The 71400-nt window shown below is 42.9% G+C and overlaps 6 protein-coding genes across 6 annotated transcripts; 3 read left to right on the top strand and 3 right to left on the bottom strand.

The window, feature by feature from the left end:
* Positions 1–12975: 12975 nt before the first annotated feature.
* mfsd4ab (major facilitator superfamily domain containing 4Ab) lies at positions 12976–17606 on the top strand (the record flags this gene model as incomplete). The annotated part of the gene is made up of 10 exons (XM_083642098.1): positions 12976–13205; positions 13383–13581; positions 13846–14091; positions 14674–14833; positions 15194–15309; positions 15857–16030; positions 16182–16329; positions 16423–16493; positions 16606–16726; positions 17515–17606. 10 exons carry the CDS (start codon positions 12976–12978, stop codon positions 17604–17606), a joined length of 1557 nt encoding a protein of 518 aa, XP_083498224.1.
* An 855-nt stretch (positions 17607–18461) lies between these two features.
* Positions 18462–21654, bottom strand: LOC310780660 (acidic mammalian chitinase-like; the record flags this gene model as incomplete). The annotated part of the gene is made up of 11 exons (XM_083641177.1): positions 18462–18766; positions 18873–19014; positions 19268–19387; positions 19602–19787; positions 19943–20066; positions 20238–20362; positions 20644–20809; positions 20902–20958; positions 21078–21279; positions 21455–21484; positions 21630–21654. 11 exons carry the CDS (start codon positions 21652–21654, stop codon positions 18462–18464), a joined length of 1482 nt encoding a protein of 493 aa, XP_083497303.1.
* Positions 21655–25864: 4210 nt separating this feature from the next.
* Positions 25865–28234, top strand: LOC310781465 (CMRF35-like molecule 7). The gene is made up of 4 exons (XM_083642104.1): positions 25865–25954; positions 26058–26423; positions 27903–27999; positions 28098–28234. Exons 1-4 carry the CDS (start codon positions 25915–25917, stop codon positions 28216–28218), a joined length of 624 nt encoding a protein of 207 aa, XP_083498230.1. The 5' UTR covers positions 25865–25914; the 3' UTR covers positions 28219–28234.
* A 1900-nt stretch (positions 28235–30134) lies between these two features.
* LOC310781462 (cell division control protein 42 homolog) lies at positions 30135–36228 on the top strand. Its single transcript, XM_083642101.1, has 6 exons — positions 30135–30201; positions 30704–30838; positions 30964–31036; positions 31153–31262; positions 33358–33555; positions 34444–36228. The coding sequence occupies exons 2-6, from the start codon at positions 30734–30736 to the stop codon at positions 34531–34533; spliced, it is 576 nt and encodes a 191-aa protein (XP_083498227.1). The 5' UTR covers positions 30135–30201; positions 30704–30733; the 3' UTR covers positions 34534–36228.
* Positions 36229–39222: 2994 nt separating this feature from the next.
* Positions 39223–42894, bottom strand: LOC310780659 (F-box only protein 6-like; the record flags this gene model as incomplete). Its single annotated transcript, XM_083641176.1, has 6 exons — positions 42752–42894; positions 41809–42070; positions 40967–41081; positions 40193–40288; positions 39620–39755; positions 39223–39381 (listed from the first exon to the last, which is right to left on the bottom strand). The coding sequence occupies exons 1-6, from the start codon at positions 42875–42877 to the stop codon at positions 39223–39225; spliced, it is 894 nt and encodes a 297-aa protein (XP_083497302.1). The 5' UTR covers positions 42878–42894.
* Positions 42895–46766: 3872 nt separating this feature from the next.
* On the bottom strand, positions 46767–58981 carry LOC310781456 (dnaJ homolog subfamily C member 11). Its single transcript, XM_083642095.1, has 16 exons — positions 58903–58981; positions 58095–58224; positions 57611–57684; positions 57169–57270; positions 56930–57058; positions 56629–56751; positions 56189–56262; positions 55905–56094; positions 55151–55236; positions 54337–54453; positions 53367–53522; positions 53148–53217; positions 52077–52134; positions 48483–48625; positions 48061–48190; positions 46767–47299 (listed from the first exon to the last, which is right to left on the bottom strand). Exons 1-16 carry the CDS (start codon positions 58972–58974, stop codon positions 47274–47276), a joined length of 1680 nt encoding a protein of 559 aa, XP_083498221.1. The 5' UTR covers positions 58975–58981; the 3' UTR covers positions 46767–47273.
* Positions 58982–71400: the final 12419 nt, after the last annotated feature.

The raw sequence follows: 71400 nt of genomic DNA, 5'->3' as shown, positions 1-71400 counted from the left end.
AATGGCTACAATGCTTAATTTTTTAAATTCCTGTTTGCTCAGTATGAATTTTGTTTAGTCTGAAACACCCTGTCAAATCCATTCCATAAAATCCCTGCGACTAGACACTAATCCCTTTTGTGATCCAATTTTTTATTTGACGCTTTAGTCGACCGTGGTTTTCTTCTTAGCTTACAGCGAAACCGTAAGGGAGGGGAGAGACGCCGCTGTAATGGTAACTTCAAAATAAAATCCTCCAAATTGTGTCAACTGTGTGCTGGGTTTTCCAGCATGAGCTGCCGTTTAAACTTGGAAAGTATGATCAAGCATGGCAGAATACCTCCTGTGATAAAGTTGTGCTGTCAATATAATATATTCACTGTCAAAAAAAAACAGTATAAATAGTAAATACACCTTGTAAATACACCTTGATTCACTTGGGCTAAATGACCCAATTTCTAAAAGAAATCTCACTAATTAAATGGCAAATATTCAGACTGCATCTCAGGTTTTGATATGAGATTTTTTTTCTTCCTCCAAAGGATAGTTGATATTGCCTTCTTTCAGTACACTGCGATTATAGGGTACTACACACGATAGACACACGATAGAGTGGGGTTTGCTGCACGCTTCACTTATGGAATGATTCTCAATCCTGTTCCAGAGGTTTCAAAGCATAAATAAATCATCACACTGCCACAAGGATTTGAAACGGATGCAATTTCATTTTCTTCTCCTGCATATAAATATCACCAGGACCAATTGTGTTTTCACATAAAGTGATGAAAGGATGATCTATTTTAAACCTCATGAACTGGACTTGAATGGCGTCTGAGGAATCATATATTCCAGGATTTGAGTAAGCATTTTGAAGTAGAGCCCACCCAACACTCAAATCCCACTGAGAGACTTAATATCAGCTTTACTGCATCAAAAGGAAGAATTAGATATCATTTTTCAAATTAAAAGCCTAAAGATAGAGTAGAATTAGATCTGAAATGTTGAGCCTTGAGAGGCGTTAGCTGAAATGTAGACGAATATTAAATACTGTGAACGAAATCTTGGTTATTTTAATTGCATACTTTTTAGCATTCTGTCACTGTCACCTTTTTTGATCAAATTCACTAGTTGTTCCAGTTGATCCTGGGCACAAATTTAAGACATTTATTAAAATAAATGTCTAGGACTGCGAAAAGTCCGATTTAAATGGAAAAGATTTCATTTCATTTTATTTGAATTGACCTCTAATAAATGTTTTATGATGAGGCAAATAACAAACACCACTGACAGCATTGAGAATCGGAGAGTAATGAGATAATACAACAATCTGTGGCAGCTATCGTTGCCACTCCATTCATCTAGATGACAGAGTGAGGATTGCCCGACACAAGACATTATCTTCACAGGGCTCCTGATGTGATCGGCTGCTTGGCTCTGAGGAATCCCGGGTGGGTATTTCAGATTGAAGTGTTTGGACGAGCAGCACCGCTTCACTGAACCTTAGTCTTTCAGAATGAGAATTTAGCGACTGGACTGTCGAGGAGTGACACTTTGTACCCGCTCAAATAAACTACAACTCTCTCGTGGCATTCTGAGAGAGCTCAGAGAGACCTGTCGAGACATCGGAGAGCAGGACACAACTTTACTTACAGTACTTACTTATGCCTGACACCCCTCCTGGGGTATAGGCCGTCGACAAGGGACTTCCAGAGTTCTCCGTCATTTGCTTTCTTTTCTATCGGATACCGGGTTTATCCCAGTCTCTTGATGTCTGCTTGGAGATCCTGTCGCTAGGTGTTCTTTGACCGGCTGTTCCTCTTCCCTTGAGGGTTCCGTGTCGGAGTCGGGTCGTGTTTGAGGGTTCCGTGTCGGAGTCGGGTCGTGTTTGAGGGTTCCGTGTCGGAGTCGGGTCGTGTTTGAGGGTTCCGTGTCGGAGGCGGGTCATGTTTGAGGGTTCCGTGTCAGAGTCGGGTCGTGTTTGAGGGTTCCGTGTCGGAGTCGGGTCGTGTTTGAGGGTTCCGTGTCGGAGGCGGGTCATGTTTGAGGGTTCCGTGTCAGAGTCGGGTCGTGTTTGAGGGTTCCGTGTCAGAGACGGGTCGTCGTGTTTGACACTGGCTTTCGTAGTGTGTGCCCGATCCATCTCAATCTTCTTCTTCTGCTGATCTTGTCTGGCCAGCTGGATATTGAGAATTCTTCTTAGGCATTTGTTGATGAAGGTTTGTACTTTATGGATTGTTGTTTTTGTAGTTCTCCAGGTTCTCCGCGCCATAAAGAAGCACTGATTTTACATCGGAGTTGAAGATCCTTCTTTTCGTTTGTTGCCTTATCACTCGACTGTAAGGCTGCTCTTGCCTGGCCCATCATTCTTGCCCCTCGTCTGCGTTTCTGTAGCAGGTGAAGTTTTTTTTTTTACGGGTCGGGGGTTTCTACCCCCCGGGCCCAACCTTCCACCATTCCTGGTTTCTGGTGTGTTTTGGACTTGACTTGTTAGTCCCCTCATCCGAGCCTATTGTCTTCCAGGTAATGGGAGTTACAGTCTCATCCCACTTGAGACCAGACAGGCTTAAAAGGATGGCTTTACCGTAATCAACCCACTTTGTATCATTAATAATATCTGTAATATAAGCACATGGGCAGTGACGACCTTCTCAGAGGCTGCGTTCCCGATCGGCTAGTAGTTCCCAGCGAAGTGGACTGCACAGGGTATTCAGCCATATTACTTAACATGGCTGCCCTGTGCAGTCCACTTCGCTGGGAACCACTAGCATATCGGAACGCAGCCAGAGTGTTTCCTCGCGGAGATCTCCCATTTCCTCCTCTGGCAAAGCGCTCCGTTGCGACGCGTTTTACGTCACAACGGAGCTGCGGAAGTTCTGCTGGAGAGGCAGAATCTGCTCCGAGGGCGGCTGTTATTGTTTATTTTTATTTTTTAAGTATGCGCACATTGGAGAATCTTAACGAGCCTTAACTCATTGAGTGCCAAGGATGTCGATCGACGTCAAAGTAAATAGTGATGTAGAGTGCCAAGGACGTCGATCGACGTCAAATGCGTTTTTTGACGGTGGGATGTGGATCAAAGCCTTCTGCATCTCCTGTACAAATATTGTAGCTATTGGATGTGTATAACCTATTTTACAGACCCATTAGGTGGCGACAGTGCTCTCCAGATTAGAGAAAGGTCCGGAAAACAGCAGGAAAAAGCCCCGTGATGAAAAAGAAACCGCTCATGCTGCAGCCAGAGCCATATAGATTGCTCTGGCTGCAATCTGACGTTGGCTGCGAACAGCAGTCAATCCGCGCCCACAACTCAGCCCCTCTGTCTCTGCTGTATAGTTTCTCCACACGATTAGCCGCCAGAAAGGCAGCACCCGACGCCGAAGGGCCAAACCTTTCCCTGCAGTCCGGTTTGGCATTTCCGTGTCGCGCCGGGAACCGCCGCACAAAAACGGAGCGCTCCGAAAATAGACTGGGTGCGTGTTAGGCTGTGTGTTAGTGTGGGGAGGAGTTTGCAGCTGAGGGGGGGAGAGGGGGGTGGGGCACGCAGTGCACCACACAACTACACCACGTCACTACATCAGAAAATATTAGCTTCAGACTCAGTGAATGTGCTTGAAATGCTGCATTTCACAAAAGGCGGAATAACTCAGCTTCTAATTTGAAATGTGTCTTTTTGCTCAAAACAGCCTATCTTCTCCGGCTCATAACTAAGGAACGGAAAATGGTATCAATAAACTTTTTTTTGCAGATGATAGAAGAGAGTCTCATCGTTCTTTGTGCGTGTTCGGTGTTTACATAGTAATATCACACAATATTCTGTGGGCCTCGAGAAATCACTGAAAAACGCTCTGAAACTCTGGCACTGGGGAGCGTCCGTTCTCCAAAAGTGGCTGGCACTCAATGAGTTAATGACTTGCAGCTGGTGGGGGCGGAGTTTCTGCAGGCAGCAACAGGTGCATTTTTCTCCGTGAGGTAAACCGAGAGAGAAGGTAAAACACTCCCCATAAGCTTACATTACCGAGATTATATTACGGTATGATACAAAGTGGGTTGATTACCGGTAAAGCCATCCTTTAAGGTCATGTACTGTACAAGCTGTATCGGCACGTCAAGCCCATCCAACTCCTGCTACTGTGTAGTGAACGCTGCACCCAGTACATGCAGTGTACCTATTGCAAGCATTTCATACCAGCAGCATGATCAATCAATCAATCAATTTGTATTTAAAGTGCAGAATCACCATGAAGCATGGTCCCAATACACTTTACAATTAAAAGAAAGCATAGGACAACATAGAACAAAATATAACAAACACATTAAAACACAAGAACATAAGAACAGCAATTGTCCTGATCTCATGTTAAATTGTGATAAAAGATGCTGGTAACCATGTCATATCATCAAATAGGGCAAAGATGGTTAAATTGAGGCTTCCGATCTCCCCTGTTAAGCCAGGCCTTATCTTGTTCTATAGAGTTTCATGTATAGCTTGTCTAAGAAACAGTAGCAATGATGTTAATCAGCGCTTTCATCCTAATTTTATTTCATCAGAATCAGAAAAACTTTAATGATCCCCGAGGGGAAATTGGGACATGCTCAGGAAATTGGGACATACTCAGCACTCAGCTCTTGAACAAGGCAGTCGCATCATCCTCCCCCCCCCCCCCTTTTCCTCCGATACATCCATCTGGCGCTGATTGACAGCGAGCCACTTGCGTTTGTTGACGAGCTAGTTTGCATCGGTGGCGCTGCACACGCAGCGACCCGGCTGAAGGTCAGCAGATGGTCTTTTGGAATCTGTACATATTGCAACAAATGGATATGTATTGTATAATATTGAAGTGTGCCTTTATTACTTTCAAACTAGTAATAATGTTACTACAATTCTGAAGTGTGCCTTTATTACTACTCTCAAACTAGTAATGATGTTGTAATAACCACTACTGCCTGATGTGAACCAAAGTGCCCTTCTGGGACATGTATTAAACTGATTGATTGATTGATTGATTGATTGATTGATTGATTGATTGATTGATTGCTACTTGCTCATACTCAGGCATGAAAATATCACCAGACCACAATATCTGTACATAAACAGCAAACATCAACATTCTCAGAGACATAGGACTGTTCACTGTATAAACAGCAAACATCAACATTCTCAGAGACATACTGTAGGCCTGTTCCATACAGTGAGAATCAATAAAATAGCAAAACGACTTTGGAGGATGCGGGCATCGATCCCGCTGCCTCCCGCATGCTAAGCGGGCGCTCTACCATTTGAGCTAATCCCCCCGTCTTCACAGCAGTGACTTTCAAACGTCAATAACACTTCATGTAGTCACTCTGCTCTCAAATCATTATACTTAAATAACCATTCCCTGATAGAGGGCAACTATACTGTATGCACTGGGTTTCATAACTGTTTTATGTCTTTAACTGGTTCACCAGCAGCGTGTTCAACGGCATATAGAGCCTAGCAGAGTGCTTCTGTTTTGCCCTGCAGACATGGCTGTGTGTCCATACCACAGATCCCCGGCTCTATTTTGGGCCTGAGGAGAGGTGTGTGGGAGGAGGGGGGGAAGGTGCACTGGCATTTCCAGCCAAGGCCACACGGGGATTGACTGGAGAAATGTGTCTCAGGAATGGGGATGGGTGACAGATATATTTCCTACCGCCGTGGAGCCCCGCGTCATGTCGACTATAATCTTCTCACTTGCGTTAATGCATACTGCATCATAATATGCCTGTCTGACTGGACGAGGAACACATTACTTCCTCCTTCTCACGGCCATTCAGCTCTACTGCTCACTCAGTTGTTATTAAATATACATCGTGGGCTTATGAAGAAATAAATGGCGGCGCTCTATAAGGAGGCATTAGCAAGAAATCCAAAGCACTTTGCCCTTCCTCGATCATATACAGCAGCAAGAGCACTTTACTCTGCAGGCTCCCTGGACCCTAAAGGAAAATATAGGCACCAGATGGGGACTTGGACTTGAGACTTGTCCTCAAAGACTTGAGACTTGACTTGGACTTGAGATATGGAACTTGTGAACAATCTTTATTTTTGTCTGTATTAACATTAAAGACCCCCCCTAAAGTCATGTTTCAAGATGTGTATAAAATACTCCCACACACAAAAACAAAACCTTAAATTAGCTTTTGTTAAAATCCTTAAAATGACTTCCCCTCCTTCTCCCTCATTTAAAAAATCCAAAGCAACCAATCAGAGTTATCTAAACCATAACTAGCCAATCACAGCATATAACACGGGCTTTCAACACATTCTCACAAGGGTTCCTGACCGATCTGCAGTATATGACGAGTTGGGAGTGAGAATGTGTTGGGGCTTTAACTTCTGAATACTGGACAGTGATTGGAATTGATTGTGGAAAACGGCCTTTTCAGGGAGCTCTGAGAAACTTTCCACTTTCAGAAGATGATTGTGGAAACTGCTTCTAGTGTCAAACTCTGCACAGACATCATTCTGCACAGTGAAGCTCAGACATCCAACTGTAGGAACAAGAAGAAAAACTGATTTTTGACTTTAGGGGCTCTTTAAAGAAACTGCTGATGCTGTGTGCTAATACATAAAGGAGTGACGATAATACAGTTCATGCTTTGAATTCCATCGTTAGTCCCCCATTAGTGCTAATTTTAATGTATTTATCCTGGTTGCTGCTCCACCCTCTGTCTATCTGGGGAGAGCCGAAAGTGGCTCCATGCTTCCTCTGAGACGTGGGCAGTTAGCCAGCCGCTTCTTTTCACCTGACAGGGGAAGCTTCACCGGTAGGACATAGCACGTGGGAGGATCACGCTATTCCAACGAGTTCCCCTCCCTCCGAACAGGCGCCCGAATGACCAGAGGAGGCACAACATCAGCAACCAGGATATTGCATGTTTTGGTGTGGGGTTCCTATATGAAGGAAACCAGCAGGGGGCACAGGGAGAACATGCAAACTCCACACAGAAAGGCCCTTTTGACGACCCAAAAGTCTGTAACCAAAGACTTGAGACTCGACTTGGTCTATTCACCTTATTCTTTGCCCACACATGGACGCTTCCGCATTACGTCATTTCATAATAGTATTTCCGTTTAGACTTGCCAAAAACCCCGCAGGCAAGATGGCCGCCCACACTCCCCTCCTAAACTGGCAGAATTACTCCCCCATAAACTAACATATCTTGCCCAATAAGTATGTAACATACAAAATAAAATAACCCGTAATATCTTAATTTTATGTAGAATGCAGAGGACATGTAACTGTTTAGTTAAACTTGCATTCCAGGAATATTGTGCTCTAAAGATGACGTTACCGTTTCGTCCTGAAACCCACATAGGTTGCGCCAGGCGTAACCTATGTGGGATTCGAAATAACGCATCCGAGATATAAACGTTATGAATATAGCCACGTTATAAACAACAAACTAACGCTGGTGATCCGTATGGAAACAGTGTTACTCGAAATGGTTGAAAGTTATATCAATTTGGTCATTCAGTGGCATTTTACTGCCATATAACATAACTAACTTGCGGCTAATATTAGCCACAGTAGGCAACTAGCGCTGAACCAGAAGAACAAATACGTTTGCGTTGGAACGCGGAAGAGAGAAAAAGTGGGCGTGGTGAATAAGGTGAATAGCCCAAAGACTTGAGACTTGACTTGGACTTGCAAAAAAATGACTTGTGAGCATGTCTGAATTAGGCACAAGGCACTTATGGCCGTAACAGAGAACAAATGAGGAGCAGAGAGTACAAAGTCGAGCATTCAGATTAGGATTCCTATCACATCACATGGTGACCTGGCACTGTCTCACACCTCTGATTGAGGGTGGGCGAAATGTCAGCCTATGGAGATGAGACAGGGCGCTTTTCTCCACATAATAATACCCAGTTCCTGATGTCTTTGCTCTTTATGTGATTACTGCCACCATGTGGCAAAAGGCTGCAAAAGAGATGCTGTGTGAGAGCGTGAGAGCGAGAATGAGAGAGCGAGAGAATGAGTGAGTGAATGAGTGAGTGAGTGAGTGTGTCTGCTGTCAGCAATAGCCTTCATTTCATGTCATAATTAATAGGGTGGTTCTGTTGCTTCTTTCCAGCTACGGGTATTCTTCAGTGTATCATATAGCACAGTTACACCATCTAGTGTCGAAAAGTTAGAAGAGCACACACAGAGCCGGTATCTCAGAGTGAATTGTGCTGTTGTGCAGTGCTGTTTCAGATCATAGATTGATATACTATTAGCATGTCTTAGTGAAAGCTTAAAAAAATATTTGAAAATGTGAAGACCAACTGTATTTGCATTTTTAGATATAAAGCACTAGTAGGACAAGTTTATGTGTTGGTGGCTCCATGTGCTTTTCCAACACTAGCAGTCGCAGTTTGTCGCACTTTGTCTACACTTTTCAACTCACATTTTTTGTTCTTTGATGGCCAAAAAGCCCAGTGTTCATTCTTAACTTTTTATTGTACTTCGTACTATAAGTCCCTTGAAAATGAGCCAGAAAATGTGGTTGATTTTTAACACCCCCCCCTTACACACCTCTGAAATCGTGTTAGTTGACAATTACCTGGAGAAGTCACTTTGTGTTGGTATATATCTTCTCCAGGAGGAAGTGCGGGGGATGGTGGGTGTTAATGAATACCTTTTGTATAAACACGTATATTTCTCAAGGTTGAGTTGCAGACCAGCATCTCCACCCAGCAGGAGATGTTGGTAAATGAGTTACAGCTGAGAGCTTTGTAGGCCCACATGCTTCTATTGTATGGAGACAGTCACAGAACATGATGGTGTGTAATAGTAGTAAATACCCAGCATGCATCAGTATAGATAGAAAGGCTCAGATCTTTTTTTAAATTTTTTATATCAATCTGGTAATCAAGATATGCATGCATCATGCGCTCATACGATCCAGGAAATTGTCAATGCAGCAGCAGCCAATAGGTTTTGTGTGTGTGTGTGTGTGTGTGTGTGTGTGTGTGTGTGTGTGTGTGTGTGTGTGTGTGTGTGTGTGTGTGTGTGTGCTTGTGTTTTAATTGCCCCCATCTCAGCCTTGCCTACAACCAGTCGAGCTTTGCTTGTCCCATGCAATCATTAAAGAGATGAGGTATTAAGTCCTATGTTTTATTCATGCCCTTGAGTGTTTAAGCAATACCAAATCATTACTCATCAGTATTCATTATGAAAGACACATATTTTCAATATCCAGTGGACAGAATATAGCACAGGCTTCCCAAACAGCTAAGTCAGCATGCAGTCACTTTGGGGCTATCCCTGCTAGTTTCTTGTCAGTTCTATTCTGAAACGATATCAAGCAGAGCATTGCAGTGTCATGCCGCCATATTGTCTCTCAGTCACTCTGAACTGATTCAGTATCCGTGATTTGTTATTTTTGTGTGAAATCCCTAGTTGTAATATTGAGTTAGTGTTAACAGCACCATTTCCACCAATCAGGTGTAAGCTAAAGCAGCCATTCCCAACCTGTGGGGAGCAAAGGTATTACAAGTGGGCCACCAAATCATTTGCAAAACATTAGGTTCTTTGTGGGGGGGGGGGGGGGGGGGGAGCTATTATTATTATTATTATTATTATTATTATTATTATTATTATTATGAGAATACATTTCTGTGTTGTTGAATGAGTCCATTATTTAATTTGTAACCAATTATTCATAAATTAGCCTAGACAGACCTTCACTTTTAATTTCTGATTTCTGTCTGGTGTTGATGGACAGCTTCTTTTACCGTTAAAATAAAAAAGTGCTTTGAGAAGGCGTTGTTTGGCTTCTGTACTGTTTACGCTCGATGTGGTTCCGCGAACATTTTTGAGATTTTCAAGGTCGGGAACCGCTGAGCTAGTGTCACATGATCACTACTGTACACATCCACTTCCTTCCAGGTCTTTTACATGTGCACTTTAAGGGCTGTGGAAGCAAAAACTGCTTATCTTACAGCCAAAGGGGGCGGGGGGGGGGGGGGGTGTTGAGGTGAGAAAGTAGTTTTCTTAAGCAAGTTTATATTTTGATTGATGTTAAAATGACCAACAGTAGTCTGTCAAGTAAATTGTAATGCATTCCATCACAAACCGCCAACGGTGGGAATAGTTGTAACGAAAAAGTGTTGTGACTTATTGAACAGTTATGTGGCGGACTTATATTTAAGTTTAATTAACTGAGATTTCATTATTTGCTAAGCTAGAGAGGCCTGGGACTTTATCAAGTTTAAGTTTTGTTAGGAAAAGATTCGGTCAGAATTCTAAATCAAGTCAGGAGAGTTCTAAGTCTACCAGATGTTTCCGTCCACACTACAATTTGTTTCAATCACTCTTTTTTGCCTCCTTGGTCAGATAGAAATTACGATGCCTGTAGTGAAAAGGGTCTGGCTTCCATCAACGACCTATACATAGATGGTCATTTTGCATCCTTTGATGATCTACTGAAAAGGAAGTTTCAGTTGCCCAGCACGCACTGGCTTAGATACCTGCAAGTCAGAAATGATGTTCGATCCAAGATTCATACCTTTTTGGGACGTTTTGCTGAACCCTCCTCACTCCAAGCACCTCATTTCTAGATTTGTATGTCTGTTTTTGACAGCTGCACCATAGCCTCTACTGAGAGGATTAGAGAAGCATGGCAGGGGGGATTTGGTATTGATTTATCTGACATTATATGGGAAAGGAGTCTGTCTGTGGTACAACTCTGCCGTTAATAGCAGACACCAGCTGATCCAATTTAAAGTCGCTCACCGTCTTCTCTACTCCAAGCATAAATTACACAGGATCTTTCCTTCTGTCTCACCACTGTGTGACAGGTGTCAGGTGTCAGAGAGAACACTATCTCATGCCTTCTGGTTCTGCCCTTGGCCTTGACTAACGGGATTCTGGGCCAAAATATTGGTATTTGTATATTGGTACTCTAAGGCCTACAAAATAACCCTGCAGCCGGAGGCAGAGCTCGCTATCTTCGGTTGCTCTGAGTCCTCTCTGAACTTTCCTACAGCTGTGCAACAGTCTCTGACACAGGGGACAACTGTCACCAAAAGACTAATTCTGAAGGAATGGAAGTCCTCCACTTCATCTTCAGGTGTGGCTGATGGACATGATCCCTGTTATACAGATGGAAAGACTCGGGTTCCTGAGAGCCAACTCACTTAGAAGATTCTCGACTATCTGGGACCTGTTTTTGGCCTACTTTGACAAGGTTAAGAATGACAAGTGACTGGTGTTAAGGGTGACGGGTGACTCGCCCAGCTGATTTCTCGTGGACCCCTTGCGTGGGATCCCATGCACAATATCTTTTGTAAGCATAGAAAAACATTTGTTTTTTGTTTGTTTGTTTCTTTCTTTTCCTGTGTCTGAGTTTGTTCGTTTGTCCTGTACGTATATTGTTCTAAAAAATTTAAAGTAAAATATTGGGGGTGAGGAATTAACTGAGATTTCAGTTATTTTTCTGTTAACAAGACAACCCATACATGCAGTTGAGAGATGTTAAAATTCGCTAGATGCGCACCCAATTGTACTTGGCCAATTTCCCCCTACTGCCCCGGTCGCTGCTCCACCCTCTGCCGATCTGAGGAGAGCCGTAGACTAGCACCATGCTTCCTCCGATACATGCGCAGTTGCCAGTCGCTTCTTTTCACCCGACAGCGGGGAGCTTCACCAGCAGGACGTAGCATGTGGGAGGAGCACTATTCTCACCAATTCCCTTCCGCCCTGACCAGGCGCCCCCACTGACCAGAGGAGGCGCTAGTGCAGTGACTAGGACACATACACTCGATCCAACTTCCCACCCGCAGACACAGCCAATCGTGCCTGTATGAACGCCCGACCAAGCCGGAGGTAACACGAGGCGCGAACCTGCGACCCTCATGTTGGTAGGCAGGGAATCTACCGCTACACGACCCGGACACCACATTTTTTCTTCTTTACTGTTGTTACAACTTACCCTGGTAGGTTGTAACAATGGCACTCCTTGTATTTGACATCAATTCATGAAGTCTGTGATATTATGATAGAGGTTAAAGTGATTGCTATTCAGATAAATGCATTTATTATTTTATTTATTATGCAGATAAATGTGAGCAGTGTCAAAATTTGAGAGATCTAACAGTACAGTATATAAGGAGGAAGACATGCGTTACAAGCAATCATCCCATGCAGTCTCCCATAATGGAGCCAATATGACGTAGGAGCTGAAAATGTTTGGAGGCTATGTTGGCTACAGTGACAAAAAAAATATGTAGGCTAATAAATATTAATTAGAAAACCTGACTTTCTGGTCCAAATCCGGCATCCGGTCGCCAAGGTTTTGTAGAATAAAAAAAATAGTCTTCCCAGTACATTATTTTCCTGTGAGCCTTGGTACCAGAAAGATCAGTAGACCTATCTATGAATTTATCGTATGAAGAATTAACTAGCTGATTGCTCCTTGGTGTGGGCTAAACGCTGAATTGGCTTGTTATGCCTTTTAGCATTCTTCATCCTGAAGAGAAAATACAATGTTTTCTTTTTTGTTCTATAGGTTATGGACATGTATGGCACATATGGCAATTTTGGAGTACAAGCTTCTTCCACGAGCCCGACAGGACTATCCAGGTGTGTCAAAAACCACAACTTTATCATTTCCTGTATGATGCATTTTCCATTGACACAAATGTAGCCTTTCAACAGAGATTCCTTTTCACGGCAAATCATTGACACAATTCAAAAAGGCATATTATTGTTAGAGAGGTGTCCACTTCACCTATTAACTCAAGGGGACATCCTTTTCAGTGAAGCAACCCAAAGAGGAGGGAGCTAACCCTGAAATGCTTTAAAAGAAATCAAGAATGGAAAGCATTATACGATAACTGGCGTCTACCGAAGCAAATATTGACCGAGTCCCTGCCATCAAATACTTCATCTTTATAGTGAAAGCCTTGGCAGTCTTCTTCGCTTCTATTTATTCTTGGCTGTGCTGAGGAGATACACATTACTCTCTTTAAAAGTACTGGCCAGGATGTTTGTAGATGAGCGGATTTTAACTCTGTTCAAAAGGAATGCCCATCACACCTTGACCTACTGGAGTGTCTTCTTCAGTTTTGGACTCTGCATTGCTTTCCTCGGACCGACGATATTGGACTTGCAATGTCAAACCAACTCGACGCTGAGTCAGATCACATGGGTCTTCTTTGCCCAGCAGTTCTGCTTGCTGATCGGCAGCTCTATCGGCGGCGTCTTCAAGAAGACGTGAGTTAAGCTGTTCGTGAACTCTTCCTCAGATTGGACGAGCAATTCTCAATGTTAGATGAGTGCAGTTTAGTTTGCGTTTGTGTACTACTAAGTACGCAAAAGCTGCAATGTTCAGACCAGGAACCGTTGATCTTCATTAACACTATTTTTCTTTTCTGTTTCCCCCCCCTAAAGGTTGTTCAGTGCTCTGTCTGCCTTATTTGTCTCCGCTCTCGTCATCTCTGTAATATTTGCCATTATCCCCCTCTGCAATAATGTCATGTTGCTGGCCATCGCCATGGCCGTGTCGGGTTTCGCCATGGGCATCATTGACACCATCGCTAACATCCAACTGGTGACCATCTACCAGAAGGACTCCGCTGTCTTCCTGCAGGTGACAAAACCTGGACTAAAGCGCCAGCACTGTATAGAAGCATTCACGTTCAATGAATAGATAGGTAGTAGCAGACCGTATTTAAAAAATGCAAGTAATGTGTCCATTTATTTATTTCGCAAGATAGATAAAGCACACGTCTATTTAGAATTTTTGACACTATGTTTCAATATTTGTCCAGTTAGAAGTCGATTAGACAGATTTTTTTTTTAAACTAAAATAAATAGTTAAGCAACGAGTCTGTCCTTTTCCTGTACTCCGCAGGCACTCCATTTCTTCATTGGGTTCGGAGCCCTGGTGAGCCCGCTGATTGCAGATCCGTTCCTCTCGGAGACGGGCTGCGGGAACCACACGGGGAACGAGACTGAGATCATGCATCATTTCAGGAACATGCTGAGAAACAGCCCCATAGCAGAGCACAACATCACTCACAGCCACCTGCCCCACCAAGCAGGGGAGGACGAGGAGTCCATTGTGCACTACGCTTTCTGGATCATGGCGCTTATCAATGTAAGACACCCATTAGACTTAAAGGGATAGTTCACCTTTTTTAAAGCCTAGCCCTATTTGCGACGTACCAATGATGATGTCGATTGGTACAGTTCTTTCTCAGCACAATCCATGATCCATGTTCCTCGTAATATCTCTGGAAAGTTGGGGAAAGACAAATGCAAAGTCAATGGGGTCAGGCTCCTGTATGTACAAGCTGACTGAAATGTACTTTTTTAGTGGCCTCAGTCAGTTTGTACATACAGGAGCGTGACCCCGTTGACCTTGCATTTGTCCCCCCCCCCCATTTTCCAGAGGAACAGCTTAGATTGTGCTGAGAAATAACTCTACCAATCAACATCATCATTGGTAACGAGCAAATAGGGCTAGGCTTTAAAAAATGTGAACTATCCCTTTAATTTTTCATGGCTCCTTGATTTACTGTGTCGCACTCGTACCAATCTTATACCAGATTTGAGTCGGTCTCCCCAGAGTTGATCTCCAGTGAAAAATAGTCTAAACACATCTTTTTCATTGGTTTCGAGATTGAACTTTGATGAGGTGAAATTGATCTGATTCTCATTTGTGCGTCATCGTCCCCAGCTGCCTGTGCCCATCGCAGTCCTGTTCCTGATGTACCGGGAGAAGCTGATCCCATGCTGTCCCGGCACCCCTCGTCTTCTGGACAAAGATGAACTGGCCATGGAAAACCAGCAGGGGGCAGAGGGTCCGGACACGGAGCAGCAAGAGCACGAGGTTGGAGGTAGAGAACTAATAACAGACTAAAATGTGCCTTTTTCCCTTCCCACCCAATTCACCCATTTTGTGTCTAAAAGGCAGGAGGTAACACAGGTGCAAGAAAATCGTTAATGAGGGTTTCCAACTTCCAATCCATTTGGTGATCCGGGGCCCTCGTTAATGTTTTGCTTGCACCTGTGTTACTTCCTGCCTTTTAGACACAAAAAATGGGTGAATTGGGTGGTAAGTGAAAAAGGCTAATACCCAAGAGCCCAAGAGGAAAAGTTTTGAAACAGAACTTTTTAAGATTCTTAATGCATTGTTTCCCTGGGTTTTCAATCTGTTTAGCAAAGAGTAAAAAATGAGAATGCTTGCTCTGTCACAGGTCATGGGAATATCTTTAGCTGCTGTCAGAATGATAACCTGCGCGGGCTGCCAGTATCCTTCTTCATGATTCATATCCTCGGTGGGATGGTGCTCTTCATGACCGATGGCATTGTCGTGAGTGAAGGATACATTATATGAATGATGTACTTAGGAATATTGTTTATATACATATATATTTATATATATATATATATATATACATATATATATATATATATATATATATATATATATATATATATATATATAGATGGATGGATGGATGGATGGATGATTGATTGATTGATTGATTGATTGATTGATTGATTGATTGATTGATTGATTGATTGATTGATTGATTGATTGATTGATTGATTGATTGATTGATTTTTATTTGACAGTTGTTAAAATACAAATAGATCAAGGCCTCACTGGCCACACCATCAGTATCACATTGTCAGAGGAATTAAACACAATAAAGTCCAGGACTTATTTCCATTGTGGTCCCCATAGATAGATAGATAGATAGATAGATCAATCTATCTATCTATCTATCTATCTATCTATCTATCTATCTATCTATCTATCTATCTATCTATCTAGTATGTTTTTTTTTTGTTTTTTTTTACATAAAAAACACAGGGAAGAGAACATACCTAAGGACCCACATGTGTGTTTTCAGGGAGCCTATGCAGGCTTTGTGTACACCTATGCCGTGGCACCGCCTATGTCCCTGACCCATAAGACAGCAGGATACCTGGCCAGTATCTTCTGGGCAGCCATCACTGTTGGACGCCTGGTGTCCATTCCTCTCTCATACCGCTTCCAGCCTGTGAGGCTGCTCATGTTCAACCTGGTAATGCCAATAACAACCTTTCACATTACAATGAGACATAGTCATCACTAAATTCCTGTGTTCCTGACTACCGGTATATTCTCTCACTCTCTGTCTGTCTGTCTGTCTGTCTGTCTGTCTCTCTGTCTGTCTGTCCCCTTTGTCCTTACAGGCAGGTGTCATTGTCACAGTGTTGATGCTACTTATCTTCTATACGGACAGTATCTTTCTGTTTGTTGGGACCTGTTTATGTGGGCTGTTCCTCAGCAGCATTTTTCCCTGTATGCTTGCCTACACCGAAGACATCCTTGACTACCAAGGTACAATGAAGAAGCTGTAGCACAGTAACGATAGCACATCAATGGAGTTAACGTAAGAACATTAGAATATGAAGCATCTCTTTCTCTCTGCAGGATGTGCCACCTCAGTGCTGGTAACAAGTGCGGGAATGGGAGAGATGGTTATGCAGGTTCTGGTTGGCTCGGTAAGACATGAGCTTGGGAGATCAGGGAGAGGATGTTGGAAAAAATGAACTAAAACCCAGGCGAGATGTAGACTGAAGTCCTTAAAGTTTAATGTTGTTGTCTCGTGCCCAGATTATCCAGAGTGAAGGCAGCTACAGCTTCCTGCTGTGTGGAATGATCGTCGGCTGCTGCGGTTTTATCCTCTTCTTTGGTCTCTTACTGTTCCACCGGATGCACAGAAACTACCTCACAGGTATGCTAAACTACCTCACAGGTATGCTATTAACCAGCACAGAAACTACCTCACAGGTATGCTATTAACCAGCACAGAAACTACCTCACAGGTATGCTATTAACCAGCACAGAACCTACCTCACAGGTATGCTATTAACCAGCACAGAAACTACCTCACAGGTATGCTATTAACCAGCACAGAAACTACCTCACAGGTATGCTATTAACCAGCACAGAAACTACCTCACAGGTATGCTATTAACCAGCACAGAAACTACCTCACAGGTATGCTATTAACCAGCACAGAACCTACCTCACAGGTATGCTATTAACCAGCACATAAACTACCTCACAGGTATGCTATTAACCAGCACAGAAACTACCTCACAGGTATGCTATTAACCAGCACATAAACTACCTCACAGGTATGCTATTAACCAGCACAGAAACTACCTCACAGGTGTGCTATTAACCAGCACAGAAACTACCTCACAGGTATGCTATTAACCAGCACAGAAACTACCTAACTGTTATGCTATTAACGAGCACAGAAACTACCTCACAGGTATGCTATTAACCAGCACAGAAGCTACCTCACAGGTATGCTATTAACCAGCACAGAAGCTAGCACAGAACCTACCTCACAGGTATGCTATTAACCAGCACAGAAACTACCTCACAGGTGTGCTATTAACCAGCACAGAAACGACCTCACAGGTAGTTATGGTGAAAGTTTACTGGCATTAATTTCAAATTTTTCTCCATCCTCCCCCACCCCACCACCTCTCCCCCCTTTCATCCCAACAGGAACGACGAAAAAGTCCGCCATGGTGGAGGAGCCAGCAGCAGAACCCAATGGTTCTGCCAAAACAGAACAGAAAGAGGGGGAGAGCAGCTGAGGAAGGCAGCAGCTGGGTGTCACCTACCCAGTGTCGTTCTTTACCAGCTAGCGGAGAAGATGGAATTGTTTGGAAAAGTATTACAAAAATATATCATCACATCGACCACTATTCATCTTGCCTACAAATGTGCAACGTACCAAATCATAACATAGTCAATACTCATGATACTCTGTTCTGTTACTGTTAGATATCATAGTTCAAACTTTCAGATTACTTGTCTTTTTTGTAAATCGAGGACAATGTTCATCCAATATGCTATTGCCTCAGTGTTCTAAATGAACAATACATAGATTTGTAAAATATAATTCTGATTATGTCAACAGTTTGCTACTGGGACATTATACTCATGCTGTATGAAGTTTTATTTTGGGCTTCAGGTTCATCAGATGCACAGTAGAGTGATTTGATCATCTGTGTTAACTGTACTGTACTGTGTGTTTTCTCATGTTTGAGCTGTTCTTATTGCTTGAATTTCTTTGTGGATTAATGAATGAAAGTATACACACTGGATTATTATATGTGTATTATTAAGACAGTGAAAACATTGTATTGATGCAATGGACATAGTTTGAATATTTTTGATAGATACCGTAAAGAGTTTTGTTCCCACACATTTATAATTGGCAACTCAGTCAAGAAAATACAACACATCTTCAACTATTCAAATGTTTATTTGATTGCTTTTCTAAATTAACTACTCAAGAAGCCAGCCTCAAATGTAACACTGTTTCCCATCCGATTTGGTAGGAAGGACTTTGCACTCAGAATAGCATTAGCATGTCTCAGAGACAGTTGACAAATCTAAAACAGAAGCATTTTAAGCAGTTAACTAGTCAATCTGTAACTTCGGCTTTAGGTCCAGTTGCAGCAATTGCAGGCGGTGTCAAAGACCAGACCAGCGGAACAGTGCTGGAAGTAGGTCTTGCCTTGGCTGCATTGGTAGAACTGGTTCTTGTTCGTTGGGTCTGGGTACATGCCGGCGGCCTTTCCGACGCAGAAGGAGCTGTTCATGCCGCTGGTACCAGAGCCACCACCGGAGGAACCACCACCGCTGGAGCCTCCACCAGAGGAGCCACCGTGGGTTGTGGGTTGAGGCCAACCAGTAGTGGTCAGCTGGCTCACGACTGGAGGAAGGGGAGTGGCAGGAGGGGCACAAGCTGAAAAAGACCAACAAAAATTACATGAACAGATTAATTGAACGTTTAATGAGCTCTCTTCTGAAAACGTCATAATATGCACTGTTGAGCAGGGTAATACTCTTACATGTTGATCCCAGGCCCAGGCCTTTCTTGAGAACATTGATAAGTGGGTATTTTCCCTGGTTACAGAAAGTGCCCATATAATCGTCCATGTCGATGGTCCACACCAAGGCTCCTCCAAACTGGTTCTTCACCACCCAGTCAGCCTGCAGACAGCCAAAAGGAGGCATATCAGTTGTCATAGACCAAGCGTTGAACAAGACATTTCAACCGAGGCCAGAAACATTGTAACATTTATTGGTAGACTTTGATACAGTGCTCAGCAATACATACATACATACATACAGAGCAAGGGACATGAAATACAAACGTTTACATGCATTTGCCAGATCAGATGAGTTGCTGTGGGGCCATGGTACTCTCTCACTAATGACAGTATTCTGTGCATGGCGTCCTTACCTTGATCTGGAAGCTCTTCATGTTGTCATAACCGACCCACTGGTTTCCTTTGTAGGCATATGGCACGTCCTGGACTGCGTTCCAAACATAAGTGGCTCCCTCTTTCAAAAATCCACAGATCTGTGATTTAACAAAACACTGTATTAACAACAGCCAACAACAAACCCGTTCATTTCCTCATCCAGAGTCGTCATCGTCGTATGATGAGCCCAACCATTTGGCAAGCGACTTGTAGATGCGTTTCTCAAACACAACAGAAGAAAATGAATCAACACCAAATACACATAACTGATCCAGTCTGTATTGCTCTATCACAGAGATATGAATGCCGTACCTCAAAGTAAGCCAGTTCTCCAGCCTCCTGTGTGTACTTTCCTGCAGTTCCAGCAGCAGAGATGGGGGCTCCAATACCGTTCTGGGCAGGGTTCTTAAGGGTGAAGGTGTTGCCATAGGTAGGGAAGCCAACGATGAGCTTCTCAGCGGGGGCTCCCAGGCTCTTCCAGTAGCTCATGGCGTAGTCCTGGAACAAAGTATATTGCCTTTGCAATTACACGTGTAGGCTATTTAACTATACAGATTTTTGGAGGATGCCAGATGTATTACCGGTACTTTCACAGAGCCAATTCTGGCAATTAACATTGTGTTGAGATGTGTGGGAGATGTTCCTCTACTCACAATATTGAAATAGACGTAGCCACCGTTGTCCTCGGGGCTTTTGAAGAGGGGACTGCACTCGCCCGTGAAGGGATCCCAAGAGCCGTGGAAGTCGTATGTCATGATATTGAGCATATCCAGGGACCTGGGTGTGTGGAAAACACAAGGGAAGAGATGCCATGTGATCAATTAACAGCTTAAAGTCATTCATTTGAGGGTATAGGAATGAGGATCAGATGTGTCCCATCTCATCATCTGTCCCGTTACTGTATGCATGTTGTTAGTGGCATCATGCAATGTGGCTTCCAATGCTTACTGGGACAGTTTGGGGACATCGTAAGCTGCATCAATGTTGGACTTTCCAGCTCCCAAAGCAGCAGACATCAGAAGACGAGCCTTGTTGCTCTTCTTGGCCTCTGTCTCAAAGGCAGCTCTCAGCTCCTGTTGAATGTGAACGCATACAAGAGATTTCACCATTGACTCAACAACAAAGAGTTGTAATTATCGTCAGTTTCGGTTCTGCTTTTATCCGTTTAATATGTATTCACATCACTGGTGCCCTGTGGTTCTAGGGGAAACTTTTTTTTTTGTCTCCAGGAAACATTGCCAGCTATAATGTATTTGACCTTGGGTTTTCCTATCAGATAAGATGTGATTTAGGCATGCACTGAGGGAGAAAAACTTAACAACCAAGACAGAAGACCAGGCCTGGGCTAACACACCTCAAGGAAAGTGGCGAAGTTGGCCTTATCGTTCCAGGCTCCTCCTCTGAGGGTTGGATACTCCCAGTCAATGTCGAGCCCATCGAACTGATACTGCCTCAGGAACACGATAATTGAGTCGATGAAGGTCTGGCGGTTGGCAGCACTGCTGACCATTGCTGAGAAACTAATTTGGGAACACAAAGTTATTATTGGAAATACAAAATCCCCATCGCTTTAGAGAGTGCTGAGTCTGCAGATCGATGTAGATCATCTCACCCTGCAGAGCCAAAGTTCCATCCACCAACGGACAGGAGAGTCTTCAGGTCGCCATTCCTGCCGAAGGATCAGACATTTTAGACACTTTTTCTTTTTACTAGAGAGAATTGATAGAGAATAACATCGATCCCCCCCCCCCATATACTCAAGCAGTAACTGTATTCTTATGTTCTCACTTGTTCTTCAGCTCGTTGAACTGGCCGTAGAGCTCCACATCGTTCCACTCGTAGGTGGTCAGCTTGTTGTTCTTCATGGTAGCAAAGGCATAGATCAGATGGTTGCACAGGCATGGGTCGATGTTATTGGGAAAGTAGATGGTTGGGGGTGGTCTGTACTGAGCCCAGTTTGTGAAGTAACATGACAGAATGATGGATGAGCCTAAAAATGGACATTTAAAGAAATCAGAATGCATTCAACTGGTAATGTAAGGACCAAACATGATGGAATGCTATACATTTCTGACTATTAAGAAGAAGAAGAAGAAGAAGTATCCCAAAGTGTTGTTTTTATCTCTCCTTATATTCACAGATATTGTGTGTGTGAGTTTGCTTACCAAGCTGCGCCTGCAGCAGCAGGGCCAGAGCTGTAAGAAAATAAAAGCCACATGGTTATCTCCCCCCAAAGGCAAATCAAGAGAAGAAGAATGGTCGTACATGTCCAACTCTTGGAGAAGTGATCATCTACATTATTTGAAGAAGACTTTTCAACGTGCAGTGCAGTTGGCTTACCCGTCACAAACAGTACTTTGCCCATGGTTGCTTCGTACCAAGACAACATCTGACAGGGGTGCACTCCCTTTTATACGCACTCATTTGCTCAAACTTTACCAATATGGGACATTTGCCAAAAAGGGGGTTATTTGCAAAAGATTGTTTCACAAAAGATTATAAAATGTGCTAACATAAGGAACAAGATTACCTATCACGCTTTCTTGCATATTCTCCACAGGCACGCAGTTTTAACGTTCTCCTTGTCTGAAGGACAAATTCATGAATAGTCAATCAAAGCAAACACAGTACAAACACAAATTCTGCTGCAAATAGGCAATTAAAACACATGTATGTTTATACCATAAATGTTTGTTTGGGATTTGGCTACAATCATTTCTGACTAGATATGTCTGACTGACATGCCATATAAATATACTTTTTGCTGTTTGTGCCAAATAGTAATGAATATTGTTATCTAAGAACTCACATAATATGCTTTAATTATTTAGATTGTGGTCATAAATTGGCAACGCTATATGCATACAGATAGAAACAAGATGACTAATGTGACTAAAATGCATTCATCTACGATTTTGTAGCAAAGATGCCAGATATGTCATGCAGTAAATATACTTTTGCTGTCCCTGCTGAATGATGAGCTAAAATGATCTAACAGCTCCCATAAACAAGCAGCAAAATTGCCTTTGAAAAGTATTTAGATTGTTGATATCATATGATATGTGATGATAAATATGTTCGACAAGTCTATGCATGATAAAGAGAGGGTTGTGTGTGATCCATCATGAAGAGGGATTTGAGTTAGCATAGAAAACATTCACAGGGTCAGAGCAGTGGAGAAGTTATCTAATCATTTTTGCTCCCATTTAAAATGTAGCCTACCTTATCTAAATACATTTATGTAATATTTAATCAAAGATACGCTGGTGTCAGCGGAAAATATTGTTCTTGGCTGAGCTGAGGGGCTGAAAGCAGAAGTGCTTACTGTTCTATATCAACCCTGCCTACTTTTTCGTGGTGTGTCTCTGCAGAGAAGTCAAGAAAATGTCAAGGGCTCTGGAAAAGGAATGCCTCTGTTAATTCACTATGTTGCTCTGGTTAGCGGTGAAAACGGACCCAAATGAAGAATTCACCCAGGATATGCTTATGACATTCTTCTTAGGGTCAATTAGCAATTGTGAATTATTTCTCCAAACTGCAAATAAGGGAACTAATACTACTTCTTCTTCTTCTTCTTCTTTCGGCTATTCCCGTCAGGGGTCGCCAAGGGAACCAATACTACAATCTGTGATATCATTACAGTAGATGTACATTCTGGAACTGGAAAAAGTTCAAATGAAAATAATTCCAGCATTGTGGCCTCATACAATGTTAGTGTGTGAATATTCACAAACCAAAACGTGCTTCCTTCTCTATGGTGTTATTTGTTCTGCACAAGAAAGCCATCCCCAGCAAATCATCTGGATTCCGACACAGTCTTTCCATCTTTTGCAGTTGATTCTCGGTGGAGCTGTAGATCAGTGTAATGTCACATATCAGGAGAATAAGCTTGTCTCTCTTGTTTTTGGATACAACTGACAAAACCAAAGCTCACTAATAAAGGTGAGATTATCCAATGCATCATAAATATTAGGGCTGTGCCGATTCACTTATCTCCCGATTCGATACTATCACGATACTTTGGTGCCGATTCGATATATATTGCGATTCACGATTATTGCGATTCTACGATTATTGCGATTCGATATTACGATTTATTGCGATTTTTGTTTATTTTTTTCTTTTATTTTTTCAGTTTGTTTGCTTTTTTACACTAGATTAGAACATGGGAAAAGTTGAATCATACACTAGAGACTGTATATTATATATCATGAGTAGGGCTGGGCGATATAGTTAAAAACAGGGGCGGACTGGGATCATAATTCAGGCTGGGCATTAGATACCAAGCAGGCCAGGCCGATATGGGCCAACGCGCGTGAAATTTGGGCCGTTTGAAGCCAGATTTGGGTCCAATTTTACAATGAGATGCACCCACTTTAACCCTGAAGTGTAATTATTACTTCAGACTAACTAATAAAGTAATAAAACCACTAGTAAACCAGTAGGCGGCGCCTGGCCTGCTGTTCAGTGAGTGGCCTGACTGCAAGCAGCCAAAAAAAAAAAAAAAAAAAATTTTTTTTTTTTTTTTTTTTTTAATTTGCGATTATCGATTCTGGAATAAAAGATCGATCCAAAAAATCGTGACATTAAAAATCGCGATACTTAGGTGAATCGATTTTTTCCCCCACCCCTAATAAATATCTGTCAAAAGGTTTTAAATTATCATTTTCATACACAACCCCCCCCCCCCCCCCCCCCCCCCCCCAAAAAAAAACAGACAGCTGGTGTAACCTTGAGGGTGGTTCCCCACCGCCATGGCATGTGTCACCAACATAGTTCTGTTTTGTCCTCCATGGGGTGACCGTTAGTCACTGTAAGAGTCAAACTTTAAATACTTTAAATTCAAGTTTCCGCCTGGACTGTGAAACTTCATTTACCAGTGCTATTGCAATCAAATTGTGAATTATTATAAATTGAACACATTTTGATAGGATTCCATGTCTTCAATGATGGTGCGTGCAGTTCAGTGTGACCTTGTGTTGCTTTGTCAGCATTCAGTCAAACTCAAACAAAGATAATATACTTTACTGTAATCGCTGCTCTCTACAATGAAACGTTCCTTCAGATAAAGTCACTCAGGCCTATGTATTGCCATTTGTTATCTATATGATTTTCTATGGTTACTATTAGCTTCATGTTACTTTTTTCTGCTACTGTACATAGTTTTACCAACATTAGCAACAACAACAGCAAATTGCTGAATAAAACTTAAATCCCAATTTATGATTGTGGGCAGTATTTTCTCTCACTTTTATTGTTTGTAGTTTTGTGTAATGTACATTCAATTTGAACCAGAACAAATAATATATCCTTTTGTATTCTTCATGTAACGACCGTGATGCCAAAGTAGCATCAAAAACACAACATGAACTGTGACATAGACCTAATGCTACTGAGACTGAAGCCAACTCAAGTCTTTAAGACCAGACTGTTGCCAGGTCAACAGTCAATTAAAAAAAGGCAGTCCATGGAAAGAAATCTGAAAGTCTAATCTTTCTTTATAATAATGCTGACAACAGTGACACCGCGCAAATTGTTAAGTAGTACAAAATGGCAAAAGGATAACGATTAAAATTGAAGAAGCATGAGAAAAAGTTTTGACAAATGACATGTTAATAGGGCAAAAGATAATTGTTTATACCGCGGCAAATAATGTTTGCAAACTATGAATTAATGAGTTAAATACAGTGATGATAATGTTACGAATGGATACACCATTACTGAATTTGTTGCTTTACTTCAGGGACCTCTGGAGCAATGTCTGGGCAGGAGAAACCTCAGTAAAACATACTGAATGTGCAGGTTTTCTCAAGGCTGCTGCTCAACAACAGGAATAAAATGCACGATTGGTGAAAAAGGAAGGCAAACTCTGCTACCTCCCTGGTTCAAAATGATCTGCTTTTCTCTTCATCCGGACACAAATCCACCTAGCTGTTTAGAAACAAGACGATTCAAGCTGGCTCGAGCAAGTTTTAAGCTGATTTGCAGCATATCTAGAGTGCAGTATTAAACCTCCAGGGATCTCTGACTGTCAGCTCTTTGGTGCCACCTGCTGTATGTGAGCTAAACAAAATGCTTACACTGATGGAAAAGATACACACAGTGTGAGAGAGATGTTACAGTAGACCAGGGGTGTCCAAACTTTTTTGAATGGGGGCCAGATTAGATCATGTGAAAATACCGGGGGGCCAGCTGTTTGGATCTTGTTTACCATCTGAAAACATTAGTTCTGCCTGTGCTGTTCCTACTTGGTGCTTGTCTACAAACTGTATGATAGTGCTGTCATCGTTAGGTGAATGGAAAAAAATGCAAATTGAACTTGCTTGATTAACCAATACTGTGTGGAGGGCCACATATAGTATATTTTGAGAGACAAGCCGAGGGCCGCTTAAAATCTGTCCACGGGCCGCAATTGGCCCCCGGGCCGGACTTTGGACGTGCCTGCACTAGACTATGAGCAATCATCTTCAGATTGCATTCATATGAATTTCATACCACAGACATACACAGTCATCATACTCAGTTCTGTGGAAGTTCTGTGGAAGTGACATTGCTCAACATGGCCATGGGGAAGAAAAAAGAGGAAACGATATACTTCTAACTTCATTGTTCTTTCTCCAACATCATGATGATGGCCTCTGGGTTATATCCCAGTGTTCTTAATGGTAATGATTGCACTTTTAATAGCTCTGTAATGGCAGAATGACTTGGAAACAATGCTTGGTTTTATGTACTAATATCATGTGAAATGTTTTTTGCACTCTGCAGCTCCATTTCTGTGCCTCCTCTGGCTAACGAGGCATCCAGTGGACTCACTTCAGCTGTCGGCTCCAGCGGTGGTAAACGTGGAAAAGGGTGGATCCGCGACAATCGCTTGCCAGTACCACCCTTTGTACAGGGACAACACAAAGTACTGGTGTAAGGGACGGGTTTACGACTGGTGTGAGATAGTGGTGAAAACACCCAGGAACAGACCCAGTGACAGATTCTCCATCGTCGATGATAAGGACGCGGGTTTCTTCAATGTGACCGTGACTTCGTTCAGGCAAAGTGACGAGGACCAGTACTGGTGTGTCATCTCCACGCCTGGGAGGAACGTCTACACTGGTGTCAAGCTCCTGGCCTCACACTCAGGTATCATCATCATCACCTCGTCATGGGTCAGCTGGGGAGTAGTAAATTCATGCAATTATGACTCTAAACTCTCATGTTTCACAACGGGTGCTTTCAAAACCAACATTGTATTGACATGCTGATAGCTTGTTTGGTGTCAATAGTCAATATATTTTAATTTTTTCCAGTTTAATGCACACACAAAAATCACAGATGTTCATTATTTTCTTCAGAATGTTAGAGCATGAAAAGCATCTGAAACAGTATTCCGTTTTAGACCAGCATGGGACAGTAAAACTCTCCAACCAAAGAAACCGGGTGATCCACATTACCTAATTAGTTGTAGCTATTCACCCTATGCAGAAGAGACCGTCTGGCTTGAGAGACTAACAGGAAGTGTAAATACAATCGGAAGTTCCGATTGTATTTACACTTCCTGTGACTCATAAACCTGGTCTGACTTATAATGTGAGTCAAACTAGGTTTGACCAGGTGAGTCAGAGTAGTTTGAGCAGGTAAAACAGCCGGCGTTTTGAACAGGAGGTCGTGATACAATGGGTCAAGTGGGCGGGGCTGCATAAGGTGAATAGGACAAACATGGGTGCCAAGTATTTGAGCTTGGGGCCCCAGGCCATTAGGGCCCCCTGCGGGCTGACAAACTTTACTCCACAGCAGTGACCACAAACGCCTCTCCATTAAACAACCAATGGACAATGTGCAATGATATTGAAACCTCCCTAATGGGGCCCCATGTCATTCCCGTCAAATCATGCCAGTTTCACAGGAATGATTCACGGTCATTCACTTTCGCTTTCAATTCAAGAGAATGTAGGTGAATCATGTCTTTTTCGTTGGTTCTCAGGCCATTTATAAAATAATGGCGATGAATGCTGGTTGGACGGGCCCCCGGGGAATTTTTGCCTCGGGCCCCAACAGACTCTAGATTCCCCACTGCAGATAAGCAATAACTACAAACAGCAGACAAATGCAGGAAAGCTAGACAAGGCCAGGCAGAACACACTAGATAATCTGGCAGCAACTGAAGGCAAAGTGACTGGTATGTTGCTATAGAATAATTGAAGCTCGTGTAGGGAGCATGGAGTGGACTGATTGAAGCTCTCAATGGGACCTAGAAACAACACATAGACAACTCAGACAGACAGACAGACAGACAGACAGACAGACAGACAGACAGACAGACAGGCAGACAGACAGACAGACAGATTGACAGACAGACAGACAGGCAGGCAGACAGACAGACAGACAGACAGATAGATAGATAGATAGATAGATAGATAGATAGATAGATAGATAGATAGATAGATAGACAGACAGACAGACAGACAGACAGACAGACAGACAGACAAAGAGATCAGAGAGGAGTAGATGAGGCGGGTAGGTCAGGAGGTGAGGCAGGCAATGCAATGGTGGCCATGACACATATTGTCTGAAGATATCAGGCCTTGATGTTAATGCCAGGTGTGTTTTTTTTTATTACAGTAATGATGCCTACCAACACCACACCAACCACTACAGTAATGATGCCTACCAACACCACACCAACCACTACAGTGATACAGGAACAAAATGAAATAAGGTGAGTTAGTCATCATGTCAATAATATTGTAGATAGTTAAAGCTAAACCCAAATGTATTCTAATCTCAATGATTGTTTTGTGTCTTTCTTTTCACTAGTTGGTGGTGGGCAATTCTACGTTGGATCCTTTTCATTTTAATGTTGTGTTGTTTGGCAGCAACACATATTGCTGTGCGGAGGATAAAAACGGTCAACAATCAGCGCCAACCAACCAAATAACACAAACATCCACCAGTTACTCCAAAGAAGTGCAGAAAAGGAGCATTTCCTAGAAAGATGCCCTAATTCCAATTGTACAAAATCCCCCCACCAGCTCAGCCTCACCTAATCAGCCACACCTGGGGCCCTGATTGGGCCGCACCCGGGCTCAATAAAGGACGACTGATTGGGTGAAGCTCAGTGTGCTCCAGACAGCAGTGGAGGAGGCTGCTTTGTTTTTACCTTGGTGTTTGCCATGTGCAGATGCATCGTTTGAAGTAAGTTTTGTTGGTTATTTCCTTTGTGTATTGATTTCATGCTTATTTGGCTTTAAGATTGATTTGATTATTTAAAGCTCTTGTTTTCTTGCTTAATCAAATCCTTTGTTAATACCTTGTTTGTCTTATAGGCCTAAATCATCTGTCCACATGATTTTCCATCATCAATCAAGGGATTTGAACCTGAAATAAAATACCCTTGGCATTAGTTCCTCTGAGTCCTCCTCATTCCACCATGATGTCCCACTTGCTGAGGCTACACCTGTAACCTCCACCTGTACAGTTTATCACACCAATATAAGGGCTCAATTCTTGCAAAGTGTTGATAATGGACAACTAATTAATGGTACAATGTGCTTGTCTCCCTTTTATTTAAAGGAAGGTTTGCTGGACAATGTCATCATTACAGTCATACAGCTACAAACATTCAAGTGAATTACATTTTCTCAAACTCATAAACTTAAGTTGTAATTATTTTTTTTTGGTCAAAATTGTCATTTTAGCATTTTAGTCTGAAATAAATATATGAGATAAATTGATAGATTAATACATCCTACCAGACTGGTGTAAGTTAAGGATATTGTTCTTTATGGGGGGGGGGGGGGGGTAATACCCAACCATCCTTTTCTGAAAATATTCTTGATTTTTCTTTATATTGCTGGTTGTTTTCTTTGTAATGATCAGTTTACTTTTACTACCTTTCCTTTATTTGCCACAAAGTTGTAGGTGACTGTATAAAATACGTGTGTTTTAGCACTCTGAAACTTAATTTAATCAGTTATTACTATTCGGCTCAGGGGTTCCCAGACTTTTCCACGCCAAGGCCCCCCCAAATATTAGCCTTTGGCCGTGGCCCCCCTATTGCAAGAATAAAGAACCCATTGACAATACTATTGAAAATGTCAGCAATCACATCCATACAACCTCAGAATATATTCCCTTACTTGTATTAATGTAATAACATAATTACATTTATATCTCAAATCTTTTCTCATTTCTTCATATTCAATATTTCTTCATATTCAATATTTATGTTTTCCGTTAAACATTGTTCCAGATCCAGAATTCAGACCAGGGGGAAATTATAACAATGAATGTGATGACGTTTTGACTGGCAGGCAATTAGACAGTGACATGGCAAATATTATTTTTATTGGAAGAAAGGATTCAATTATATTCGTTAATACTTCACTAAATATGATTATACAATATAAGAGATATTATTACCCCCCCCCCCCCCCCCCCCCCGCTTGAAAACCACAGCACTGATAAGGAAAGGGACCAAGGAATAAACTGAGGAAGGAATTTGGGAGTGAGGAGGTTACGTCACCGCTTCCGAACTCCAGTTTGTCAAGTCAGACGCGGGTAGCCGGTATGATAACGGAAAATGCACTTTCAAAGTAAAAGCATACGTTTGCCACTGACAAAAAGCGCCTGATATCAGAATTGTCAACTCGTTGCACTCCATCAGAAGCAGGCAAAACACAGCGCAGTGGAGTGGGTCGAATGATTGAATGCCCATTCCTCGGGACTGTCGAACCGTTGACCCGTTTCCAAGCTTGTCAACACCTTTATTTGGAAAGTATGAGCGGATATATTGTTTATATCGTGCCTGACTTGACGCTGGTGGAAGTGACTTGAAGCTCAGCTCCTCTCTGAACCAAGTAGCTGTTGCCAACGCCCGGCGAAGCCGAAAGCTTTCCAGATATACAGAGAGATACTGCTGGTAGGAAATTCAAACATTTTCTAACATTCCCATCTCCAATAATTTCACACATATAGCCATACTTTCAGATAACATTATTCATTTTATGTTTCGCCTCGCTAGCAGGAAATCACTATGCTAGTTAGCAAGCTAACGTCAGCCGGGGCCGTCTGTTTGGGTTTAGCTAGCTAACGTTACGGTTGCTAGCATGATGCTAGTAGCATCATCTTGCTGACCGGGTTATTCTGTGTTAATCCAACAACGTTACATGTTTGGTATACGATCAGTGTAACGCTGATAACGCCATTGTGTGTGATCTGCTCCTTCACGAGCAAGCCAGCAACGTTGTCATTATTAGCCAACGTTACCTTCGCGTCTGCCATCCAAGACAGTGTTAAGTGATGGGGTGTGACAACAAAAACGCCCTAGCCCTTTTGAATTCTTTGCTCAGCGGCTGAGGCATAGATGCTGATGTTCATATGATGCCAAAAATATTCATGACATGTCGTCTGTCCTCTGCCAGCGATTGCAAGCAGAACCTGAAAGCACAGAGATGCAGACTATCAAGTGTGTTGTGGTCGGCGATGGAGCAGTGGGAAAAACCTGCCTATTGATTTCATACACCACCAACAAATTCCCCTCCGAATATGTACCGACAGTAAGTCGCCGGTGTTTGTCCGACCTAGATGGATTCAATCTGAACTTTTAATTGAAATCATTAAGGCAACCTTAGTCATTGAATATTGAATGTACTCTGACCTACTTTTCATTCTTTTAACACAGGTGTTTGACAACTATGCAGTAACTGTAATGATTGGAGGTGAACCATACACCTTAGGCTTATTTGATACAGCAGGTAAAAACTTTTTTCTTTTCTTTTTTCTTTCAGTCATACCATAATTGATTGAATGAAGTGGTCTAGTTTGTAGTTTGTCACATGGTAAGTTAATTTGTAGTGTCGTCTCTTTACAGGCCAGGAGGATTACGACAGGTTGCGACCATTAAGCTACCCTCAGACAGATGTTTTCTTAGTCTGTTTCTCAGTTGTTTCACCCTCCTCGTTCGAGAATGTGAAAGAAAAGGTGAGTCAATGTTAAACCTGAAAGTAGGGTAGTTAACTAACAATCAACTCGGTACTCTGTACTGTATTAGAATTACGAAGTTCTATGTTTAAGTTTATAGATTGATTGATGACAGTTGGAATCGTAACTCCGTGTTAAAAATAACACTGAACATTTGTAAATGTGTCTGTCATGTAGGAGTCCAAAAAGATGGATAAAAAAAGAACTGTAGGCCTATATAGTCTAGCTCGGTGGGTCTCAAACTTGTTTTGGCTTCAGTACCCCTTTCCCTGATTTCTGAATTTAAGTACCCCCTTAACCCGATAACTCACCTTTTGAAGATTACTGTAACATTACAAAATAAGAAATGGAGTTAAAGAGTTGCAATTAGTGTTTATTATTTATTTTGATGATTTATTCTTGCATTTCAACATTTCTCTCAAATACCCCCTGGCTGTAGTACCTCCACATACCCCAGTTTGAGAACCACTGGTCTAGCTGGACTGCTATCAAATTGCGTTGTGGTGAAGAAAAGCTGGTGGTGCTGGTACCTCAAATCTGCTGCCTGAACATAGAGACATCAAATAGTGCTGCGAATGTCAATTATTGCACCTTGTGCATTTACGTTTGTGTGACAACACCTGTCTCCAACATTTGCTCCATTTCTAGGCCAGACTGTTTCTATCAGTCTATTACAATATACCCTTCCTTTTTCTAGGCCAGACTGTTTCTATCAGTCTATTTCTAGGCCAGACTGTTTCTATCAGTCTATTTCTAGGCCAGTCTGTTCCTATCAGTCTACTACAATATTCCCCTCCTTGCTGCTTCTGCCGCATAACCTTCCTGCCGCCCACTGGGCACTGGAAGGCGTTTTTTAACAGTACATTGATCCTGGTCTTCTTATCTCAGATACTGGTCCAACTAGAACTAAAGTATAAAGCCAGGTGATGGAGGCTGTGTTTATGATGTGACAGTCATCTTTGTTTGCCAAAAATGATTGATCATCAAAAATGATTTCATATTATGACCCGCTGGGGTCATCATAATTGAATTGAATTAGCTTTATTGTCTCCCTTGGGAGAAATTCTTTTTGGGCATCAAGAGACACAGCGTTAGACATATACATATTGACATATAGACAGTGCAATCAGACGACAATTCACATTAAATTCCTACAGTGTACATATACATCAAGCATACCCAGTGGTAATATATTGCACCAGCCCTCCACAAAAAAAAAAGAGAAAATGTTGAAATGAAAAATTATTAAATATTGCACCGCTTCCCTAAAAAATAAAACATGATGAGCTGTACTAAGTTGGTCTGCGTTATCTCTTACTATTGAGTGCTTTAATGGACAGTGGGACAAAGGAAAATTTATACCTGTTCAATTTACAGTTTGGTAACCTGTACCTTCTGCCTGACGGCAGCATCTCATACTCTTTATGGAGGATGTGATTGGGGTCGCAGGTAATTTTGAGGCCCTGCTTCCTCGCCGTCTCCTCAAAGATCTCTTGGAGAGGAGATGGGGGCTGCATACCGATAATTTTACCAGCCCTCTTAATTAGGTTTTGGAGTTGTGATTTAAGTTTAACGGACAGGTTACCAAACCATGTAGTGATGCCATAGCGGATGATGGATTCAATGGCTGCCCTGTAGAACAGCAGCATGATGTTTTTTTCCACTCCATGGACCCTGAGCCTTCTCAGAAAGTGCAAGCGCTGGTTAATACGAGAACATACAAAATCAACTTGGTTGGCCCAGTTTAACTGAGAATCAAAATAAATTCCTAAATACTTATACGATGTCACCTGCTCTACTCCATCCCCATGGATCAGGATCTGACTGTGATCCCCCACAGACCTAGGGTCAAAAACAATTTCCTTCGTTTTTTTTACATTTAGAATGAGGTTCTGCTCCTCACACCACTTCACAACCTCTGCTAGCTCTATAATACATGGACGTTTAGTGACTTTTTAGTGGTTAAAAGGACCGTAGCGTGGGATAGGAACATGCTAGATGGTAAGGATTCATGGTGTAAAAGGTTTGCGCTTGTTATGAATATTTCCTGCATGTAAAATAACTCGGCATTGCCTTTGTCTTTCTTCTTCTACAGTGGGTTCCCGAAATAACTCACCACTGTCCCAAGACCCCGTTCCTGTTGGTCGGGACTCAGATCGACCTGCGAGACGACCCCTCCACGGTGGAAAAGCTCGCTAAGAACAAACAGAAGCCGATCACCCCCGAGACAGCAGAGAAGCTGGCCCGTGACCTTAAGGCAGTGAAATACGTGGAGTGTTCAGCCCTGACGCAGGTAAGACAGCCACTGCATTTAGCAACAGTTTGTGGCGGTGGTGGTGTGGGTGCGGCGAGAGTATGCCTTAAATGTCAGTGAGTTGCCTAACAAATGGAGAAATGCTTTGCTCCGTCTTTTGCTAACAAGCTAAAAAAAAAACTCCCATCTTGGCTCTAACTCTGGTGTTGTCCGCCTTTCTTTCTTTGTCTCTCTCTTCCCTCTTCCTATAGCGGGGACTGAAGAACGTATTTGACGAGGCTATCCTAGCCGCTCTAGAGCCCCCTGAAACTCAGAGAAAGAGAAAGTGCTGTCTGTTCTGATGTCTTCTTCAATCTTGCTTTGCCTCTTGATTGTCTGCTGCTTATTCACTGTAAAGAAATGTCTATTTGTCACTAAAATAACCATGATGCTCTTTTCAACTTTGCGCCCCCCTTTCCCCCCCCCTCCATCTGTTCATGTTTGTTTTCGTTTCAACTTGGCCAAAACCACGATTACCCAATGCTGCCTTGGGCTATATGACAAGGGTGCCAATCTTTCCTTTCCCTTTATCTTTTCAGCACCTAGTGACGTGTGCGAGTTTACATGTGGCTGTGCGCAAATGACTTTGCGTTTAACTTCAAATTCGGTCATTACTCAAGTCTTGATTTCTTCCGTTTTGTTTTGTTTTGTTTGTAGCCCTACAAAGCATTTATGCTAGGACTGTCTTGGACAGTATATTGAAGTTATTACTTGGCTTTTGTCTCTCAACTCACGACTCTTGTATTGTTATTTGAGTAAAGGAACATTTCGATTGCCCTGCTCCAGTTCTAGTCAACTTTAATTTGCAATCAATTCCCCGAACAAAGTTTGTCAATTTGTATTTGAAACACAGCTCTGTTTTGAATTATGACTGTTTTGTTTCCACAGAAAGGATTAAAGAATGTGTTTGATGAGGCAATACTGGCTGCCCTGGAGCCTCCTGAACCTAAGAAAAAACGTAGATGTGTCCTGCTCTAAGTTTGGGACCGGCCATGTCTCTCTCTCTCTCTCTCTCCCCACACCAGCTCCTAAGTCTAGGTTAACAGTATTGAAGAATATTGTTGTCCTTCATGAAGTATGCCTCTTGATAGACTCTGTCAACCCAGATATCTATTGGATATGTTGAACATGATTTGAAGATGTACTACTACCTAGCGATGCTGTTATGAGATTATGAGACTTTGGAAAATGGTTTTACATGATATGAACACTGGATGCGAAAAATGTAATCATTTTGCTATGAGTTGTTATCAAACTGTGGTAGACACTTGGAACCAACATGAGTTTGAGTACAGTATGTTTACAATTCATTCTGGTAGAAATATAGGCTTCTTAAACTATAACAATTTTATGTAACTATAGAAACATCTTAAAATGGTATTTTCATGGAACCACTGTTGAAATGTTTGTAGGCTCATGGACTAAGATTGGTAGCTATTATCCATTAGTAACTGATTGAGCTGGAAGAGGCACACAGCGACGGTGGATCAGAGAGACGCTCGAGTGTCGTCTTAGTATTTCCTACATGTGACGCTTCTCCTTTGCCTTTTCCAATGCCAGTCTTCATGCCATTCCTTTTTTTATTCATTTATTATTTGTACTGTATGCATCCCTGGCTCTTGCAGCTCAGTTTTGTTGACAATGTATAACTATTCTTTAATTTTCCATTATTGACTTGGTTTCTGGCAATAGAAATCTGGGGAAAGTCACAGAATTTGAAAATTGTGTTTTCCAAATCTAGAAATATTTGTGAAAATTATTATTTTCCTTACGGTTTCGGGGGAAGCCTCGAAGATTTTTTTTTCTCTCTCTCCACTTGGTCCATGTTTAACGTCGAGGAGTATGCCGTCTTTAGGCTGTGCTCCATGTTAGTTCTAGCTTGCCAAATGAAAACCTGGGAAATGTACACTTGTCAGAGGAAAAACCCATCTAAAGATGCTTACAAATAGTCGGTGGTAATGTATGGAATTTAAAAAAGTTAGCACCACAAATATTTTTGATTGATGAGCATTTTACATGTTATTATTTCAGTGGTGGAATTAAGTTATTGTACATTCACAATTTTGAGAGAGAAACGAAGCACAAAATTGTTTAAAGAATGAATTGTTTGTGATGGGCAGGGGGTTAGCCCCGGTCAGGACCATGTGTGTCCTGATCTCCAATCAACACAAGTTGAATTGGTCGAATTTTGGTGTTTTCTTTTTTTAAATACATTTTACTAATCTGCTTACAAACCCAGGAAAGTGTACCAATTTGTAAATTGAACATAACTCAGTGCTAAGCTGCTGCACCAGAAGGTCAGATGACAAATTCTGACAATACTTGCTTTATAAACCCGCTTTACACTCTGACATTCTGTAGACTTTTGAATGAGAGAGCTTGTATTATTTGCAATTGTGTCCAATATTATGGCCACACATATTTACTGGGTTTCGATCTATTACTGAGAACAACCTAACTTATTGATTGACCAATGAAAAAACATGACATGCATATTCAGAGGCTGAGGTGAAGCTGAAATCAAATTAATGTTGATAAAAAAAAGTTACTTTGTAATAGATTTGAATAAGTTATCTTAGAGTGTTTGCTTTTTATTGTTTGAATAAAAAAAATGTACTGTATCTTGCTTGTGATAAAACATCACAATAAACCAGTATTATGAATAAACCTTAATTGAAACATCTTGTGTTTTTGACTGACTTCATGGTTAGATCAATTAGATGACAATAGACCCTTTTCACGGGGGCCATTTTGTGTCAAAAAGGCAGGATAAACACAGGTGCAACCAAAACACTAATGAGGGTTTCCGACTTCCAATCATGGAAGATGGAAACCCTCATTAGTGTTTTGCTTGCACCTGTGTTTATCCTGCCTTTTCGACACAAAATGGCCCCCGCGAAAAGGGTCTATTAGCCTGGTCCAATATAACTGTCTTAATAACTTGTATCAAATGCCACAGCTGGCATGGAGAAGAGAAATAAGGGAGTGCAAATGCTCAAAACAATCACACTTATATTAGAAATGTCAGCATCACACCTTACAGTTAACAGCAGTGCAAAGGGAAAACATTCATTTTAAGACATACGTTTAAACATTAAGCACAGCAGACTCATTAACAGAAGGAATCCCTTATGATCTGAGGGGAAGTTTATCATTTTTGCAAAACCATGTGGCACTCACCCTAAACACTTAGAGTGACACACACACCCGATAAACAATCAAATCTCTTCTTCATAGACCTTAAACCAGAGACGAAACGGTCCATTTAGAGAGCCACAGCGCCTCCTCGACACTGTAGGAGGCACCTTGCCCTGCAGGTGCTTCTTGTAAAACATCTCAATTGTTACTATAAATGCAATGAGTGCAGTACTGATGTTATGGCAGACCCTAACACATATGGGCAAGTGGGCAGATGACTCAAACATCATGAATATTAAAAAGAAAATCAACAACAATGAATATATATGTATCATTTTGTGAACTTGGAAAGGTAAAGTGTGATTGTCACACAATGTGTGAAATTTGTTCTCCGCATTTGACCCATCCCCTGGTGGAGCGGTGAGCGGCAGCGTGCGCCGCGCTCGGGAATCATATGCTGATCTAACCCCCCAATTCCAACCCTTTTGATGCTGAGTGCCAAGCAGGGAGCCTGCGCTACTGTAGTATACTGTACTAAACTACAAACTGGACTATGTTCCCAAGGCCTGTAATGGCCTCTCTTTGGTTAGACCTCACTGCAAAGATACTGCAAGGCTGTTCTGGGACTGGATAATTATACACGGTTTGAAAATTACTAGCCATGGTGCAGTGAACACTACCATTTTTTATCCCTGTTGTTATCCATTTTGTAATGGTCTCTGAAGGTGCTTTTACTTTCACAGTGAGATCTAATTGGTTACAACTGCTCTCATTCTAACTTCCAATTCCACTTGTGTTGCAGCAAATCTGTTCCAACTACTCTTATCAATTAGGGGTGTGAATCTTTCGTTATCTCACGATTCGATTCCGATTGCTGGGGTAACTATTCTATTCAAAACTATTCCCGATTCAAAATCGATTCTCGATACATTGCGTGAATAAAGTCTATAGTGGTAAGATAAGATTATGTTCAAACTTGCGCAAATAAAAACTTCTAGTATTTCTCAATTGACCACTCCTTTTCAGAACCTATGTCAACGTTCCCTTTCCTGTCATAATAGACACTGTAAGTCTATTGGGGAGGACTGACCATGACCTCTTTGAACTCTTAACTTTCCAGGTTGCACTTTTTACTAAATTCACACAGTTCAAGACCGACAGTTCACACACTATACAGACATATATAGATCAAACCCTTCAGCTACTTCTGCTCTCACTCAAAATGTCAAAAATATAAGCGATGCAATGTATCGTTTTTGAGATATATATATTTTTTAGAACGTTTGACAGCTTTCCCCGCATTTTCACTATTTCACACTAGTTGCTGCTGCTCTCTACACAAAGTTGACGCAAGGTTCTGAAAAGGGGCGGGACTTAGGAGAGGTCAATTATCATGATATAAATTGATTTTTGGAAGTTGTGAATCAATTCAGAATCAGGGAAGATAAAAGAATTGTGATTCTTACATGACCATCACCAAAACTACACTGTGCTAAAGGCATAACATCGTGTCTTGTCAAGCTGCTGCTGTGCACAATTAAGTTGAAAATGACAGTTCATACATTGAACAGTATACTATTATACTTATTATAATTATACTACAATTATACTAGAAACAGACATACATTCAAGCTTTTATAGCTGCTGCAATAATCTTTCCATATTCAAAATAACTACAGGTGACATTAAGCATAAGACTTCAAAAGGTGCAGTTTCAGGCAGGAGGTAGATGAACAGCTACCTGTCTTAAGTAGCTGTTTGCCTCCAATGCAAAAAGGATGAAAAGGCTGAGGTTAGCCTGCTGTCAGCTGTCTACACTGGCAGTTAGCATCATGACTGGATATGTTTGGTACTCAGTCAAGCTGAGCTGCTGCTGTGTCTACTGAGGAGGTCGTGTTAGCTAGCTAGATTCTTCACCATATTGGATGGCTTGCATCTTGTCTGAAAAGTTGCGTTGCATGGCTTATTATTATTGCACTGTAACAGGTACTGTGCTGTCTTGTTGTATGCACTTATAATCAACATCAGCCGGTGTTGTAGCAGGGCTTGGAGGAGGCGCACGCAAGCACACACACACACGCACGCACACACACACACACACACACACACACACACACACACACACACACACACACACACACACACACACACACACACACACACACACACACACACACACACACACACACACACACACACACACACACACACACACACACACACACACACAGAGCTCTCAAAAAGCACCAGTGCACTGTAGAAATATGTGACTGGAAACCTGGTACTGGTCATTTGAAATGATAGTGAAGTGTTTTTGATTAATGAGAAACCCTGCAACCCTACAATACCCAACAGCTCGTTACATTGATTGGACCTGTCTTCCTTTGAAGCACCCGAGTCATTCTTTCTTCATTTTCATTTTTTTTTAAGTTACTAGAAATTAGTATTCTGCAGCTATGTTTTTAAAGAGTTTTCCCCCAAGGGAGTATGCCCCCGGACCTCCTCAGCCGAACCGGCGCCCCCCAGTGGTCAACTGCTTTCCACACCCATGACTGACGGACAAATCTCAACACAGCTGTCGGTGACCCGAACTCCATACCATCCTGCCCAGAACTGTCTGTCCTTCCCTCCGTGGATAAAACGGATGTATCGCACTCCTGCTCCATAGTCCTTGAACACGTGGGTCACCTGAAAAAAATAAAGATGGGTAGGTGGTGAAGATGTCTATTGCTGTCCATCAACACTGTCATATCCATCAACACTGTCATATCCATCAACACGGTCATATCCATCAACACTGTCATATCCATCAACACTGTCATATCCATCAACACGGTCATATCCATCAACACGGTCATATCCATCAACACCGTCATATCCATCAACACCGTCATAGCCATCGGTGTTTTGTGCTCATCGTCAATACCTGATTCCATGGCTGGTCATTCCACTGCTCAAAGTAAACCCTCTCAGGAGCAAACATCTGGACAGGCTTCTTCTTGTGATTCAGCAACTCGACACGGATTTCATATTCACAGCCGCAATCCCATCGCGGAGCATACCTAGAAGAACACACACACAGACTTTTTCAAATGAGGAATTTGTCTCGTGTTTTTGTAAGCTGACATTGCCAGATGGGGGGCGGTATTGTTTGTTTTCACAAACCAAAATTCTCTCGCAAATCTCGCGAGAGAATCCAGCTTGCTTGCAAGGTTAGCGTTTTTTTGCTCTCATTTTTAAAAACCTTTGGCTGAACAATATATACTACGTATCAGAAACAAATAAGTTACTCCCATGTCTTGCAAAGGTTCAAATAGTTTGCTTGTTAATTCAGTCTTAAGCAAGGATAAAAAACAACAACAATGTACTCTGAATGCTTAATTTTGAATATGGGTAAACATTATAATGTTGACTCGGTTATAATAGTTAATTACAAAAATCTTGGGTTGTGCACATGTTTGATTCAATTTCAGCAGTGAGAGTAGGATATTTTTCTTACCAATCCGAGATCTTGATATCAGGCTGGAACTGGTCCATAAATGAGGGGTTATAGCCCTCTTTCACCAGGTCAATCAGTTGGGACTTCTTACACATTCTAAAGACAACAGAACATGTGTTGAGTGCATTGCAGTGTAGAATAGAATAGAATAGAATAGAATAGAATCTATCTACAGTATATATCTCAAATTGAGTATGTGGGATCTGTCTGTTTCAAGTTCTGTGTTCGGCCACAGCTATGCTGTTTTACGTGCGATCGGGCTGAAACTTTCAGGGTGTGTAAAGGGCACCCGTGTGGGTGACTTGATGGAGCCGGATTTTTTAATTAGGCTAATAGCTAATGATGTGATGTCATCAGTGATGATGTCATCAGTGATGATGTCATCAGCGATGATGTCAAAAGTGATGTCATAAGGGCGCACACACACACACACGGAGGCATTGTGACAAGACTGATCAGTGATGTCACAAACACACACGCACAAGGAAGCATTGTGACAAGACTGATCGGTGATGTCATAGGGGGTTACACACACACACACACTGATGATATCGAAATGGGGCACACACACACACAGAAACAAGGCAATAACATTTAGTGATCAACACACACACACGCACGCCAATAGGGCAGGCTAGACAGAGCGGCATCGAGCGCACATAGTAGAATAGAATAGAATAAACTTTCTTTTCCAGCCAAGGCAGGAAATGTGTCAGTATATGAACACACATTTTCCATATGATATTTGCTGTGCTTCTGCTGCTGCAGACTCACTGGTAAGAGGTCACAAAGACTTTCTGGACGGTCTCATCTGGATGTGGCACCATCAAACCCTCCACTTTCCATTTATCGCCGCCATTCTCCAAAATCTGCCAGCCATTTAATTTGTCTGTAAAAAAAAGTAAGGAGGTGGAGTTATACGAGTGGAATCCTACTGTAGTGGTCATTTGTAGCTCAATATGAGACCAGACACAGAGTCTAGTGTTGGATGCAATCATGTGGATGCGAGGGAATATGTAGTTGGCTCGTTGTTTACACATGTCGGGGGGGGGGGGGGGGGGGGGCGCTATTCACAATGTCAATAGAGCCGCAGTAGCCAGGGCTCTCACCGGGGGCAGCGTGCCCCTTGCCCGGCGGACCTCGCCGCCTCCCGGCCAGGGCCGGCCTCCCGGCCAGGGCCGGCCTGCCTGCCCGCTTGCCTGCCAGGCCACCTCCCAGGCGGGAAGCAGCCAGGCGGCCAGTCAGCCAGCTCCCCGTGCAACTGTCCACTGGGGCAGCCGTGTGATCGGGGGGGCTGTGGCCAGAGAGCCAGGCGCCAGACCTCATGAGTGACTTCAGTCAAAGGAGCTACATGCCAGTTGGATGCCCAGTGATTGGTCTACTTTTGTAGGGACAGACAACCCCTGTTCTAGATGGCTCTGACTTCAGCCACACTGTAAAAAAAAAAACGTGCCACGAACGAACACCACCTAGGTTAAAGGTTGGTGCCACCTACTAAAAAAAATGGGGTCTCCTGGTGCTGTATGGCACTTTGGACAAAGCCATGTCTGTGCTCACAGTACAGGACAAGTACTGCACAGGGACTGTTCAGTTAGGCTGGTGTTGTGGATTCTTACGTTGCCCTCTGGAGTTCTGGAGAAGATTCCGTCTCTTCTTGCACAAGAAGAAAAACAATCTCCAGTCTGGGGGCATTCTGGTCGTGTCGCGGAGGTGATATCCCTCTCTCCGACATCTCTCCCTCCACAGAGATTCACTGTCGACCAAGTCTTTCCATTCACGGCACACTAACCGGCAAACGCACACCACCTGATGGGGAGGGACGTTCATGAAGATCTCCTCCAGGACCTCCAGGGGAAGAGCACGGAACAGACCTGTGGACTGGCGAGAAAACAAACCAGAACCACATTAAGCTGGAGCTCTGGCTAACTTCAGCATTTATGCTGCATTCCATTTGCACTGGGAACTAGGAATATCCCTGTTGTTGAGTGATGTCACACCTGAGTTAACCGCAGTTAACAGTTGGGAAACCAGCCAGGGTTAGCTGGAGTTTCCCTTTAGAGCTGGGACAATATGGTAAGACTCAAATGATAGAGTCCCAATAAAATGTGTGAAATGGAGGGGGGGGCAACAGAGAACAATTTTTTTTACAGTATTACACTACACATGTGCCCTGTTAAACCCTAACCCAGGGCACATCTGCCCTGTTAAACAGGGCACATTTGACCAGTACTTCTACCAAAGGCACTTGAATGCATGACAAGTCGTATTCAACTAAAAAGTAGGAAGTAGGAGCTTATAAGCAGCACCTGAAGGCAGCACTGTTGTGGTGGGCAGCCAGCGGGCCTTCAACATGTCATGAGTGCAGCACAAAGCGCTCCATATCGCACACACATTCTCACTAAGGTCAACAACTGTGTGATCGCCAGGCAATGTTTGTCTGCCATTCATTAAACGCACAGGCTGCTGCTGGCATGCAAAGCTGTGTGACTGACAGCCACCTGTTGGGGTCAATATACAGTACATCCATGATTGGGGTCCCCTGCAAGCAACGCTACTTACAGGCTGACGCGGGTCTACATTGTCAGTTGAGGTCGGATTCTGGCTCCGACTCTGATTTGGGTCTGAATCAGGAGGAGTACCAGTACCAGCGCTGCTGTGAGTTACACCCATAGCTCTCTTCCTCATTCCTGTGAAAGACGGCTGCTTATTATTATGGATTTGCAAGCAAGTCCGATGACACGAAAGTCCAGTTTCCAGTAAAAAAAAAAAAAGCTGCGCTTAAAATGACATAAACAAAACACGTTGCATATCAGCCGAGATTTAACTTTTACAACTGATTTAAAAACTGTCAGTGGTCCGTGCAACGCTCCCAGTTCTTTTATATCTCCACGGGACAGAGCTGTCGAATTCCCCCGTTTCTGATTCACCCATGGATGTATTATAATAACGGGATTCACCCACAGAGCATTCACCGCTTCCTTGAAATGACGTCACGTTGAACCCGAGGTGAGGTGAGCTCGCTTTGTCACCGCCCACACGCCGGGCGCACGCGGCGCGCACAAGATTTTTAGCACAAACTCCGCCCGCTCGGTCGACTCCGTGCTGAAATCCGAGGTTACTAACGATGGCTCACACACACTCACACGGGACTTCCCACACAGACAAGTAGCCTGATCTTTCTCGCTTCAGGAGACAGACAGTCGTACCCCAACCCTGGCTGCTACATAATGCGATAATGATTGTTTGTTATTTGTGATCATTAACCTTGTTGTATGGATGGTGGAAGGTGTACTCGGTAATAATGTCGAACATGGTCAAACACCACAAAATTAATCATCTCCATATTCCCAAGACATACTCCCACTCTCGCTGCTGCAGCTGGCTGAGTGTTAGTCAGGTTAATGTGTTGCAAAACACAAAATCACTGTCCTCGCTGAGTGAGTCCAAGTTCACAGTTGCCTGTGCTCTCTTCCATTTCTGACACAGGATAAAGTAAACACACTGGCACACAGCAGATGCTGTAGCTGTAGGCAAGCAGTTTCTATTGCTCCAGATGGGCAGAGGCTATTTCAACACTAGTACAGTCATCCAGGGTTCCCACCCGCATTTGTCTTCTGAAATAAAACCGCTGCTGTGAGAGGATTTCACAGCTACCTTGGAGTGGCTTCATTCTCCAATCAAGCAACTCACTAAACAGCTTAGGTCAGGGGTTCCCAAACTTTTTTTCATATACTGCCAAGTCTGCATTCAACCACGAACCCAGGCCCGCTCCAACCCATTACGCAGAGTACGCAGACTGCGTAGGGCATCACGTGACTGAGGGCACCAAAAAAAAAAAAAAAAATTTGGTGCCCTCAGTCAGGCCACTCACTGAACAGCAGGCCAGGCGCCGCCTACTGGTTTACTAGTGGTTTTATTACTTTATTCAGGGTGCATCTCATTGTAAAATTGGACTCGGCCCAAATTGGGCTTCAAACGGCCCAAATTGGGCTTCAAGCGGCCCAAATCTGGCTTCAACCGGCCCAAATCTGGCTTCAACTGGCCCAAATCTGGCTTCAACTGGCCCAAATCGGGCTTCAGACGGTCCAAATCTGGCTTCAAACAGCCCAAATCTGGCTTCAAACGGCCCAAATTGGGCTTCAAACAGCCCAAATTTTTCGCCGCCGCCCTTCGGACGCCGGCACGCACGTCGGCACGCACGTCGGCCTGTATCGGCCTGGCCTGCTTGGTATCTAATGCCCGGCCTGAATTATGATCCCAGTCCGCCCCTGCTTGCATGTACAGTTTAACAATCACTTGTTTGCTGACATGTACAGTAATTCTAACAATTGTTTGTTTCCCACATGTAGTGAAATGTGAGATACACTAGTATCGTTCATAATTAATGATTTTGCAGTCTTTCGTTTGACAGTTATTGAAAGTTTTACGGGGGGGGGGGGCACCACAGAACAATTACGCTTAGGGCACCCAAATGGCCAGGATCGGCCCTGCACGAACCCCATTTAATTAATACGATTTAATATTTGGTCTGAGACATTTCTGTTAAATATAACTTGCTGTAGAAATATATGGTATAACTGTATATAGGTCAGGTGAGGTGATACCAGCCAGGGTGGAGAGAGTGAAACCTAGAATGCATACTCTCATGAAATAATGGTTAAATTAAGCCATTGCTCATTTTTACTGGGAACCCCCCCTGGAATTCCCTCAAGGATCCCTGGGGGTCCCCAGACCCCCCTTTAGGGGACCAGTGGCTTAACACTTTTTGAGCTAAACGTGCATCATTAAGTCCTATGGCACATGTACACCTACATGCACATACTAACTTCATGTAATCTAACGTTGATGCACACTAATCAACCTATTGTGTGAATCTTCATCAACAATCTGGAAATGGTGCATAATAAACAGTGTTGGGGGTAACTCATTACAAAAGTAACATATTACATGTAATATATTACTTTTAGCAGTAACTCAGTAATATAACTTATTACTTATAGGCTTTCAGTAATATGATACCAGTTACTTTGTCAAGTAACTCAAGTTACAAATTGAGTTACATTTGATCAAATCAAAGGACATATTTAAAAAAGATACAATTATTTCCTAATCAAACTGTGTGTTTTTATGCAAATAACCACTATAGATGACAATAACAAAGGAAAAACATAACATTTAGAATTTTGGATTGTTTACACTGACTTCAAGGCGGTTGAAATGATTTTTGGGGATGGTTCCGGGGCGGCAATGTCATTCTGCTGCTGCTGTTGTTTTGGTCAAAGTAATGCAAAAGTAGTGTAATAAGTAACAAGTTACTCTACACAGAAAGTAATATTGTAAAGTAACTTATTACTTTCAAATGAAAGTAACTAGTAATATGTAGTATATTACATTTTGAAAGTAACTTGCCCAACACTGATAATAAATTAGTATAAAACCATCCTGTAAATCAGGGGTGTCAAACTCTCTGACAATTTGGTGTCAAGTGGGCCAGACAATGAAAATCAATAATCAATAATAACCTATAAATGACAAAACCTCAACATTTTCCCATTTATAGTGTAAAGAATTACAGGTACAACCCTACAACACGGTTATCTCAGATACCATCAAGCACATTATCTACTGTCTGTACTGTGCATTACAATCAGGGGTGTAGTGGAGGGTAAACGCAAGTAAACGCAATTTACCCACCTCTTTGAAATGAGGCAGATAGTTTACTCACCTATTTTCAGAGCAACTGTATCAATCAATGAGGGCAAACAAGGTGGGTAAACTACTCACCTTGGATAGTTTACCCACCTCTGTATTTATCACTACACCCCTGATTACAATTGATGGCAACAGTGCAATTCTCTTTAGTCAAGCAAAGGTAATGAAAATAGTTGACTGTGATTAATACAGATAACATGAATAGGCTACTTATTTAACTTGCTCCTGAAACCTGGTACCTCTTAGCCTTCACAAGTGCATCACATTGCATTGAAGGACTTCTCAGTGCAATTTTCACACTTTGCAAAGTCATCCTTTGGGCCGGATTGGACCCTTTGGGCGGCCGGATCTGGCCCCCGGGCCGCATGTTTGACACCCCTGTTTAAATCAGCTGACTTGTGCTGGGCTAAAATAAACAGCAGGGATACTTCAGACAAACTAACAATGGATAAGAATGAGGTTCGCCTTATAAAGTAATATACTGACTGATAAGAGGTCACATATTATACACTGCCTTAGGTGTCACTTTTGAGCAAGAACTCAGCCATTTAAAATAACTAGTGAAATTTGCGTGGGGGAGCTTTAGTTCATAAGTGCAAATAAAATTCACAGGCAATAAACTGGCATACAGTTTACTCAAGTCACTGACCAATGCCAAAGATAAACCCACAGAACATCCAAGTTGCCGCTATGTAGTACTGTTGACAGATCCACGGTATTAAACTACCCATAAGGCCATAAATCAGGTTTAGTTCAAGTAAATTGGCTTAAAAAAAATCACATAAAAAAAATCCGCTCCAAAACAAATGCAGCAGCAAGATCATTCTTGACAGGAAAAACGTATCAAAAATGGTTAAACAACTTGGAAGAGATTGATTTTTAATAATATGGATAATATGGCAAATATACAGAGGCGCATTCATGTCTTCAATCACATAGGCACTGCAGTTTTGTGTACAAGACACTACAATATAACTTGATCATACATTATAAGCCATACCAAAAAAATAAATGGGTACCATGGGAGGCTAAAAGGCCTGGGAAACATGATAGTAGCCATTGATTTCGGTGTCACTTTAGAATTTCAAGGAGGCCACAAACCTGTCAGTGGACACTGAATTATGACAAACCCAGCTCATGATGCTCTGACTCCTCCGCTCTGCATAAATTTAAATGAACAATATAAAGACGACGGAATATGTACGATTTCTGGGGCACAAGGGCTTGTGTCATATCTAAAACAGGAGTTTATCCATTTTCTGTCCAACAGTTCAACGACGCTTCTCTGATTGTTCAGCGGAGCTTAGGTTTTATTTAGATCCCCCGTTAGCTACAGCAACGCTGCAGCTATTCTTCGGCGGAGGAGCTCCTATGTGTCTGCGTCGATCCTGTGAGCTGTAAAGTGGAAGTAGGAAATAAGAAGTTAGAAAGTGGAAAGCACCTAAAATATGTCATACAACTCAATGAATTTGAAGGGACACAATTTCAAACGGGGTACATCAAATAAATCTACAAAATGCACCATAATTCAAGTACATTTCCCCTTGCTGTCAAAATTAACCTACAAGTATAATTTCAACTGGATCACGAGCCGACACTGAAGTAGTCAAACACCTATAGCGATGGGGCCAAAAGTGTGACATCCCTCCCCATGCAGCCTCTGTGAGTCACTATGCAGTACTACTGTACACAATCCAGTGTTTCCCCTAGAAAAAATGTTCAGGCCTGGAGGGATTTCGAAACGTACCCCGACCGCAACGGTGGGGGCCCTCACTGGCGACGCTAAAACTTTTAGCTAACCTGTTCGCATCTATGTTCGCAATGGCATCCCAAGTATCATCATACTATTATGGGATGCGATGCAAACAGTTGTATTATGGGATGTGCGTTTCCCAGGCAACGACACACGTTGACACGTTTTTGAAACAGCGCCGCACGCTGGCACGATGCTCCTAAAAGCAAAATGCTTATTGTTTTGAATGATTTGGCATCTTCTATTACTGTCAACACTAGCATTGTTGTATTGTAATAATATGCCATAAAGGTTTATTGAAATTTTGGGGAGAGCAGAGGGGGGATTTTTTTTTGCCGTTGGCCTGGCGGGGCCGCCAGGCCCGTAGAATGGTAGGGGCAACACTGCAATCTTTTGGACTTACATTGCTTTGGTATCCTGAGTGCTTCCAGGTCCCCTGACAGCACTTGATGCATGACTCCGCGGAACTGATACAGCACCTTCAGGCTTTTGTCCTCCCCCACGCAGGCGTCATAGAACCCAGGGAGTCCTGACTGCAAACACAACATCACGTCATGCACCAGCAGCACAATAATAACCCTGGAATAACCCTCCAGCACATTGAAGACATACATTTGGATGCAAATCGTACACCCACAAATGTGTGCTCGCAAAGTTAACGACAGTAAAACCAGTATGTGCGCACATATAGGAGAATAAGATGGAGTTTGTTTGTCTCAACCCCTCAATGCAAACGGTATCATTACAGTTGTATGACAAAAAGGTATTTTAGTGTGTCGGTTTAGATACAGAGTTGGGGGAATTGTGTAGGATGTATTGACATACCTTTGTGGCCTCAGTGAGGATGAGCTTGGAGTCTTTCACCAGGCACTGCAGTGGCACCGTCACATCGATGACCTTAGCCCTCTCGTGTCTCTTACTGTTGTCCGTCACAAACTTGCCATACCAGGCATTGAGGATGATGAGACCTAATCCAGGGAACAACACCAAGGGAAAATGTAATGTTATATTCATAATTCATATTGACCTCTTATCCACCTTATTTCTAGCTGCCATGATGCCTGATGGGTGCTTCTTCCGCTTCCGGTGTAATTTTTACACTGTTTTAACTTGACCAAAAAAACGTCTATGAGGATTTTACAGCAGAGCCATTCTGCTCTATAGCCGTGTCGTTCGGGTGCTGGGATAACGTAATGCATTGTGGGTAGTCGACTACTGTGGCTAATGCTAGCGGCTAGCGTAAATAGTTACTTTGCATGGCAGTAAAACGCCACTGAATGACCAAATTGATTTAACTTTTAACCATTTCGAGTAACACTGTTTCCATACGGACCCCCAGCGTTGGTTAGTTGTTCATAACGTGACTATATTTATAACTTTTATAACGTACTCCAGTTTCCGGTTTATAATTCGGGTCTGCAGCAGAGTATAACAAAGGAAATGGCAAGCTGCAACAATAAGTCACGTTAAACCGGACCTTGTTCCCACAATTATTTTTTACAGTGGGCCATTCAAAAATAATGTGGATAGAGCACCGCAGGAATGAGTCCGGAAGTATACTTCCGAGTTCGTAAGAGGAAAAGTGAATGGGGTTTTAGAATGGGGTTTTCACTTAAATGCATAAAATAAGGTCTGTGGTTAACAAAGGTTTATGGGAACGGGAATTTGGATTCAGCAGGATAATCTTCACAATTGTGAATAACTTTTATGAGTTTTGGAACGTAAATGCGTGGTTTTTAAACACATTTTTTAGAAAACGCTTCAAAAGACCATTACTTGTGTGTGCAGATTTTGGTTGTTTTATAGTTGATTTTAGGAATCCGGGGGTGGCAAAGCCCGCAGACAGAATCTGGCTTGAATCTTGGCCACTGGTAAGCTGGTATTATCAGCGGAGGTCTGGTAAATACAATTATGACCCGAGCATTTCAAACAAATTTAATTATAGTGATTATTGCCGACTGCCTAATAATGATCCCAGCATAAATCACCAGTTTCCCCCTTGTAATTTAATTTAATCTAAATGCCAGCAATTTCAGCAACACAGTTGATTACTAAATAGATTAGAATTGAGCAAATTATTATTCTTGAGACATTTGTTAAAATAATTCCAAGTACACAAAACGTGGGCAGAATTCATTTCCATTTTAGGCTACATAATGTGATGACCTCCCACTCTCCTGGCCCTGTCTGCAGGAGCCTGGTGTTGGGGTTGTTTAGGCTGACCTTCAGACCACTCTTGTTCTGTTCTTTTTGTTTAATGTAGCTTGTGATATTTTCTTTTTTGTTATTTTTTCTTAGTTATTTGTAGTTAATACATTTATTGTTTTAACGTTTACTCTGGCGTGTGACTCCTCCTGCTGTTGCTTCGTTGAGCTGGGTTGTAACACAGTATGGGGAGCAAAAAGAACAGAACAAAAGGTGCATTGGTGAGGAGGGAGAGAGACTGAATGGTCTGAAGGTCTGCGTAAGCCCAAGAAGGCGTACACTGGGCCCAGGTGCACCCAATCAGCCTAATGGCCCCAAAACCATGCTCCTGCAAGAGAGGGCATAGATTGTACCTTAACCATTAAACTGGGTCTAATCCATTGAATAGAGAGGTGCACGGTGCAGCTGTGTCTCTGTCATTACACAGTTATTAACAGTTTTTTTGCCAGGTCCCAAGTCCAGGACAACACTGGTAATAGGGAAACCAGTCAAAGCAACCTCTACAATGACAGGTGTTGTAAGCCAATTATCACTTACCATTCACCCCTGGGAGAAAATGATTCTGTCTGCAGAGAGCTTTTGGTTACTGCACTCTTCAAAGGCAAACTAAAAACTAGAACGACCGCAAGGCGGACTTATGCCTCCGCCATTAGTTCATTCTGGGGTCCAAATCGCCATTTGAGGCAAATTGGAAGAGATTCCGTCAAGGCGCTCCTGTGATGTTGCGTTACAGAGCTTGGAAATTGGGTGTGTGAGAGGTCACAGTGACCTTGAACTTTGACCACCAAAATGTAATCAGTTCATCCTTGAGTCCAAGTCGGTGTTTGAGACAAGTTTGATTAAATTCCGTCAAGGCATTCCTGAGATATCGCGTTAACAAGCTTGAAAATGGCGTTCGAGAGCTCACCTTGACCTTTGACCACCAAAGTCTAATCAGATCATCCTTGAGTCTAAGGCGATGTTTGAGGCAAATTTTATGAAAGTCCGCCAAGGCATTTGTGAGATATCGCGTTAACAAGCTGGAAAATGGCGTTTGAGAGGTCACAGTGACCATGACCTTTGACCTTTGACCAGCAAAATTTAATCAGTTCATCCTTGAGTCCAAGTCGATGTTTGAGACAAGTTTGATTACATTCCGTCAAGGCATTCCTGAGATATCACGTTAACAAGCTTGAAAATGGCATTCGAGAGGTCACAGTGACCTTGACCTTTGACCTTTGACCACCAAAATCTAATCAGTTCATCCTTGAGTCCAAGTCGATGTTTGAGACAAGTTTGATTAAATTCCGTCAAGGCATTCCTGAGATATCGCGTTAACAAGCTTGAAAATGGCGTTCGAGAGGTCAGTGACCTTGAACTTTGACCTTTGACCACCAAAATCTAATCAAATCATCCTTGAGTCTAAGTCGATGTTTGAGGCAAATTTGATGAAATTCCGTCCAGGCGTTCCTCAGATATCGCGTTAACAAACATCGTACGGACGGCCGTACGGACGGACAACCCGGATCCATAATGCCTCCGGCCTGGCTATCGCCGGCGGAGGCATAAAAACACAATTATCACTAGTCTAACTGTGTGTGTGTGTGTGTGTGTGTGTGTGTGTGTGTGTGTATGTGTGTGTGTGTGTGTGTGTGTGTGTGTGTGTGTGTGTGTGTAGGGGGGGTGCGGGTACCCAAATGGGTAGCTCTATTTCACGAAAAAGGTCCCACATGATACCAAAATCACCATAGCGTCCACAAAGTAACTGGAATAAGCCCACAGACTAGTCTCCCTGAGTGCAGTCCCTTCACACTTACTGTACATCTACAGTATGTGTGCTGTCCAAGACCAGTGGAAATCATGCGTATTTTGCTTTAGGTTGGATGTTCGCTTTAAAAGGATGGGTCAACTGGCAATTCATTATGCAACATATTCATTTTGAAGGAACATAACACCGTTCTAACACAGCTGTTAAGTTTTCTGGAATGGGAGATTGGTTTTGTCTAATATAGTGAGAGAAGAAGAAATTAGGAACTGTATCCCAGAGACTTGATTTTGAGGTGAGCAACATTCAGTCAATGATATTTTTCAGAATAATGAATCTAAAATGTAATAAACCAGTTATGCATCTGATGGAATCAAATAGTGTGATATTGTGATTACAAAAGCACCGTATTCACAGGATACGTTCGCCTCTCCTCATTTGGTTATTGATTACATGATTACTGATCTCACCCATTCTAGATTCTTCAGCTTCAATGATCCTGCGCACAGACTCCTGCATGAGCAAGACCTTTAGAGATGAAAGAGGCAGAGAGGAGGGAGGGAGAAAAGTTCAGATAGATACAAAGGGATTTCACATCATACAGATTGTACTAATAAACCTCACAAAGACTCTGTCAGTGTTGCAGTCGAGATATCTCAAGTTCCAGTCGAGTCTCGTGTCGCCAGTGTTCGAGTCTGAGTGCCCCAGTCACCAAAGAAGGGTCTAAGTCGAGTACGAGTCTGGAGTTACATGGGGAACACACGGGCCCGCCCTTGCACAAAATTTAATAATATCACCATATTAATATAGTTATCAATAATACCTTCTGCCAAATCATTAGGGCGTATACGAGGGATCAGCCAAGCAGCATTTTTGGTAAACAAACCGCGTCACTGGGTGGCAACGGCAATGGAACCCTATGGAGCCCAAGTGGCGTGAGTGTCTGACTCTAGCTGGCTAACTCTGTTTACATTTTTAAAACGGTGACAGTTCACACGACTTTAACACGACATGCATAATATTATACATCAAACTCTTGAGCTAATTCTGCTCTCACTCAGAATGTCAAAATATAAGCGATGTGATGTATAGTTTTTGAGATATTAACATTCATTTTGTTTGGCACAACTCATACTATTAACTGCCGCGGGGTTCCGCATTTCTGGGTGGCAAGTGACGTCACGCTGATTCGTCCTATTACCAAAAAACGTAACAACAAACACAAACACACACACACACAGTCTTTAGCAAGTCAGAGTCCTCTTCTCCATCTCCCGAGTCTGAATGCATGCTCGTTTCAAAGTCCAAACTGAGTCATCAGTGCTCCAGTCCAAGTCAAGTCACAAGTCCTGAAAACGAGTGGACTCGAGTAATACAACACTGGACTCTGCATATAGATCTATCTAATCCCACCTTGCCCCCCAGCTTCATGAGTGTTTTGGGACTGGCCCACGTTTCTTGACACCTGACATCATGTCTTATATAATACTCAACCTTCAATGCATGAGCGGCACCGCAGCTAAAACGTATAAAGGACTCACAGCAGACTCCGCCTCCTGTCTCTTCCTGGCTATGTCAGAGGCGGAGCACTCCCGACGCTTCTCCAAGTCTCTGTTGAGTCGAGAGATAAAAGGAGGATTAAAATTGGCTTGTAAGATAACTCTGGGCATAATGTGTGTGGTGCTGCTTTTATTAAAGGTTTCTTCCATGAAGCAACCGACTTCAAAGTGATCCCCTTACATAAGAGGGGGATTTCTTACTGTTCCTTCTGGGCGTGAACGTAGGGCCGGATAACGAGCCGCTGCATGGCGAGGTAGAACACCAGTGGTCCAACTGTGGCGTAAAATACTGCACTAGGCAGGAGCTGGTCGGTCAGGTGGATGGGGAAGAAATATGTCTGGCTGGCTCTGTTTAACCTGTGGACAGAGTTAGGTTGATTTATTTAAGCTTTATTTATTCATTCGAGAATAGTTCTTTCTGAGTAGGATAAAGGGATTGTGGAAGTTTTGCGCAAAAACGTGAAGATCTGCAGGTGGGTGTAAATATTCAGAACAGAAATGCAATTTATAATATATAAATAATAATAATAATAATATAATTATATATATATATATATATATATATATATATATATATATATATATATATATATATATATATATATATATAATTTAATTTTTGTTTTAGCCAGATTTATAGAAAATGCCTGGTGAACATTGTACCCAGTATAATTGTATCTCTTGGAAAGTGAATGTTTCAGTGAAATGCCTTTTCTTTTCTTGATTCTGCACAAAGGTATATTATGATTTCTTGTGTGGCCATCTTGGCTATTGTAAATATGCTTGATTTAGTGTGTCATCATTTGCAGCAGTACATATAAAAATGCTCGCACGTCCAATCTCAACATCATGTAGCGCCTGAGTTCGCCAGCGCTGACAAACAGACGTATTGAGGTTGCTCTGTCTCAAGCACCTATAATAAACATATATTATTTCTAAAATAATATACATTTCACAAACGCTGTTAACCTTATGAATTTGCAGTTTTTTGATAATGCAGGTATTGAAGAGCGAGTTGTCTCGTGCCTGATTGGCTGACCTGACTCTTGATGCCCATGGCTCCATGGCAACAAATGCTGTGTGTGTGTGTGTGTGTGTGGGGGGGGGGGGGGGGGGGGGGGCTCTGGAAGCCACAACCAAATAGGAACCTGGAGCAGTGACCTCTACTTACTTGATCTTGAGGGAGACACCTTGTGGCACTCCCACACTGACGGTGGCCCCCAGGACACTGTGACGACTGATCTTCCTCTCAGCACCGTACTCTATCACAGTCCCAAAGAAACCTGATCTGCAGCGTAAAGACAGAGTCATTACGTAAGGGATAATGTATATTGAGGCGGTGATTACAGGGGAAATAATGACCGACAGGTGATGATTGAGCCCGACGCGCAGCGGAGGGCTTAATGATTCACCTGAAGGTCATTATTTCCCAGTAATCACCGCCTCAATATACATTATCCCGCTTAGAACACGGCCTACAACTAAATCGTTCAATAATCTGACAAAAATAATTATTCAAATAGATTTTTTAATAGCGTTTTCAACGACAAATCGGTTTCATTCGTAATTGGCACACAAGACACCACAGCTGCAACTGGTTGGCCTAATTAGTAGTGTTTGCTGACAAAAAGCTCTTATCAACTGATTAATCCAGGTGTGGCAGAGCAGCGGTCGGTTGTCGAGAAATAATGACCGGTGAATCTTGTCGATTGACCAATCAGAATCGAGTATTCGAGAGAGCCGTGTTCTAACTACAGTTACACCTCTGTTCTCAAAGACTACTTGAAGTTGAACTCGTTCTTACACACGTGACTATATGGATTCAAAAGAATAGAAGGATGCGTAGCTGTATACGTAATTTCCGATCACTATGAACTGCAAACGGGTGCCTTAATATGGATTTATATGCAGCAATTTACCACAAAGGACATCGTTTTCAAATGAGTTCTCAGGACAAGAAACCGGTTTTCACTTTGACAACATACTTGACTGAGCCCTTGATCTTGGTCTGGTCGTCATCCTGGAACTTGTACTGATAACTCATCATCACAAAAGAATGAGGAATGCCGAGCTACAGGGAAAAAAAGTAAGTAATTATTCTGGCACAACAATGACAAGCAGTAGGACGAATCAGCGCGACATCACGACAACAAAAAAGCACTTCCGGGTGCCACTGAAGCAGGTAATTAGTATGAAATAAAGCTGGAAAGTTGTGGCAAACAAACGTTAATATCTCAAAAACTATGCATCACATCGCTTATAATGTGACATTCTGAGTGAGAGCAGAAGTACAGTAGCTAAATGATCTGATGTATAATATATGTATGTAGTGTCAAAGTTGTGTGAACTGTCGCAGTTTTAAAATGTCTGAATTTAGTCAAAGGTACAGCATGCTAGAGTGAGACACACTCAAGGCTGGCTCCATAGGGTCCCATTATAAAGGTTGAAAAAAACGTAAACTGCGATTTCTCAAACAGTACAAATGATAAATTAAAGCTGAAGTAAGGTGACAAGAGTCCTAAAAGTGGTGATTTGTTTAAAGTTTAGATGGAGTTTCTAGCTTAAGGTATGAAGGAGCACCTGGAGCAGTTAAAGTTCAAACAGGGCATGGTTTCACTGCTGTTTAAAACAAATGGCGGTTGCACCCGGAAGTCTGTTGAAGTCGTTCATCCTGATCCCTCGTATTGTTGGATCTAATGGTGTTCTGGCCAAAATAAAATCTAACGGCTGGCTGCTAACCTGCATTGCGAAGGTGAAATGGCTGCTCTTGGTGTCCCTGACAACGCTAGTGTTCATAGAGGACTGGACCCCCCAGCGCCACTGCAGGTAGCCCATAGTGTTCTTGTCGAGGTGACGGGCCAGCACAGTGGTAACTCCAGGACGCACGCCACGGGATGAAAACTGGAGCGCACACTGAGCAGTCACAAAGCTGGGGGAACATAATTATCTAAGGACTTAACCAAAATGTTCATGTGGTAATGAAAATACAGATTTCTCTTTTTTCTTTGCATCTCTAGACATACGTGCGTGATGTCAAGTTTCGGAATATCTTCATTCCAAAGAGAGGTCCATGGGTGTCTCCAGCTCCAAACTCCAGCTGTGAACGCAGAAACAATGGATGGGGAAATATGACACACACACACACACACACACACACACGCACGCACGCACACACAACCTAGGGATAACGGTGCTAAAACGATACTGTTAGTCAAGGTGCATGCGGTGCCGGTTTCGGATATTTCACTATGGCACCTAAATGAGGCACCTAAATCTCTGTTAAAATTTGGTCCGGTAGTAAGCACCGGTTGTAAAGGTACCGGACCGGTACCATAGTGTTACCGAGTTTCTGTACCCAACCCTAATTACGCCACACAGAGAAAAGAGCAGATTTCCTTTGTGACCATATTACAATAAAAAGTAATGTGGATGTCGCAGCATAAATCACAGAATAAGTCCTTACCTCTCCCCAGCCCTTAGCTGAGGTGACTCTTCTCAAGGCCAAATTAATGTTGCCACCTCCGTTTCCATTGTGGGTTGACAGGGAGCCAGACAGAATGGCTGTGTCTGTAGTGGTAAGAGGGGCCTGCAGACAAAACAAAACACAAATACAGCATGTCCTTTGATATAAATTAGAGCTGGATAAGGTCAAACATCTTTCCTCACAGCTGTCTGGGACTTCATAGACTGTGGTGACACACATTCGGACACAACACAACAGTAAAAAACAAAAAACACGTGTAGAATCTGGTGCAACTTTGTACCTCTATAGATTGCGATATGTGCATCTTGTTGATCTCCACATGAGGCACACCCCCTCCAGCCATCTCCTCAAAGTCCTCGTCATATCGATCAAAGAGGTCTGTGGCATCAATACCCACGCTAATGGTTCCCTAAGAGGCACAAGTTCACTAATTAATACATGGGCATGATATGCATAATGGCGAGTAATGACTTAACACAATCAATTAAATATAAATTATGGGCTTCCCCTCAAACACACCTTTGGGTTGGTCCTTTGCTGGAGCCTTCTCTCCTCTCGCTCTCTCTGAAGACGCTCGTACTCTTCACGAATCTCCAACGGTGTTCTTTTTCTCTCCACCACCTGGAATAAGAACATATCCGATCTGAAATTCATGCAATCAATGCAATCATATTGTGGATTGGCTGCTTCGGTCAACACTGGCTGTAGGAGCAAGTTTATTTCAGGCTCTCTGACATATGTTGCACACATATTTAGCATAGGCTTCATGCCATACAAGACTACCTGCCATAACAATATTATGCTTATGATATACACTTTGCACAACTATGTATTCTTCAAAAAGATGGGTTAACCTCAACTGAAGACTTTAACAGTGCACAGTTGGTCGATACATACAACATTGTTTTTAACCAGTGTGTAGTAGCTACTTTGGAAGTTCTTGGCAACCATATGGACTCACCTCCCATCCTTCAACATCCAGTCCTCGTTTGCCATAGATATCATAGATAGCCCGTGACTGTGGGTCACTAAGGACTATAAAGAGATAGAATAACCATCATCAGTAACATTCATTAATACACAGGACAAGATGTTACTACCCCTGTGCCCAAATCCAAGGTAAAAGCACATGTAGAAGCCCAATCCAGATTAAAAACAAACAATATAACCACCATAAGATGCAGCACCATAGGAAAGACATCAGGCTACACCATCATAGATCTGGGAGGCATTCCTCAGATGGACCAATCACCAGTTCCCTACCCTAGCCAATAGCGATATGCAGCATGTAATTGGGTTTCACATGGTAATATTACTCAAAACAATAAAGTAGGGTTATAACTATACATTGTTTAAATAGCTAGCTTAAAATCCAAAATCAGCTGATTTGGATAGCAGACAGTGCAGATGAAAAGGGAACCAAATGTCATTGTGGCTCTTCTTACCTTCATAAGCTTGATGTACAAGGTTAAACAGCTGTTCTGCTTGTCGCTTCAGCTCAGGGTCCCGGTGCTTGTCTGGGTGGTACAGCATGCACAACCGTCTGTATGCGGCTTTCAGCTCGTCCTGTGTTGCCTAAAGCACAATATTGAAAGGGGAACAAAATCTTGAAGTGGCAGACCAATACTGAAACATCAAGACAATCGCGTCAACTACGTCACACTTAGCTCAACTAACCTCGGACCAGGCTGATTTCCAAATGAGCTTACATTTTTCTTAGTGTCATGCCATAAAGGGCTTGAACTTCTGTTGATGCTTAAAAAAGTAAGTCAAAACTATTAAGGATCACCTTGCCTCACATGAGGTATCCAAAGTATGCGACAAATGGTATCATTAGCTAATTAGCATTCTGCACACCTTGAGATTATTTTGAAGTTGAGAGCACCTGTCAGTTTAACGTTAGCTAGCTAGCGCCCCAGACTATCGCAGCAACATGCATTTGACTATCTTGCTTGGTTATACTGTAAACTTGACAGCGACAGTTGGCCACCAACGTTACAACTTGCTGTTCGCCCCGTAAGTATAAAACACTATCAAGTTAACGACCTCGTCGACGAGAAACAACTTAAAACTTCCAGCTGCCATTAGAGTCAGAGAACAAAAATCAATGTTGAGGGTCACAAGCTAGCTACCCAGCTAACGTTAACTCTGATTATACACGTAACCATCCAATATCGGTGCAGGAAAGTTTGAAGAATGACTGCCATATGCATAAACACAAACATTTATTCAAAGCGTCATTGCATAATGTACCTCTCTCCTGACATTTAGCAGGGAATAGTAATCATCATTGTCAATCTCATCATCCTCCAAGGCGGACGCCATGTTTACAACCTGTCATCCCTTCCTCGTGTCATTTAGCGCCTCTCTGTGCTCTCCATCGCCACCTTGCGAGGCGGAGGACTGCTTTTTCTTCATCGACGTGTTCATGTTTTCTGGTTGTGTTCATATTCACGTGTATTCGTGATCTCCTCATTCATTGAACTTTCAAATGTACAGTTACCCGTCTTGGCGTCGTCATCAGCAGTTGTTTTGCGCTTTAATATTGAGGTAGGTTTAGGTTATGAGATCTACCAAAACTAAAATGCAGACTGGAATTTTGCCACATCAGCAGAATGCCGTTTTTCAAATTGTTTAAAATAACATGGATATTTTCTGTGAATGGCAACTCGTGTAGGGCACTTCGTTTTCCATTTTTAGGGAAAACATATTTTTAAATATTAAATGTTCTGTTTCAGAAAAGAAATAATGTCTGCATCATGAAGATATAGGCACATGTTTGCCTAATTTGTAAGGGGATGTCCGCACTCCATCGACCTGTAAACAATTTAGGCTTGGGTAGACAACATAAATTCAGCCATTTAGGGCTTTCCTTTCTGTGGTAATTTCTTTGCAACCCCAAGAAGGTCTTCATTGTACAGCGTGCACTGTCTGGCATCAGGCAGCAGTACCCTCCAAGAGAGGAGCTGTCCTTTCAGCACCAACTAGGCTACCACCTATTTCAACATAGCAGTCGCGGTCCACAGCGAGGTTAATGGGACAAAGGCTGCTGCTAAAGTCTCAGTAGTGACATAATGCTAAGTCCACAGTAGGCTACAATAGTTTGTAGGCTAATTAGATTGGCTATAGCCATGGCTATACCATTGACTAACCTATGTAACTGTAGATTATGATATTGAACTGAAAACTTCTTACTTAAATCAGACCATGCAAACATCTATTCGGTGTTTAGGCTATTGTCAAGGAATGAGCAGATTTAGATACAGATTTAATTTCATTTTTGTGAAACGTACAGTCACCATCCTCACAGTCTGATGGGCTGAGTCACGCTCGAAGCTTTTGTAAAATACCTGCTGAAGGCAATTAAACAGTTAATTTAAATATGAATGCAGACATTCATACTCATAGGTAGGCTACTTGTAGGTTAATGTGTCACTATATAGCAACATTCTTTATCCATCTGTTACATTTAAAAAATAACCGTTAAATAGGCTACAATAAGAAAGTCTTACACTGAATGCTAATTTAATTATTGATGGTTAATAATAAAGGATGATGCAATGGACATGTCCTTTCTTTCTTTATAATGCAATGTTACCATCGTTGTTACACAAAGCACATTGTGCCATACTAGCTGTTTTCAAATGGCTATGAAACACCGCGTGTCGTGGCGTAGTAGGCTACTGCTTGCAAGGTAAGGGGATCTGTGTTGTTCACGCTGTCACAAGGCATCCCGGAGCCTCCCTGTCAGTCACAGTCAGTCACCGCCTCACAGCCAATGGTAAGTTGGCATCGGTCGGACAGACTCGCTGCTTCTCCTCCAGTCCCTCCTCGTGCTGTCCTCGCCGTGCACGCGCGTGGTACCCACGGTCGTGAGGAGGAGGAGGATGTTGCGCGTGAAGGGGAAATGGCTGCCGAAAACAAGCCGGAAGGTAAGAGAAATATAATGGGATTAATTTACCAGTATGACCGCTGTGTGCTTTTGGGAACAGTTCTAAGTCTTTACGGAAATGACACCCGCGTAGAGACAAGTAAAGAAATTTGGAGTAGAATGCGGCTCCGGCATTTCCTCCGAATAGGCAGCTCAAACGTGGAGACATTACCTAGCCAGCTAATATTAGCTTGCATTCTAGCCAGCTACTATTCCCATCCTAGCCCACATTTTAAAGCACGCCACGGGGACAAATAGTCAGTGTGACCAAAGTGCCAAATTAACCAGGCGTTTTACTCGGCATCCCTGACAAATAACTAGCGAGCTAAGTTGTTAACAACAAAGGCTAAGTTAATGACAACATGCCATTGCCATCGACTAACTTCTCCCCCTTATTACCCAGCTTTCAAAAGCGGGTTGTATTTTGCTTTTAGTTTATCTGCCAATGCGTTTGATGTCGGCATGTCGTTGGATTACAGTTTGTTGGAGGCATTGTAGTATTAATTTGAACCCGTCTGGTTAAAAATGTACACAAGTAAGATTTTGTATTTTATTTTCCGTCCATCCTTGCGAGAAGGTCCTTCAATTCCCTCTCTCCGAGCGAGCGCGAGGATTTTCTTTGGCATGTTGCGAGTCAGAAGTGATGCGTTTTCTTTTAATCGGTGAATACGCTTTCCTACTGCCAATTAATACTTGGCCCATATATTTTTCTTCGAGACGCGCAGGCACCAAAACGTTTTAATGTCCGCTCGTCTATCGCACTTGAAATGGAAATGCCACAGCAGAGAAAAAAACACAGAGAGAGAGAGAGGATGGAGAGGATGATTTCCAAACAGCCTGCCCATTAGACTACTTTACACATATCACAAAAAAGAGCTTCCCCCCCTCTACCAGCTCATTTCGTACGGCTCACTAACTTCAAATGAGATACATTAGGCGTACTTATACCCTGTTTAGTGCAATGTTTTGCTGCAAAACCTATCTGTATGATGAGAAGTCATTAACACATTATGTTCTCACTCTTCTTTTATGCCCGTAGTTGTCAATGTATTTAAATTTATGGTTTTATTTGACCAATAGGGAGGAGACGAGCATTATCTTAGACTTTTAAATTGGCTGCAAAAGGTGTGATCTACAAGCACTATTTTCCTGAGTGCGAAAAATATTTCCAGAGGTTTCTGAGCTGTTCGTTACATAGTTATGTCAAGCGCCAGTCTATTCAGTCGGAGACTGCTGCCATTTTGAGTTTCTTCAAACGCCAATTCTTTTCCACACGGACCTACTTTAATGATTCTATGGAGTGTAAACAAAATGCTCTGTCCATGTGAAAGAAAATGATAAACACTGGAGGTCCAGTTTGTTTGGCTGCCAATGTGCCAACCTGTAAACGAAGCCCCACCAGGGGGTGGTATTGAGCTGTACAAGTCAGGAACCGAGCACGCTCAATATTTGGATCCGTCTGTGTGTCTATGACAAAAAATGAAGACATCTGGTTTTATGATAGTAATGACTTCACTGTGGTGTAGGCCTGGTGTATCCATCCACATAGCTGAACTTAACAAATAGGCTAGCAATTGTTAATTCTGTTGCCTCTCCGACACAGGAGCTCCAACTGAAAACCCTGACTTGAAAGTCCCATTGCTGAGCAGGTTAAGTTATTTTCAGTGTTCCTGTGAGGTCGGTCAGTGGAGGAGGAGGAGGAGGAGGAGGAGGAGGAAGGGGAGTGGTGTGGAGTGTGTGCTTCATACCTTCACATAAACGCAATGTCGTCTTACACAAAACCTTCTCCTCAGAGTTTTTACATAGAGCCGCCATGCTGAATCTTTATGTCTGCAATGCATTCAGTGTTTCGTAGTAGTAGTGGCTACCCATGACTATAGAATAGACGTTTAATGTACAGTTCTATTCCGGCTTTCAATAACGCTCCGTGGCAATCTCCCTGTAGGTCAGAGAGCCGTAGAGAGAGAGAGAGAGCTGAAACAGAGTCTCCTGAACCTCTTGTCCTTGTGGTGTGCGCGGGCAGCGCTGCGTGGACTGATCACTCTCAGTTGTTTGGCAGGTCCTTTGTGACGACCTGTAATAAGCGAGGGTCTTGTGTTAAACCCAGGGGCTGCGTGACCCAGTCTCACTCATGACTGTGGTCTTAATGTTTACATCCTGGGGTATGTCTCGCTCACCTAACTGATTGTCAGGGCCCTTGGGGGGTATGTCCCCCCCCCCCCCCACCCCACACACACACACATAAAAACACTGTGGGTCTGCTGCTGCTGCTTTAAGTACAAGGTCTGGAGGGCTCTGAAAGGACAGGCTTGATAATGTCTCACACTGAGACTGCGCGGGATAAGGCTACTACAGCCAGGGGGCCTGTGAATCTACCAAGGCTGTGGCTCTCAAACTTTGTCCTGTGCAAGAACCCACATTTACAACATTTACATGAGCACGGGGACTCTGTCTTTTGTAAACATCGGCTACTTTTGTTACGCGGCGACACACAAGGAAAGAAACCCCCATATTAAAGTCAAATCTTGATAGGTTCAGTTTCTGAAGTTGAATCTTGATCTTTTGCAGCTTCTACGATCGTAGCAGTATTAGTACTAAGCAGTGTAACACACGTTTACATTAATCAGAGAATATAAATGAAGGGATAGTTCACCCAAACTTAAAACGTATGCAGGTGCGCCTGCTCCACATAAACTGCTTTTTCTAAAAAATTTCAAATTTCAAAATCTAATGAAAGGCAATGAGAGCTTTGGTGACAAATATGATTAGAATTTTTTTTTATCTAGTGACTTAGGCTTATCCCTATAACCTCACACGGAGTACCATTTCTCTTTGAGTTTAAAGTCAGCTCAGTCTAAAAAAGTTTCCTGATTTTATCATTTCACTCAAAGTTGGGGGTGAAGCGGCAGCACAACATCAAGTAAGCACGCAGTCAGCCATTAACTTACAAAAGTGCTTGTGCAGCAGTGCTAGTAGTATACAGTAAATATCTCCCTGCTGTTTTGTGAAGAGGGATGAATTGAACCTCCTCGTGACGTCTCACTCCGCCCCGTCTTGGGTTGAATCGGGGTTGTAATTGAATTAGTGAGGTGTGGATGGATGAGAGCCTGGACCGGTCTGTGGCTGCTGAGACGCATCGTTCCTAATGCCTGTCTCTAACAGACCTTTACCAGCTGTGATTGATCCTATCGATTGATCCGGTTGACTTCTGATGCGATGGAGAACCTTATTGACCCAAATCAAAACAGGGCCGCCGGAACCTACAGTGACCCCAATTGCTAGGGACCATCTCCACGGTTACAAATTGGAATAAGAGACTAATGTCTGTCACCAAAACAAAGGATGGTTTTTCTCCAACAGATGGAGAATTGTTCTGATCATTATTGTTATTATTAATTGTTATGATTATGATGATGATTATTATTTATAGTACTGTACGTATGTCTCTCAAGCAACTTGCTCATCAGTGTTGTGTGCCTTAAATGTACTGAAATGCTGTCTAGCTTCTGTTGATATTGTTTGCATGGGGGGGGGGGGGGGGGGGGGTTTGCTTAGTTATGGCAGGCCCGGGAGAATGCTTCTTCTTTTCCTCGATTTTCTCTACTTCTCTCTTTGCCTCCTGAAGGACTGAAGAAAGTTCGTAATCCGGATCGAATGTACAGATCAGCAGTGTGTTATGCTGGCCATGGTCCACCTAAGAGTATCAGTGATGACACAGAGACGAACAGTAAGAGTCAGTTATTAATACTGCATTGCTGCTCCAAGAGAGGCCACTAGCCCGGCCAATCTATTATTCATTCATCGATTCATTTATTTACTTCTTGATTTCATCCGTCCCCATGCCCACCCCCCCCCCCCCCCCATCCTCCTCCACACACACTCTCCTCCTCCTCCTCCCCTCCTCCTCTCCTCCTCCCGCAGCCAACACCTCCTCCCTCCGGGTGCTCCTCCAGGAGCGCTGCTCTGTTGATTGAAGTGTCTGCTTTACGGGATCACGCTGTCAATAGCTGAAGTGTTGTCGTTAACTAAGAGTGATTGTTTCAGGTTGAGGCCAGGGGATCAGGACCTGAGCAGACCCTCAGAGAGAACGCTTACACTTTGAGACATCGATTATGCCCCTGTACCTGCCTTTCCTCGGCTTTTTCCCAGGCCTGCATCTAATGGAGGGGGGTTGACTCACGTTAATGTTACAACATTGGATTGTAATGACCAAAATATTTTTGCATGACTGAAGGAATTCATATCCTGTCTACTGTGATATCTGTCTCCTTCAAATGAACTCATCTCTGCCTCTCTGCCTCTCATCACATTTTGTGCTCAAATGAGAGAACTGTAGGCACGGTGCAAAAAACAAAGACAACCCAGCAGCATCATGGCTGAGTTTTTTTTTTAGGACTTCTAAAACCCGGCGTCTTCTGTGGGAATTTCTCCAATGCACTTTACAAGTCAGTGCACTAGTGCTATTTTCTGGCACAACCAAAAACAAATCATCCAGAAGAGGCCAAAGTCCTCAGCTGATTTGTGCTTGATGTCCCCCCCCCCCCTCTATTCCTCTTTAGAGTATCTGCTTTGGTGTTAGCCTCTGTCTTGACTCAATGTGAAGACTGTCCTCTGCTAAAGGAGATTGTTTCTCAGCAAAGAAAGGAGCCCCCTTCATGCTTAATGAATACACCAGCCCTAGTCTGTCTCTTCACTGCTGGAAAGACTGTGTTGATCTAGACTATAAGAGAGTCTGGCTAATTAACTGTGCTCATGTATTGTCATTTCTAAATAGAGTCTGAAATCACCCACCCCCCCCAACCCCAACCCCTTGTTAAACTCCTCACTCGATATCTGTCACTGGGAGAGAGCTCTGCTGCTGCACCAAAGCCTTTTGGTATTTTTTAAAAAGAGGATGTTTTGAGAGGAGCGGAGATTTAGCGGCAGGGGACTGACTGCCTGTGTGCAGATCTATGAAAACAGGCATGCAGACGACTGTAACAGTGACACTGTTGATAGACTTTTGCATTGCCCTCCTGTGTGACAGCCGTGACTGACAATACTTTTGTTTTGCCACTCTTGCTATTTGCCCTCATGGTATTGCATGGTGTTACTACACCCATGTCAGCCCCCCCCCCCCCCCCCTCTGCTTAATGCATTCTGCCTGGAGCTTTCTGCTTCAGCAGGACACTGGGATGCTGCAAACAGCAAACTCCAACAATAATAACAGGCAGCAGGTTTAAACCATTGATGTGAGTAATCGTCTGGGTAATTGTGGGAGTAGTTATGACAAGGAGAAAGAGGGCTCTGGCGCCGCCCTAAAGCTGTGTGAGTGTATGTGTTTTGTGTGTGCACGTGTAAGCACGAGTGAGAGAGAGAGCAAGAGAGTAAGGAGGAGAGAGAGAGAGAGAGAGAGAGAGACCTCACCTCTGCTCTCCTTGAGATGGGATTTTCATGGATGGCTGAGCTTGGTGAGGGCTGAGAACACATAAAGAGTCATTTTCAGTTTGTTGCAGGCAGTTAACGGTGTGTGTGCATGTTTGTTGAACTTCCAGTAATAGACCAAGGTTTTTTTTTACCCCCCCCCCCAGCTGTTTTGACTTGTTGACAGTCTTACCTTATTATTATGATGCTATATTTACACGATATTATTACAGCTACTGGAGCCACAGGGCGTCCAGCGTAGCCATTGAGGCAATGTAAACAATGTGATTGTAAACAATCACAACACACACTGCACATGTTGCGTCTGGTCTGATGGTAGCCCAGCATCATAAACAACGTCGACATTCAACATAATTCAAATCTCTGGTCAGGCTGGCATGCATGTGTGCTGTTTATCTTTCCAACAAAAACAATCCTTTGGTGTGTCTTTCACAACAGTTGTCTTGTTGTGTGTGTATAGCAGGTCAAACTCCTATTATAATTTAGATACTAGCACGCAGTGTTCTCTTTGTAGCTTTCGCTGTAGCATAGCAACGACGCCACGGTGAAGTTCAGTGAGACTTTTTGGCTTGTGGGCGGCGAGGAAACTCACACTGTATGTGAGAGTGTTGTGGAACAGGCTATAGGCCAAATGATAAAGATAATTGGTTTCCCAGTCCTACACTAAAACATGGCTATTTTAAGTCGGCGTATCCCTTCTCCATGTCCCCATCAACAGCCATCAGACTGCAGGGAGAGCGGCCTCTGGACCATTGGCCAATCATTGTTATTACTGCTGGGGTATTATGACACTGCTTAATTTGCTCTGTGTTGTAGTTAGTCTCAGCTCAGCTTCCAACCCACCCACCCACCCCTGAGTAGTAGGCTGGGCTTAGGTCTAATCAAATAGTCCTGTTCTGCTTTTCACAATTAGAGGCCAAATCGAGTCTTTCTTGTAGCCGTTTATACACGCTATTATGCTAATCCTGGTCATGAAGGTCTGTGCAAATCAAAATACAGTATGCAACATTCAGTTATGTTTCAGGCCTCTTCAAAATATGTTGTGGGAGGTTTTGTTATTTATCCACAGTTTATTGATCTTTTAGAACTTTTTAGAACGATAGCGGGCGATAATACATTGTTTTGTTTGAACTTCTTCTTCTGACGTATACTGGCTCTCCTGTACAGTTAAATGAGCCAGGGGGGTCGTCATGGTTACAAATGATGAGTGAGGTTAGTTAGCAATATTTGTGGTGGATAGCTAGTAGCTGAATGTGGAGGTTGGAATGGGGCAAGATTTAGCCCATCAGTTTAAATGCCATTGCAATAGCCTATTGCAGTGAACCCTCTTCTTGACCTCCCCCCCCCTCTCCTTCCACATGTCTCACTCACAACCACATTGATTTCTTTTGATTGACAGCATGCCATTAGTCAACCACTGCACCTTGACTGACCACTTTTTTCTTGGCTCCACAGTTGACTTTATCTTTACCCTCAATAGAGAGGCAAAGTGACCGCCTACTTCCTGCTTCAGCACTGTACCAGAGATTTTCATCCGCCATTTATTTTCCCATAGACATTTCGTCAAATGCTTATAAGAATACTTTTACTTGGTCAAACCAAACGGTTCAGATATATTTAGAAACAGGAGAGACCGCGTAACACTTCACTCAGACCAAAACGTAAAAAAAATCACGGATTTAAAGAAAATATTTTTTTGATGTCGTTTTTTTAGGTTTTGGTCCGAGTGAAATGTTCTATGGTCTCTCCCAATTCTAAGTATAGCTGAACCGTTTGGTTTGACCAAGTAAAACTATTTTTATAAGCATTTTACGAAATGTCTAAGGGAAAATAAATGGCGGATAAAAATCTCTGGTACAGTGCTGAAGCAGGAAGTAGGCGGTCACTTTGCCTCTCTACTTTTTTCAGCGTGTTAACCTGTGAGGCCAAGCTTGTCTTTGGTCTGAAAGTGAGTTCACCAGCGGTAGATGATATGATCTATGTGTGACCAGTAGCCCTCCACGATGGAGTCATTTTGGGTGTCAGTGGTGGGGAATCACTGAACGCAGTTCTGTCACACATTGTCCATTGGTTTGACATCTGGCCTGGTGCTGATCTGATCATTAGATTGACTGCATGATGCATCCAAGTCACGTGCATTACCACACATTGTAATTGTTTTGTTTTTTCCGATACCTTCCTGGGCTGATATATACTTCTTGTCATATCTTTGCATTTCACTTTTATTTTTTTACATGTGCCCCTTTGCTAAGGAAAGCACATGCTGTAGAAACTGCACGCTGCTGCTTGGATGTGAAATCTTTTCTGTGCATGCTGCTGTGAATGAATGCCATTTTATGTCTTCTGTTTGTCTTCCTTGTACACTGTGACAGACCTAGGCTTACGAACGTGTGTGTGTGTGTGTGTGTGTGTGTGTGTGTGTGTGTGTGTGTGTGCGTGCGTGCGTGCGTGCATGCGAGCGTGCGTGCATGTGTGTGTGCGTCTGCAGATTTGGGGGATGGATGTACAGAGCAGGCTGTATCTTTTTAGGGGTCCATGCATTGCAGCTCCTGGAACCTTCTTGTTTTTGTTAGGATTCTCTTTCCTTGTCTTTTTCTTCTTCTTCTTCTTCTTCTTCTTCTTCTTCTTCTTCTTCTTCTTCTTCTTCTTCTTCTTCTTCTTCTTCTTCTTCTTCTTCTTCTTCTTCTTCTTCTTCTTCTTCTTTTTTTGTCTGCCTTAAAGTGATCTGTACCTCAGAGACCCGTGGCTCTTTCTCACTCTGCGTTCCTGCGTGTTGGTTCGTGGTCCTCCTCGAGGCGCTTTACATCATATCTAACTGCCAAAGCAGCATGATTCCAAATCAAAAGAATGAAACGAACGAGGACTGACAAAGAGCCCAGAAATTTACTTGCCAGCTGAGGCCGTGTCTGATGGCGAATGGGAAGCCCCCAGATTCATTGCGAGAACGCCACATCACGTCGTAGCAGCAGCTAGCGTCTGCAGCACAGAGTGGTTGAAACAACTGGGAAAATGAACAGCTGTGTGTCTTAATTGATTGTGTGAGTGACATCGAGCAAACGGTCCATCTCAAAGTGAAAGGAAGCATGTCTGTGCTTGTTTCATTAGGTCTTTGTTCTCTCATTAAAAAAACAACCTTGGAAGGACTCTATATGATCCACAAGGACACAAGATTTGATCATCAGTCCATAAGTCCTAGAACTAGAGCAATTAAATCTGATGGATTGGCTTCAGATTCAAGCAACAAAAATCGCATAGTTCGGGCCAGATGGTGGCGCTTTAAAAAGCAACATTAACTCCTGAACGGTAAGGTTTAGATTCTAGAACAACCAAACTAAAAGTACTTATTTGGGATGGACCTCGGATAGTCACCGTCCGTTTAGCCAATCAGAGTCGAGGAGGCGTCCTCAGAGCGGAAATGCAGGAGCGGAAATCGCCGTCATGACAGTTGCAGGCATCGATAAAAATGCTACAATACCTTATAAATATCTAGCCCGAGTCACTTGGGAAACCGTCTCAAAGGGGCAGGCACATTCGAAAAACACCTGGCAAGATGATTGGATGAACCATCGGTCTATCACGGGTTCGCTGTCGCTGCCGTCACACCAAAGCCCGCCCGTAGCGGTCTCAGAGGACGCTGGTGGTTCAGATTCAAGCAAAATCATGTGATGGTGATCTCATGATCTCACGCAAATCCAGCTGCCTCCCAAGGTTATAAACCATGAGGCCTAGAATATCCTTTCCCCTTCAGATTACGTGGCTTAACACAAATCCATAGGTTTTCATTTCAGCCTCGACAGTTTTCTGCTACATGTATTATGAATTTGATGTAAAACCTACGCTCACCGAATAGTTTATTAGGAAAAGCATACTAATACTGGCTAGGTATCAGCTTTCTGCAGTATCAAGCTCCCACCGTGAGGTTCCTTCTATCTGAGATGCTTTTCTGCTCACCACAGTTGTAAAGAGGTTACCGTCACCTTTTCTGTCAGCTCCAACCAGTCTGGTCATTCTCCTCTGACCGCTCTCATCAACAATGCGTCTCCGTCCGCATGAACTGCTGCTGACTGGATGGTTTTGTTTTCACACCATTCTGTCTAAACTCTATAGACTGTTGTTGTGTGTGACGATCCCAGGAGAGCAGCAGTTTCAGAAATACTCTGAGCAGCCCGTCGTCTGTCTGGCACCGACAGCAGCACTGCCACGCTCAAAGTCACTGAGAGCGCTACATTTCTGCCCCCATTCTGTTTGATGTGAACATGAACTCCAGCTGCTGACCTGCATCTGCATGATCTTATGCTGCGGCTCATGATTGGCTGATTGGATAATTTCATAAAGAAAAAGGTGTACAGGTGTTCGTACCAAAGTGCTCGGCGAGTGTATTTTTTGCTATTTGTCCTGCATTACCTCTGCCTTCGCCCCCCCCTCTGTTTGTTTGGCTGTCGGCACTCGGCAGCATATCTCAAAAAGTTATGAACAGATTTCCCACGAAACTTTGCAGAAAAGCAGGTCATCGGCCAACTTAGAACTGAACATGCCCACTGGCCAAAAGGGGCGTGGCAATTACAAAAAAGGCACCTAACTTCCCAACGGGTTCACGCAACACCAAGAAACTTTGTAGAAAGGTTGGCTTGGCGGACGTGTGCACTTCACCAAGTCACCCTCTAGTTTTTGTATTTGTTTTAAATCCCCTACTACTTTCACTCGCTCTCATCCATTCCACCCATGACACAAACAGTGCTGCATCTACAGAGACACTGCGGAGCACGTCATCATTCAGAAACCACGCCCAAAACGGGGGGGGAACAGAAACCCCCCCCCTCTCCAATCCTGCCGTTCTCCTATGTCGCATGGATGGTCACGTGTTGCACACAAAGATCATATATACGGAAGATGAACACTCCAACTTACTTGCTTGACAGCTAGATCCACATTTTTTCTTCTCGCCAATTCTCAATGGCTTCCTTGTTTTGCTCGGGAGTACAAAAAAACTTTAATTGCCGATTTTTTTTACATTTGTTGTCTGCGCAGCTCCACCACACAACAGCTTTTAGCTATGTTTAATACAAGGAAAATGACGCTGGTGTATGGAAGTGAATGGAGAGCTTTCCCCCGTGATGGGCGTGGCCTATTTCATGCAGTGTCTCTCTCTATGACTTGGTGCTTAGCTACAGTTTTCGTACAGCAGAGGAAGTAGTATGGCTTTGTTTTTGTTTAGCTTGAATGTTCTCACCCTCGTTAAGGAAACATGTCCCAGCTCAGCTCGTTAGGCCAACCAGGCTAATTTTGGAGCTGAACTCTCGAGGGCAGTGTTGGTCCAGCCCAATGGATGGCTGTCATCCAACCTAATGACAACAGACATTGTCAAAGACCTCATTCATTTTTACACCACTAAGTTC

Source organism: Poromitra crassiceps, assembly GCF_964638095.1.
Source record: "Poromitra crassiceps genome assembly, chromosome: 8".
In the NCBI taxonomy this organism is placed as follows: Eukaryota; Metazoa; Chordata; class Actinopteri; order Beryciformes; family Melamphaidae; genus Poromitra; species Poromitra crassiceps.
This window is presented reverse-complemented; position numbering and strand designations above follow the sequence as displayed.

Coding starts and splice junctions, on each gene's coding strand:
- LOC310781465 (XM_083642104.1), top strand. CDS start 25,915: ATGATGATGGCCTCTGGGTTATATCCCAGTGTTCTTAATG. Junction 26,424..27,902: donor GCTCCTGGCCTCACACTCAG/GTATCATCATCA, acceptor TTTTTATTACAG/TAATGATGCCTACCAACACC. Junction 28,000..28,097: donor CAGGAACAAAATGAAATAAG/GTGAGTTAGTCA, acceptor TCTTTTCACTAG/TTGGTGGTGGGCAATTCTAC.
- LOC310781462 (XM_083642101.1), top strand. CDS start 30,734: ATGCAGACTATCAAGTGTGTTGTGGTCGGCGATGGAGCAGTGGGAAAA. Junction 30,839..30,963: donor CCTCCGAATATGTACCGACA/GTAAGTCGCCGG, acceptor CTTTTAACACAG/GTGTTTGACAACTATGCAGT. Junction 31,037..31,152: donor AGGCTTATTTGATACAGCAG/GTAAAAACTTTT, acceptor GTCTCTTTACAG/GCCAGGAGGATTACGACAGG.
- LOC310781456 (XM_083642095.1), bottom strand. CDS start 58,974: ATGGCGTCCGCCTTGGAGGATGATGAGATTGACAATGATGATTACTAT. Junction 55,237..55,904: donor ATTTCACCTTCGCAATGCAG/GTTAGCAGCCAG, acceptor TTTTCCCTGTAG/CTCGGCATTCCTCATTCTTT. Junction 48,626..52,076: donor AGCTGAAGAATCTAGAATGG/GTGAGATCAGTA, acceptor TCCCTGGATTAG/GTCTCATCATCCTCAATGCC.